Consider the following 70,454-nt stretch of genomic DNA (forward strand, 5'->3'; position numbering starts at 1 on the left):
CTGCCACAGGGTGCAGTACCCACGGGGCTGGGGTACCAGCTCCCCACCCATGCAGATCAGCTGGGAGCCCTCTGCCCTTCTCACGCCGAGCGGCTCACACAGCCAAAGGGGAGGCACCAGCCCAGAGGGGTTCGCTACTGCGGGAACGGCTGGGAGGGCAGCGTTTGTTGGGTGTAAGAAAAGTGTGTGTGGTTGTCTCAGTGCAGGGATGTGTGAGGGGTGTTGAATTTACAAAGGGCAGTGGGTGGGGGTGGAAAATGACTAAATTAACAACACTGCGTGTAACTAGTTGACCACTCTCAGGGGTGGGGGAGGGTATGGGGGAGTTCAGGGTGTATGTGGTTGATCGTTTTTATTTGTTTTTTCATCTGTCTCCATGTAGCTGCGTGTGTGTCTGACTAGTTGGGTGTCTCAGTGTAGTTGACTTTTTCTTTTCTCCATTCTGCTCCCTCCCTATAACACTCCTGAGTCCGTCCCCCCTCGCCCCATCAGTGTTTCTCTTTTTGGGTATCACTTCTCTTTCCTCTGCACTCCGCTGCCTCCTCTCCAGGCACTGCCCTTGAACCTCTCACTCCCCGCTCCACACACACCCCTCACCCAGCACAGGATGGACCCCCTGCCTCTGCTCCTCTACCTGTGCGCAGGTAAGTGCCAGCCAGAGGGACTGGGAAATGCTGGGCTCCTCCACATGGGTGCCCGGCGAGTACCCCTCTGGCAGGGGGATGGGAGCATCTGGACCGTCGGGACTCCTGGTCCTATCCCTGGCTGGCTCTGGGCGGGTGGGAGGGAGTGGGGTCTGGTGGGTTACAGCGGGGGACCTGTGCATCAGGAGTCCTAGGTTCTCTCCCCAAATATGGGCGGGAATGGGGCTCTAGTGGCTTAGAGGAGGGATGGGGGGCGCCGATAACCAGTATTCCTGGGTGCAGTTCCCTCTGTGTTCTGTTCCCCCAGACTCTCTGGGATGGGAGTGGGTCAGAGGTGCGACTCCCCTTCTCTGTGGGGCGTGTGTGCTCGGTAGGATGTGGGGCGAGGGTCCAGCGGATGCGAAGTGGATGCAGTGTTCGCAATTGCGCAATCCTGCTGTTAAACCACAGCCACTTCCCGCTGCTTCAACGTCACATCTCTCTTCTCTGTGAGTCCTGGACCCATCAGGGAATGGAGGGGGCTGACTTTGGGGTGGCTGAGAGTGAGGGGGATGGGCTGGGCAGGGGGGACAGACTGGGAGATGGGGTCTGAAAAGGGATGAAGGGAAGAATGGGGGAGGCCACCTCAGCTCCTCCCCCACCCTCAGCTCCCTTGTCCCCAGGCCCCACCCACCCAGCTCCACAATTCTGCATCCCGCTTTGCCCCATATCTACTCCTCCTACAGCTCTGGGGGGTCTTTACTACCTCCCAGGCCTGGAGGGGGCAGCTCCCAGGGGATTCTTGCAGAGGGATGGCCACGCTGTGTGTTAGGGATTCACTCTTGCCACTGATGGGCTGTTTGGTGTATCTTGTGTGACATGAGTTTGGTGGGTCTCAGCTCAGGCTCCCATGGCACAAGCTTACCAGGCCACCCTGCATTAGCTGACAGACTCGGTCGAGAGACCGAGAACTGCCTGGGCCATGGAGCTCCCACTGCGATGCTGCGGCCAATCCTTGGAGGCAGAAGAAGGGGAAACTCGAGTAAGAGCAGAAAGGTTATTTTACCTCTGTATTTGCTCGTGATGTGAGTGCTGCTGGAATCCTGTTCTGCCACTTCTCGTGCCCACAGTTGAAGAAGGATGTTGATAAATTGGGGAGGGCTCAGAGAACAGCCATGAGAATGATCAAAGCATTAGGAAACCTGCCTGATGGATTGAGCTCCTTGAGTCTATCGCTATTTAGATTAACAAAGCAAAGACCAAGGGGTGATGATCTCAGTCTATAAGTACCTGCGTGGGGAACAAATATTTGATGATGGGCTCTTCAATCTAGCAGAGGAGGGTGTAACATGATCCATGGCTGGAAGCTGAAGCTAGACAACTTCAGACTGGAAATGAGACGTAACATTTCTAACACTGAGAGGAATTAACCACTGGAACAATTTACCAGGGGTCGTGGTGGATTCCCCGTCACTGGCAATTTTACATCAAGATTGGATCTTTTTCTAAATGTTCCAGTCTAGTTCAAACAGGGATTAATTTAGAGAAGCTCTCTGGCTCCTGTTACACAGGAAGTCAGGGCAGATGAACACAGCAGTTCCTTCTGGCGTTCTATTCTGTAATTCTGTGAAGGTTGATCTGCCCCTGCAACCCTACAGAAAGTCCCTCTCCCCCCGTGAATCCAGGTCGGCAAGAGATAAATCAAGGGCTTCATTCACCAGTGCTAAACACACTCCTTAGATTTCTTCTTCACATGGAAGTTTCTGCTGCTATGCAAATGAATGCATGGGCAATTTGCATAAAATGGCCATCCAGGGCTAGACACAAAGGAAACTTGAATGAACTGGTGGGGAGCGGCTGGTTGTCAGGACTCCTGGGTTCTATCCCCAGCTCTAAGAGGGGAGTGGGGTCTGGTGCTCAGTCTCAGAAAGGTTTTGGAATGAACTTGCTAAGGGTACAGCTAATGATGAGATTTTACATAGGGTAATTAACACTATTACCCTCAGGTGGGCAGGACATTCCTGATCAACTCCACATTTTCAGTTCAAAGCAGAACTGTCTGTTAGTGATGGCATATTGTTTAGAGGGAATAGAATAGTGGTGCCGAAGATGTTACAAGCTGACATGCTCACAAGAGGACATGAAAGACGCTTGGAACTGGAGAAATATCAATGCAGAGCCAGAGAGAGAATGTACTGGCCACAAATGAGCAATGAGCTAGCGAAATTGTTAAAATGTGTGAAACAGGCCCCCAGTGCCAACCTAAACAGAGTAAAAGAGGCTATGTTGGTAAGCAATGAACAGTGAAGGGCATGATCTGAAGTTGGTGTGGATCTATTTGCATATGCAGGTGAGGGCTCTGTTTTGACACTGGATTATAATTCTCATTCTCTGGAGGTGGTTTTACTAGAAAATAATACACCAAAAAACATGTTATAATGCACATGAAATCCGTATTTTGCAGGCATGGAATCCCTGAAGTTATTTGCCCGGCGTTGAGATGCAGCCACCTATGGGGTGGGGCCTGGGGGCTGTTTGTACAAGGATTCCTTCACCCAGCACTGAGATGTGGCCACTTGTTGGGTCTCTCTGGGAGGGGATGGGGGGAGGTGTGACTCTCACTCTCCATGGGGCACGTGTGCTTGGTAAGATGTGGGCTGGGGTTGGTGGGCAGGAAATGGATGTGGTTGGCATGGTCCTGCTGTAAAGCGACCACAGCTTCTTCCTCATTCAAGGTCATGTCTCCTCTGTCTGTGAAGCTGGGACCTCTCAGGGCATGGGGGGAGGTCACACGTTGTGTTGGCTGAGAATGAGAATGAGAGATTTGAGGCTGGGACTGGGGACTTTGAGGCACATTGGGAGATGTGTCCTAAAAAGGGATGAAGGGAAGACTGGGGGAGCCTGCCCCCACCCTCTCAGCACCCCTTTTGTCCAACCAGCCCCACAATTTCACAACCTCACCCCCCAGCCCCACAATTCTGCACCCCACCTTGCCCCACATCTGCTCCTCCTGCAAATCTGGACAGTCTTTATAGCCTCCCACCCTGGAGGGGGCAGCTCCAAGGCGACTCTCCTTCCCAGGTCTGGGCTTGCAGGGATGGAGAAGGCAGAAGGGCCAGGGGAGAGGAGAGAAGAGCCAACTGGAGAGATTCTTACACTCCCTACTTGTCTCCCACAATTCCTCTCACCTCTGCTTGCCTCCTGCAGCAGCCCTGATTGGCTATCAGGAGGTGGGGGATGTGGGGAAGATCAGCCAGTTGGAAAGGGGTTTCCCCACTCACCCACTTCCCCCAGCCAATCCCACAGAGGATGGCGGGGAGTTAGCTACCCAAATGCATTAGGGATTCAGTGTTGCCATCCACTGCCTGTTTCTTGTGTGACATGAGTTTAGTGGGTCTCAGCTTCAGCTCCCACAACACAAATTTTACCAGCGTGATACTGTGGCCAAAAGGGCTGTTGCAATCCGTGTATGCATGAACTGGGGAATCTCGAGCAGGAAGAGAACCTCAGAGTTATGAACACCAGAGTTAGGAACTGACCAGCCAACCCCACACTTCATTTGAACCAGAAGTACGCACCCAGGCAGAAGCAGAGCCCGCCCCGCCCCCAAAGCAATACAGTATGGTGCTGTGTTAGATGTAAACTACTAAAAATATAAAGGGGAAGCTGCATTTTTCTTCTGCATAGTAAAGTTTCAAAGCTGTGTTAAGTCAATGTTCAGTTGTAAACTTTTGAAAAAACTGTAATGTTTTGTTCAAGTTACGAACATTTCAGAGTTACGAACAACCTCCATTCCCGGGGTGTTCATAACTCTGAGGTTCTATTGCATTTTACCTCTGTATTTGACCCTGGTGCTACCCCCTTCTGGACTAGTGAGTCCAGTTCTGGTGACCATAGTTCATGAGGGATGTTGATAAATTGGAGAGGGGTCAGAGAAGTGCTATGAGACTAATGAAAGGATTGGAAAACCTGCCTCATAGTGATAGACTCAAGGAGATTAATCTAGTTAAGGGAAGGTTAAGGGGTGGCTTGACCCAAGTCTAGGAGTACTTATGAGAAGAACAAATATTTAATATTGGTCTCTTCAACCTAGCAGATAAAGGGTAACACGATCCAGTGGCTGAACGTTGATGATAGGCAAACAATGGACATGCCTACCCTAGCGATCGTACAGCGACACAGCTGTACCCATGCAGCTGCATCGATGTATGATCACTCGTGTAGCTACTCTGTGCCGACAGGAAAGAGCTCTCCGGTCAACGTAATTAAACGACCACAGTGAGTGGTGGTAGCTCTGTCGGTGGGAGAAGCTCTCCTGCCGCCACAGGGTTCTGCACACTGCCACTTATGCCAGCGAAAATTATGTCGCTCAGAGGTGTGGTTGTCTCATACCCCTGAGAAACACAAGTTTTGCCGCCGTAAGTGGTAGTGCAGACTTGGCTCGTGACTGCAAATAAAGCCGACATTTTTAACAGGAAGCGTAATTCACCCTTGGAACAGTTTGCCATGAGTTGTGGTGGATTCTCCATCACTGGACATTTAAAATCATGATTGGACGTTTTTCTGAAAGACCTGCCGTAGTTCAATCAGGAATTAATGCAGGGAAGTTCTCTGGCCTGTGTTATCCGGGAGGTCAGACTAGACGATCACAATGGTCCCTTCCGGCCTTGGAATCTATCAGTCTATGAAGTCTCTGATCTGACCCTGGTACCCCGACAGGAAGTGCACCCGCTATGGATCAGCGTCAGGGAAGCTGATGGAGACAAATCTAGGGCTCCCTTCACCAGCATTAGCTCCACTCTTGATATTTATTTTTAAGCGGGAGTAACTGGCACTATGCAAATAAATGCAGGGAATGATTTGCATAATATGGCCCTTGAGGACTAGGGAGCAGGTGGTGAGGAGCTGGGAGTCAGGACACCTGGGCTCTATCCCTGGCTTGGGAGAGGAGTGGGATTTGTTGAGTTAGAGCGGGGTGTGTGTGTGTGGAATTCAGTCCCGTAGCCAGAAGGAGCCGACCCCTCAGCCCCAAACACTGGCCCGTTCTCCATAGGGAAAGCTCTAACTGGTGACTGTTCAACCCCTGCAGTGCTGGCCCCAAGCCGTGAATTCAGTGTGGACGTGGAGGGACCCATCACCTTCCAGGAGGCAGCAGCGGGGTTTGGGCAGAGCGTGGTGCAGTTCGGGAGTGCCAGCACTCGGGGGTAAGGGCCTAACCTGGGCTCAGGGCCCCACATGACTCCTGCCCAATACTACGGGGCTTGTCTGGCTGGGCTGCCCCTCGTGGGACCCACTCCCCTGGGAGTGATGGGGCATCTCCCTAACCCCCCTCTGCTCTCTCCCAGCAGGCTGATCGTCGGGGCCCCGCAGCAGATAGGAGGCGTGAATGAAACTGGCAAAGTCTACAAGTGCGACCTGGGTTCCAGACGCTGCCAGGAGATCCTCATCCAGAGTAGGGGCACCCTGTGCTGTGGGGTGCAGCAAGAGGATTGGAGTGGGAGTCAGGACTCCTGGGTTCTGTCCCCAGCTCTGGGAGGGAGTGGGGTGGGGTCTAGTGGTTAGAGTGGGGGGAGCTGGGAGTCAGGAATCCTCAGTTCTCTCCTCCGCTCTAGGACAGGAATGGAGTTTATTTGCTCACCCTGGTGTGCTTCTCTCCCCTGTCAGGACCCCCCGATGCCATGAACATGTCCCTCGGTTTGTCGCTGGCTTCCCGAGGCTCCCAGTTCCTGGTAGGTACCACACTCAGGGGAGATGGGTGCTGGGACTGGGGTCCGACATTTACTCCCTCATCATTCCAGGGGACAGCTCCCTCCCCAAAACCCCACTACTCATGGACGGTAGTAACTGGGCTGTGTCAGCGTGACTGGAGCAATGACGCAGAGGTGACAATTGGGTGACATCACCATGACTACATGATAACTGTGCGAGGGCTGTTGGTAACTCCTGTAACTGGAGGGGGGGCACAAGGATGCAGTGGGAAATGGCGGTGGCCAGGTATCCTTGGTTTGGCAACAGTGACCCCGTGAGATGATGTTGTGAGGGATGGAGGCAACTGGCTTATGTTGCCATGGTGACAGTGACTAGAAGGAAGCAGGAAGCTGATGTAGCAGGAAGCATTGTAACTGGGTTGTCGCCATGGCGACAGTGACTGTGCGTGAACTAGCAGAAAGCGTTGGAACCAGGTGATGCCCTCATGTGGGTCCCGTCTGCCCCGGCAGGGGCTTTCCCTGCATACCCATAGGGTTGTGGAGCAGACCCCTGGCTCCCCCACCAGACCCCTGGCTCCCCCACCCTCAGTGCTCTGTTCAGAGGGGCACCTACTGACCTCATGCCTTCTCGTGCCCCAGGTGTGCGGCCCCACGGTGCACCGGGCCTGCGGGGAGAACATGTACGTCAACGGCTACTGCTTCCTCCTGGACCAGAGCCTCCGGCAGGTCCAGCGCATCCCAGACACCCACCCAGGTGAGGGGTGACACAGGGGTGTGGGGGGGGGACCTATGCTCTGGGGTCACGGGTGGGTACAAGGGACATGGGAAGTTGGAGGGGAGATGGGTCTAGATGGGTCTGATATGGGTTGGGATACCAGGCTAGGTGGGCCCATTAGTTTGATTCAGGATGTCAGTAGGAGCTGGGAGTCAGGACTCCTGAGTTCTGTCCCAGCTCTGGGAGGGGGAAGGGTGTATTTTTTTCATGCCAGTGCATGTCATGGTCTACTCTCAGGACCCCTTCATGGCAGGGACGGGATGATATTGCAACAGGGGGGCCGAAGGGGTCTGATCGGGGTGGCCAGCAGGGGGCGGGATATCAGCTTAGATGCGCCCATTGGTCTGGTCTAGCTCTTTCTGTTGGGTTTCCCATGTTTGTGGAGTTGAGTCAGGACGTACTTCATTCCTGTCACTCTCAGAGTGCCCCAGACATGTCACAGACATAGCGCTCCTCATTGACGGCTCGGGCAGCATTGCACCTGTGGACTTTGGAAAAATGAAGGCGTTTCTCGCTGAGATCATGAAGCGTTTCCGCAGCACCAACACGCAGGTAATGGGCAGAAGCTGAACCCTGACTACGTACCCTGCCTCTCACAGTCAGTGCTGACCCCAAAGCCCCAGTGAAGCTCTAGGGGGCGCTGTTCTGCAGGGGGAGCAGTAAAGGATTTTGCATCCAAAACCAGGAAAAAATTCCAACAGAACCACTACGTCCCGACTGCCTCAGCCCTTAACTGAGTCTGATGCCTGCTTTTATTACCCTCCACCCCTGGGGTTGTTTTTCTCTCTTCTCCCCGCCTCCCCTTGCAGTTCGCCCTCATGCAGTACTCCAATAAATTTCAATTGCACTTCGACTTCATGGAATACAGGAGAAGTCATGACCCCGATCACCTTGTCTGGAGGATTGAGCAGCTTCATGGAACGACGTACACGGCCACAGCCATCCGGAAAGTGGTGTAGGTATTGCCCTCCTCCCAGTGCTGACTCCACAGGGAATGGGCTGTAAGGACATGTGAGCTACGAGAAAGGACTCAGGACCACTGGGTTCTATCCCCAGCTGTGGGAAGGGACTGGGGACTAGTGGTTAGAGCAGGGGGGCTGGGCATCAGGACTCCTGGGCTCTGTCCCCACTCCGGGAGGTGGGTGGGCATTAGTAGGTTAGAGCGGGGAGGGAGATGCTGCAAGCAAGGGCTCCAGGGATCTATTGCCAGCTCTGAGTTTCTGTTGCTGAGTGACTTTAAGCAAGTCACAGCCCCGCCGTGTGCCTCAGTTTCTCCATTGGTTAAATGGAGGCAATGACAGTGGCCTCCTTTGTACAGGACTTTGAGATCTGTAATGCCAAAGCAGTGGACGAGCGCTAGGTGTTATTACGTATCAATAACCCTCCCAGGCGTTCCCCCGCCCCTTTTCCAGGCTGGAGCTGTTCACCTCTGGGAGAGGCACTCGGGATGAGGCCACCAAGGTTCTCATTGTGATCACAGATGGGCAGAAATACAACGACCCACTTTCTTATTCAGACACCGTCCCTGAGGCTGAGAGAGCTGGTATCATCCGCTACGCCATCGGGGTGAGCTGCGGCTGTGTGGAGAACTAGTAGGGATCTGAGCCCATGTCCAGGTTCCCATTAGATAAGGGAGAAGAACTGACCCAGGGTTGTAACTGGGTCAACGTGTGACGTTATAGGAGAGCTGGAGCTCCTCTCTTGTTCAGGTTTTGCAGAGCTGTCTAGTTACAGGTTGGGTTTTCTGCCTGCCCTACGGTCCACGTGCTGACTCAGATTGCCATGAAATTTGGAATTCCTCATGGGGACACAGGTTAGGATTTGGGGTCACTTGAACTAGGGGCTCCTGACATACAGCCCCCCAGTTAAACAGCAAAATCAACCGGTTCTAATAGTTTTTTCTGCACACACCTGGGACTCAAACAACGGCTCTGATCCTCCCCAAACTGGTGTCAGTCACTTGACATTTATCTCCATGAAACTGCTGAGCCAAAGAGATTGAAATGAGCATCAGCAGCAAGATAAAGGGCAAGTCTACGCAACAAACTTAAGTCGACTTAAGTTACCTTGTCACACAGCCACCTCAGTAATTCAATCATTTTTTCATGTGCACATTATCCTCCTTCTGTTGGTGGTGCGCATCCACACCAGGAGCGCTTGTATCGACTTAACTGTCAGCGCGGGGCATGGTGGGGCCCTGACAGCCAGCGCCCCAAGGCGATATGAGCAATGTGGTGCCTATGCGGACACTGCACCGACCTGACTACATTGAGCTCAGTGCACCGGCACTTGCGGAAGTGGAGTTATGAAGTCGGTGTGGTGGATGAGTTACAGGGGTGGGAGCTACATTTTAGCAAGGCCGCTTACAGAGTTAGGTCGACGTAAGTCCTACATCAACAAACTCGGGTTTAGAATCATAGATTCCCAGGCCAGAAGTGACTTTTTGCAGTCATCTAGTCTGAGCTCCCGTGGAGCACAGGCCAGAGAATTGCCCCCAACTAATCCCTGCTGAAACCAGAGCAGATCTCTTAGAAAACCAGCCAGTCTTGAGATAAAAATTGCCAGGGATAGAGAATCCACCACGGCCCGTGGTGAGCTGCTCCAAGGGTTAATTCCCCTCACAGTTAAACCTGAGACCTTCTTTCCAATCTGAATGGGTGTAAATTCTGTTTCCAGCCATTGGATCTTGTTCGACCTTTGTCTGCTGCTTACCGGGAGGTGCCTGACTCCACCTCTGAACTGACTGCACACAACCCACCCGGACTAGCGCAGTGGTCCCGGCCCTTTACCCCTTGCCCTGAGGTGTCCCTCGGAGACATTGCCCGCACTCACCCCTCACTACGCCCTGGAGGTTGAGTCATGCTGGGCCCCAGAGCGCTGACAATCCCCATGGCAAGGAGACCCCTGTGCCCTGCTGCTGGTACAACCGACACAACTCGGTGCTGAAATGGGGCAGGCTCCATAACTCCAGGCTCCAGCGGCCCGCCACCCCCCACTTACCAGAGTAGCACATGGTGCTGGCTGAGCCATGCCTCTCTAGGGCCCAGCAGGGCTCGGGGCGGGTGGGTGTTGGCCCAGGGCTCTGGGCTGAGTGACGCCCATGCCCTGGTCTCTCCTGTACCTCCCTCTACGCCGTGAAGGTTGGTGAGGCCTTCTCCAGTGACACTGCCCAACGGGAGCTCCAGGAGATCGCCTCTGAGCCCACCAAGGAGCACGTCTTCCGGGTGGACAATTTTGATGCCCTCCAGAGCATCCAGAACCAGCTGCAGGAGAAGATATTCGGTATCGAAGGTACCAAAGCCAGGGGAGCGGCCGCACTGGACCTGGGGCTCTAGAAATCGGTTTTCAAGGCCAAGATGGGACGGGGAGCTGCTGGAAATCCAGAGCCCAAATAGGCCCCAAATATTCTCTCTTTCCCCATTCAACATGTATCCAGTAATCTTCCTCCCTAAATGCCCCTGATGCCTTTCTCATCCAGGGCCCCCGGGCAGGGGACTGGGTGGCTCAAGGGGCTGATACGGGATACGGGGCCTTTTCTCTAGGGGGCGCTCGATCCAATCCAGCCTCGAGGTGGGGAGAAGGGCTGGCTCAGGGAATGGGACACGGCGCCTTTACTGTCTATGATGATCTCTCCTGTGTCTGTCTGTCAATCTCTCCCCACAGGCACCCAGTCCCAGAGCGGCAGCTCCTTCCAGCTGGAGATGTCCCAGGAAGGATTCAGCTCCCTGCTGTCCCCTGTGAGTGACGCCTGGCCCCAGGGTGTGTCCCTGGAGCCCAGAGTCCTGTGGGAGCAGTGCAGGGGGCACCCCCCCTCTCACTAAGGGCAGACACTAGGGGGCTCTATGCTGCAGCGAGTGGTGTGGGGGCCCAGTAGGGGGTGCTCACTCCCCTGGCCATCAGCACTGACCCCAGTGTCCCAGCACGATGCTAGGGGGCGCTGTGCTGCAAGTGGTGGCTGTGTCTAGTAAATACACGCCGTGCTGTCTGTTCCCTGTAATCGGTCCCCTTTGCCATCGCTGTCGATTTAGGACGGGCCTGTGCTGGGAGCAGTGGGAGCCTATGACTGGTCCGGTGGGGTATACCTATATGGGCACAGCGGGAAGCCGAGCTTCATCAACATGTCCAGAACCTCCACTGACATGAATGATGCTTACCTCGGTAAGAACAAACCCACCGAGCTTCCCTTACCTTTTTAAACAGCCCCGCGCCCCACCCCAGAGGTGGCTGCATCTCAGTTCTGGGAAAGTTCTGTGCAGCACTGTTGTAGGGCTGTTTCCCATCTCACCTCCCCACGTCCCTCTCTTCCTTTGAGGTTATTCGTCTCAGGTCATCACAGCCAATGGGCAGAGCAGCTACTTGGTCGGGGCCCCTCGCTATCAACACGCCGGCAAAGTCGTCCTGTTCTTCCGAGATACCAAGGGTGGGAAATGGACACCCACATCAGAGGTGCGGGGAGAGCAGGTATGGGGAGCGTTACTGGTAATATGGAGTGTGGGTGTGAGAGAGAGAGGGCTGGAGGAAGCCTGTAAGATTTTGACATGGTGTAATATTTGTGTTTGATTCACCTTCAGGAATGATTCAGTCAGAGAGCCTCAGGCAGGGGATAAACTTGACTGGTTTAGGGAATTGCGCCGCAGCTGACATTCAGCATCTCTCCAATATCCCACTGCTGTTACCTTCACTTACAGTCTAGATAGAGCTCATGAGACCGATACAGACAGAGGTCCAGACATACCAAGGGACTTAGGCGTTGTGATGCTTCAGGGAGGCACTCTTCCACCTAACTCAAATGTCGGGCCTCATCGAGTAGGCAGGCTCAGAGCCACCACGATCTTCACAAACCAGCCGGAGGAGAAGAGGGAGGGCCTCCCTTATAGATGGTGGTTAGATTTCTCACCTAGGACATGAACAACCCCTGGTTTGAGTCCCTGCTTTGCCTGATGAGGAAGAAGGGGCATAGCGTATACTGTATAAGTATACTGTATACATAGCGCATACTGTATAAGTAGGGGCATAGCGAGCAGATCGAGGGACGTGATCGTTCCCCTCTATTCGACATTGGTGAGGCCTCATCTGGAGTACTGTGTCCAGTTTTGGGCCCCACACTTCAAGAAGGATGTGGATAAATTGGAGAGAGTCCAGCGAAGGGCAACAAAAATGATTAGGGGACTGGAACACATGAGTGATGAGGAGAGGCTGAGGGAGCTGGGATTGTTTAGCCTGCAGAAGAGAAGAATGAGGGGGGATTTGATAGCTGCTTTCAACTACCTGAAAGGGGGTTCCAAAGAGGATGGCTCTAGACTGTTCTCAATGGTAGCAGATGACAGAACGAGGAGTAATGGTCTCAAGTTGCAGTGGGGGAAGTTTAGATTGGATATTAGGAAAAACTTTTTCACTAAGAGGGTGGTGAAACACTGGAATGCGTTACCTAGGGAGGTGGTAGAATCTCCTTCCTTAGAGGTTTTTAAGGTCAGGCTTGACAAAGCCCTGGCTGGGATGATTTAACTGGGAATTGGTCCTGCTTTGAGCAGGGGGTTGGACTAGATGACCTTCTGGGGTCCCTTCCAACCCTGATATTCTATGATTCTATGATTCTATGAAGGCTTTAACCAGGGCTCTGCTGTCTCTCAGGGAGTGCCCTCACCACTGGGCCTTAGGGTGGTTGTGATTTGTACACATTGTGCAGCCCAACTGATATTTAATTAGTCAATTAAAATGGAATAACTTTAACAGGCAAGACCGAGGGAGCGCTCAGCTCAGGGGTTAGGGCATTGACTTAAGAAATAGCAGACCCCTGTTCAAGTCCTTCTCCTCTGACCACACGTACCAGATGGTGCCCTACAGGTGGAAGAGCGTTTGTTTTCCCCCAGTTTGTGGATCCTGCTGGGGTGTGGTGGGAAATGGGCAACTGGCTGCCTAGAGTAAGACAGGAGTGCACATGCCCTGCCCTTGAGGCAGCAACATAAGGAGCTTCTACTGCAAAAACATAGGCACCAAGTCAGGTTAGGCACCTAAAGGGTCAGCAGCAGCCATGCAGAGGTTTTATGAATCACAGTGCACCTAAGTCTGGGGGTTAAGCACATAAGTACCTTTGTGGATCTGCTCTAGAGAGACTCAGGCAAGGAAAATTACATTACTAGTGATAGCAGCAGTGTTCGAAAAGGATCACACTACACTAACGAAGTGAATTTCTCCAAGATCTAACTGCCTATACGTTCCAGCAGAACAGAACTTACAAGAGTGACTCAGTCAGTGAATAAACTTTACTCGAGCTAGAACAGCCGCTAGAAAGAACTGCACCACAACTAGCATTCAGCGTCTCTCCGAGATCTAGCTGCCTCGTTGTGCAAGAACACTTTCAGCAACAGCACCACCCGCTGTGCAGCGAGAGGGTGCGACTGGGGATGGAATGAGGATTGGGACTGAATCCTCAGCCCCAGAGGGTGAGAAGGGTCCCAGCGGGAGAAGAAGGAGGAGGTGACTAAATGAAAGGGGTGACTTATCTGCCTCTCCAGATTGGCTCATATTTTGGGGGTACACTGTGCGCTGTGGACCTCGACAGAGATGGGAACACGGACCTGGTTCTAATCGGAGCCCCCATGTACCATACACCTCTGAATGGAGGACGGGTCTATAACTGCCTGATTAACTGGCCGGTAAGAAAGAGGATGGAGCCAGGGGGAAGATGGATGGCCTGGGGTTCTTTGCCTGCACTGCCATGCAGTTGTGATGCTGGGACAATTAGCATGGCAGTAACAGGCGCGGTGCTCCAGGAAGTAGGATGGGGGGGAATCATTCAGGGAAGCTTTTCCCTGCCAGTCAGAGTTGGCCCCGATGCCCCAGAGCGGTGCCAAGGAGCGCTTTGCTGCAGAGAGAGGGAAAGACGGTCAGTAGGGACAGGGGTACTCTCTGCTGGAAGTCAGTGCTGATCCTTTCCCCATGTGTTTCCTTCGATGGGGCCTGCAGGGGATGACATTGATCTGCACCAAGACACTGCAGGGGCAGATGGGGCAGGCGTTCGGACGCTTTGGGGCCAGCATGTCCGAAATCGGGGACATCAGCGGGGATGGACAGACGGATGTGGCCATCGGGGCCCCCATGGAGAGCGACAATAGCGGGGCCTTGTACATCTTCCATGGGGAAAAGGGAGGCCTCAATCCCCAGTATAGACAGGTGAGCCCAGCCCGTGTGAGAAGGGGTCACCAGAAAGCCCCGAAGAGACATGATGGGGCCCCATAGCCCCCTAGTGCCTATTAGCCTGTAGCTGCCACTTTCCCATCCCTCACCCTCCGCTGCCCCCGAGTGCCCATTATACAGTACAGCCACCCCTTTCCCACCCCTCACCCTCCACTGCCCCCTAGTGCCCATTGTACAGTACAGCCACCCCTCACTCTCCACAGCCCCCTAGTGCCCATTGTACAGAACAGCCGCCCCTTTCCCACCCCTTGCTGCTCTCTCTGCCCCACAGCGCATCGAGGGGTCACAGTTTCCCAGCAGGCTGCACTACTTTGGCCAGGCCGTCAGTGGTGGGACAGACCTGACGAGGGACGGACTGCCAGACATCGCGGTGGGGGCAGAAGGGCAGGTCCTGCTGCTGAGGTGAGTTACTCTGTGTCGTTGCGCTGCTCCACATGGTAGTCTCAGGCCTTGTCGACGCTACAGAGTTTTTTTGATAGAAGTTCTGTCCGCGATTAAGAAGCGCGATAATTTCACCGCTATTGCATGTTCACACTACGCTCCTTGTGTTGGCAGAGCGCATCCACACTTGGTGGTCTGGCACTGACAGTGAGAGCAGGGCTCTGGGTGGGTACCTATCCCAGGGTGCGACTCGCCACATTCTGCCGCTTGGAATTGTGGGAAGGCGGAGTGGATCGCAGCACCTCATGGGTGCTCGCTCAACGTCCCATGATGCATTGTTTTCTGTCCCAGCATTCCATGGGCTTCTGACCAATTTTAGCGGCATTTTAACACCCCCTGTTTACTGTACGCCCGCCATCTCTGTGTGAAAGGATGGACCCCGCAATGCTCTCTACTGTTGTGGTCACTGCTTTGAACACACCGGAGCTGGTCAGGCAGTACATCGTGAGCACCCAATCTGTACAGCAATAGGAAGGGGTACTTCTCTGAGGTATAGCAGGCACTTGTTGATCACTGCAGGCATTTCACTGACATCAGCACAGGGTGGTCCAGGAAGGTGCATGACGCACGCATCTTAAAAAACTCTGGTCTGTACAGAAAGGAGTAAGCAAGTAAAGGAGTAATCTTTCCACACCAGAAGATTCCAGTGGGGGATTTTGAAATGCCCACAGTGTTCCTGGGAGACCCAGCCTACCCCTTACACCCATGGCTCATGAAGCCTTACTCGGGAAAACCTGGACCGCAGCAAGGAGCGCTTCAACAATAGGCTGAGTAGGTGCAGAATTCTCCTGGAATGTGCTTTGGCAGGTTAAGAGCGCGCTAGCGATGCCTTTATGGCAGGTTAGATCTAAGTGAGAAAAAGAATTCAATGGTCATAGCTGACTGCTGACTGAGGCAAGATTTTGAGATTGCGAACCAGTAATGTGTATTTCTATACAGCAATCTGCCATGCTTCATTAAACTCAATTATCTTATTTGACCTAGCACTTGCATTGATTCCTGACTGGGATTTCTAGTAAGCAAATGACTAGAATGCATGTAAATATTACTAGCAGCAACAATCACTATGTGTAGGCATGGGTGGTCGGTGAACTGGGGGCTTGGGGGTGCTATCCCCTGGCCTAGCCCACCCGTTCTACTCAGGGCTCTACCCCACACACCCCACCCTTCCCTGCCAGAGCCCAGAGCCCCCCTCCCCACCCCACCCCCACGCACACACACAAGCCCTGAGCGCTGAGCGGGTGATGCAAGCACCAGCTCCAGCTGCCTGGCATCCCTGGCTGCAGGCCAGCCCCCACTAGCACCAGCCCCAGGGCTCCTCTGTTACTTTTATCATCCTCCCATGGGCCTTTAGAGTGCACTCCTCACACTCCTTTCTGTCCCATCTTTCCATTTCTCTCAGCACCATGCGTTCTTTTTTTTCTGACTCAGAGGATTGGAGCACCTCTCTGAACACGTCCTCCTTGCTCCACCTTGGTTGCTTCCTTATCTGGAGTAGGTGCTCCGCCGGTGTGTAGTGGGGTCCCCTGAATGGCACATCTGCAGATGCACAAGAAACAATGCACAGAAGCATGACAGTTAGTTCATGCACAGCATTGAATCATTACAGTAAAATACACCTCTTGTAACATACCAATCACTTTCTCAATGTACCTTGGCAAGCACACATCTCAACGAACACCGTAAACATGGTGAGTATGGCCTAGGTGCGGGGTGGACATTCAAAATGGGGCAAAGGGTGTTGATGATGCTTTCAGAGGATCAGTGAAGGGGACTGGGGACAATATTGTAAATTCTGCCACCATTTTCCACAGGCGGATGTCAGTGAAGCTGATAGCTCATTCCTGAGGGTAAGCAAGGGCACATCTACTGCCTGCATCCAGGCTCAGACCAGGTCCCTAGGCTGCTCACCTGGGTGCCTCTTTGGTCCCTGCACAAGTGATTGCCAAGTGGTGCGGGAAAATTTCCTACAATGGGGAAGAAACAAAGCAGCTCTGCCAAGGAACCTTTGGCAGAGGATTGGCAAGAACCTCCAGGGTAGTTTCCTAGAGATCTCTCTGGAGGATTCCCATGAAATCTAGGTGTGCATCAGCACCCTCTTCTGCTGCACTGCTAAGCTGCACAGGGAAAGCTGGTCTTGCACATTTCTATCTCTTCCTTCACCCACCACTACAGTATTCAGAGCAAAGGACAGCTGTCCGCCATGTAATCGAGCAGTATCTGCTCAAAAAGATCACTCACCAGGGGTCTCCTCTCCTGCATCGTGCTTGCCGGAGACAGACTGCTGGGACTGGCTCCACCCCTCTGGAGTGGAAAAGAGTTCCTGACTCACCATGGTACCGGACGACCCTGCCATGGGGTCCAAAACGTCCTCCAACTTGACCTCCTCATCCACCACTTCGTCCTCAGGGTTAGGTCCACTTTCCATTCCCTCCCGCCCCATCAAAGTGTCCACGGGGCTCTTGGTGGTGGAGATGGGGTTGCCACCTAGAATGGTGTCCAACTGCTTGTAGAAGCGGCCGCTCTTTGTTGCAACACCGGAGCGAGGGTTTGCCTCCCTTGCCTTCTGGTCCGCCTGCCTCAGCTCCTTTATCTTCGCTCTGCACTGCACCGTGTCCCGATTTGTAGCTCTTCTCACATATGCCATGAGAAATCTGCCTGTAGGTCTTGAAGTTGTGGCTGCAGAGCAGCAGGGTTCGAACCGCTGATTAGAGCGGTCAGGTCGTAGATTTGCCAAATTTCTAGTCACACAGAACCGAATGCCTGCCTCTTCCCTGAGGCCCTATCCCTGCCCTCCCCCTTCCCCAAAGCCCCGCCCCCGCTCACTACATTCCCCCTCCATCGGTGGCTCGCTCTCCCCCACCCTCACTCACTCTCACTGGGCTGGGGCAGGAGTTGGGGTGTGAGAGGGGGTGAGGGCTCTAACTGGGGGTGTGGACTCCACGGTGGGGCCAATAATGAGGGGTTCAGGATGCGGGAGGGGGCTCGGCCTGGGGCAGGGAGTTGGGGTGTGTGAGGGCTCCGGCTGTGGTGCAGGATCTGGGGTTCGGCTGGGGATGAGGGGTTTGGGGTGTAGGGGGGGCTCCAGGCTGGGATGTGGGGTTGAGGGATTTGGAGTGAGGGAGGCATCTCTGGGTTGAGGCAGAGGGTTGGGGTGCAGGAGGGGGTGAGGGCTGTGGGCTGGGGGTGCTGTCTATGGGGTGGGGACGGGGTGAGGAGTTCAAGGTGTGGGAGGGAGCTCTGGGCTGGGGCAAGGGGTTGGGGTGCAGAGGGGGTGAGGGCTCTGGGCTGGGGTTGCTGGCTCTGGGGTGGGGCTACGGATGAGGGGTTTGGAGTACAAGAGGGGACTCTGGGTGGGGGGGGCTCAGGGCTGGGGCACGGGGTTGGGAATCAGGATTGGGGCATGGACTGACCTCTGGTGGCTCCTGCTCAGCAGTGCAGTGGGGGCGGGGGGGGTAAGGCAGGCTCTCCTACTGCCATGCGTACCCCAGAAACAGCCAGCAGGTCTGGGTCCTAGGTGGGGGGACAGGAGGCTTTGCCCCATTTTGAAGACACACCACTCTTGCCACCGGCACACCCCTCCCCCCGGCCCCAGCTCCCATTGGCCGGGGAGTGCAGAGCCAGCACTCAGAGAACGTGCCCCCCTGCCCCAGAGGCCGGACCTTCTGGCCAATTCTGGGGCACAGCCCAGTGCCAGCCAGGACAGGAAGGGACTAGCCGGCCTTAGAGCCGCAGCACCCCCGACCGGACTTTTAACGGCCACCTGGTCAGCAGTGCTGACCGGAGCCACCAGGGTCCCTTTTCGACCGGTTGTTCCATTTGAAAATCGGACACCTGGTCACCCTCTCAGGAAGGGCATTGTGGGACACCTCCTGGGGGCCAATCACAGCAACATGACCAAGCGCAGTCTTCACACTGGCACTTTGTCGACAAAGCTTTGCCGCAAAACGCTCGAAGCCTCTCGTCGAGGTGGTTTTACGTTGTCGGCAAAACAGGAGAGTTTTGTCACCATAAGTCACATTGTCGTGTGTAAACCTCCAGTGTTTTGTGGACAAATGCTGCTTTTTGTAGAAAAAATCTCTACAGTGTAGACAAGGCCTTAGTATTCTGAGTGTGAGTGTCTGTGACTGCTGCCCTCAGCTGGAGAATGGCACAAGGACAGCTCTGCTGCTCCCTTCTCTGCCCCCCAGCATCTCCTCTAGCAGAGCTGCGTGTCCATAACCCATCTCCCTGGGGTGCTGTGAGCACATCCAGGCTGGGTGGGAGGCTCAGGGGAGGGAGGGGGCCTGGCTCCATTGCAGAGAGCAGCTGCGTGATGGTTCTGTTCCTCCCATGGCAGGTCCCGGCCGGTGCTCAGAGTTGGGGTCTCCATCAGCTTCCAGCCCCACACGATCCCAACCTCAGCCTTCAACTGCCAGGGGCAGGAGCAGCTCAACACGGAGGCCAGCAGGGCAGAGGTCTGCTTCACTGTCACTAAGAGCACCAGGGACAGCCTAGGTCAGACCAAACCCCCACCCGCCATTCCCCTCCCCTCTGAGTGAGCCAGTCCCCTGTCCTGGGGATGGATCGGAACCAGCACCCCCTAGAAGGACAAAGCCCCATGTCCCATTTCCCCTTGAAGTTCCTGCTCTCAACTTCTCTGTCCCCCGTTTCCCCTTCCCCATAGGTGACAGGATCTCCAGCACCATCCAGTACAGCCTGGCTCTGGACCCCGGGCGGACAAAGATCCGAGCCACCTTCAACTCCACCGGCCCTGTCCTGCGCAGGGAACTGCGGCTTGGCATCAAGACGAGATGTGAGATGTACCGGATAACGTTTTCTGTGAGTGTGGGGGGTCCTAACCCCTTCCCCTCCCACTGTGTCTGCCCCTCCAACTCTGCCCCTTGCTCCCAAATCACCCAGAGAACAAACCTCTCTCCTGGTCCCACCCAGCCCCCAGCCCCCCTTTCCCTTCAGAAGCCTGACATGTCTTTCTGTCTCCCCAGCTCTGCCCAGAGGACACCCTGACCCCCATAACCTTGCGTCTCAACTACATCCTGATGGGGGAGCCCATCCCTACCGCAAGCAACCTCAAACCCATCCTGAGCGAGGACTCCGCGACGGTGTCTGCAGGCTTGGTAAGCTGCCAGAGCCAGGCCCCGCGGTGGGTCTGCTGCAGGGATTGAACCAGTGACCGCGGGGTTTGAATGCAAGAGTCTGGTAAATTCAGAGGCAGCAGCAGCCTCCTAATCCTCTTTACACAGCGCAGCCACTCGAGGGTGACAGATGGATGCTGAGTTTGCCTCGGCATCTCCCCTCCATGGGAACATTCCAACTTCTCCTCAAAGCTCCCAAAATTTCTGTCCAAAGAAACAAATATTTTGGCTAAAAAATGTGATTTTTACTAGACAATTGTCAATATTTATTTTGGCCAGGGCCCCCTAAAGGGGAAAGATCCCATGTCCTGTTCCCCATCCCCCTGAGCCGGCCAGTCCTCCAGTCGCGGCACTCCTAGAAGTGTGAAACTGCCGCTGGGCAGAGGGTGAGGAGGAAGGGTGGGGTGGGGGGGCTGATGATGGGTTTATCTGTCCTCCAGTGCAGGGGGCTGGGAGGTGCTGGGGTAACAGGACGGTCCCTGGGTCCCCTCAGTGTCACTCCGGCAGGTGGTGCTGCAGACCCCTCCCCACCCACTCTGATCCTGCTCTCCTGGGTCTCCAACCAGCTCCCGTTTCAGAAGGACTGTGGCACAGATGACCGCTGCGATGACCAGTTAGAAATCTCCTTCAATTTCTCTGGGTAAATCACTGAATCCTCCCTCCAAAAACACCTACCATGGTGGGACACATTTGGTTTGATCACACTTCGGATCTTCAACATCCAGCTGGAGATCTTGTTAGATTTCCAGTGCTGATGGATGGGGGTTTGAGAAGGGTTGCCCCCTCCCACTCCGGGGTGCCCCCTGATGTACTGGGGATAGCAGTGAGCCTGCTGGTTCCACCAGCCTGGTCTCCCTTACACTGTTCTGCTGAGCCAGGCCCTCAAGCTTCCTCTAGCACACACCCAGGTAGGGACACACCCAGCTGCAGAAAGACACAGACACTGAAATCAGCTCTGCATGGGAAGAATCAGCTCGGGAATTGTCCGGCACGCAAGTACACACAAGAGTGTAAACCCAAAATTGTATTGTCTTGCGCCACACAGAAAACTGTACAGCGTAAGCTCATGAAAAGCACCCCCTCCCTCAATGTGGAGGAAGATATGCACAGCTTTTTGCCCCCCAGTTATGACTTGCACAAACTGGTTGAGAGAAAAAAAACATACGTTTAATAACTACAAAGGATAGATTTTAAGTGATTATAAGGGATAGAAAACAGATCAAAGCAGATTACTGAGCAAATAAAACAAACATGCAAACTAAGGTTAATACACTAAAGAAACTGGCTATGAGTAGTAATTTCTCACCCTAAATGTTGTTTTAAGCAGGTTGCAGTGTTTCTTGTAGACAAACCACTCTTGCTTGCAGCTTCGAACCCCAGATATTCCTTTCACCGGCCAGACACCTTCTAGCCTGGGTCCAGTCCTTTCTTCCCCAGATCAATCTTAGGTATTTTCAGCAGTCATCTTCGGCAGGGATTTAGTGAAGAACCAGCCCCATAAACTCACTTCCCTGCCTTATATAGGATTTACATGTGGTGGGAATCCTTTGTTTCCCTGTTTGAGCCCCATCCCCAAACAAATAGGACAATCACATTCAGTAAATCATCACCTTTCCAGTGATACCGCATGTGACCCATCTTGCATAAAATACAAATTAGTTATGCCATATTCATATCACAACAGTAGCTCTATGAAGAATATGGGGCGTAGTGTCACAGGGTGCACTGCTGTGGGGAAGATGCACCGCTGGAAACTCACAGCGCTGGGGTCCCCGGGTGGACACTGATAGAAGAAGTTCACAGAGCATCCAGGGCACTGCCCTGAGGAAGCTCACCCCTTTCTCCCGCCTTAGCTTGAGCACCCTGGTGGTGGGCGTCACCCCCGAACTCAACACCACCGTCTCCATCCAGAATCATGGGGAGAATTCCTACAGCACCACGGTGCGGTTCTTCTACCCAGCCGCGCTGTCCTACCGCCGGGTCCTGCTGCTCCAGGTACCCCAACGAACACCAGGCATGAGGGGCAGGCTCTGCAGTGGGGAGCCATGCTGCAGGGAGTGGACAGGGAACTCAGCAGGGGTTGCTGAGCTGCAGGGAGCAGGTGGGGGTCTCGATAGAGGAGCTGAGTTGTGGGGAGCGGGGGGCTCGGCGGGGGGCGCCAAGCTGCAGGGAGCGGGCCAGGGGGGGCTCGGCAGCAGTGCTGAGTTGCAGGGAGTGTGCAGGGGGCTTGTCAGGGGTGCTGTGGTCTACGTCTCTCACTGGCTGGTCTCTCATGGTCAGTCTAACAGGAGGGCCATGGCCGTTAAGTGCAGCTCGGCCGTGGGCTCCAAGGAACAGACTCAGAGGAACAGCACCTGCCACATCAACTACCCCATCTTCTGGAGTGGAACTGAGGTAGGGACGGGCCCTGGCCTCAGCCCTGGCATGTGAACTCCCCAGGTGTGAGCGAGGGTTGCCAGGCATCCAGTTTTTGACTGGAATGACCGGTCGAAAAGGGACCCTGGCAGCGCCGATAAGCACCGCTGACCGGGCTGTTAAAAGTACGGTTGGAGGTGCAGCGAGGCGAAGCCAGGCTCCCTGCCTGCCCTGGCTGCACGGGGCTCCTGGAGGTGGCCAGCATGTCTCTGAAGCTCCCTGAGGCAGGGGAGATCAGGGAAGCTCTGTGCGCTGACCCCCCACCCCCCGGCCCGCGCCTCTGCCTAGTGACCCGGGAACCACAGCGAATGGGAGCTGTGGGGGCGGTGCCTACCGGGCGTTGGTAGCATGCACTGCACAGAGCTGCCTGCCCGCGCCGCTGCCTAGTGGCCTGGAGCTTTCGGGAGCAGCATGGAGCCAGGGCAGGCAGGGAGCCCACAGTAATTCCACTGCACTGGTAACTGGGGGCTGCTTGAGGTTAGCGCCACCCGGCCAGAGCCCGCACCCCAACCCCCCTCCTGCAGCCCAGCTCCCTACTCCAGGTCAGAACCCCCTCCCACACCCTAACTCCCTCCCAGACCCCACACTCCATGCTCCTGCCGCAGCCCTGAGACCCCTTCAGCACCCAAGCTCCCTCCAAGAGCCCATACCTTGAACCTCCTCCCGCACCCGAACACCCTGCCCCAGCCCCGAGCCCTCTCCCACACCCTGAACTCCTCATTTCTGACCCCACCCCAGACCCCGCATCCCCAGCTGGAGCCCTCACCCCCTTCCACACCCCAATTCCCTGCCCCATCCCAGTGAAAGTGAGTGAGGGTGGGGAACGGTGAGCAACTGAGGGGGGGAGGGCTGGAGTGAGTAGGGGCGGGGCCTCAGAAAAGGAGTGGGGCAGTAGAGGGGGAAGGGTGTTCAGTTTTGTGCAATTAGAAAGTTGGCAACCCTCGTGTGAGCCCAGCTGGGAGCAGAGAGGGGCAGTTCCCTGGGGTCAGCCCAGCCCGTGACAAGCGATGTGCTGGGGAAAGTGCCCCGGGGAGCCCGGCGAGTCAGTGCAAACAGAGCCCTGAGGTCACTCCGGGGCTGGAGTCAGGCCCTGCCGGGGCTGCAAACCAAGAGCCAGACTTTGGGGGGCTGGAAATCAGGCCTTACTGGGGGAGAGAAGGGGAGGGGCTGTTCCCTCCCCCCTTTGGGGTCCTAAAAAGGATGGTTAATGGGGTGTTGCCATGGCACAGAGTGGGTTGAGGTCTCTGGATCCCAAACCAGATTAGCGCTCTCTGTGGACAGGAACAGGGTCATGTTAACACCTTTGCCTCCTTCTAAGTTCATACAACAGTCCCCCTGGTCCCCTGTGCCTCCCCCGCCCCGCAGTCTCTGGCAGTTCCCCAGGCCCTGAGCCCAGCAGCTCTCACCCCCGTGTGTTTTCCAGGCCGTCTTCGTCGCCACCTTCGACGTCTCCTCTGAGGCTGACCTGGGGGACAGGCTGCAGATCACGGCCAAGGCCAGCAGGTGAGGGGGCCGTGCAGGGCCAGGGGTCAGGGTGGGGGCAGTGGGAGGGGGCCGTGCAGGGAACAGGACAGGGCAGTGGCTTGTGATGCAGCCTCCCTGCCAGTTATCTGCCTGTGTCTCCTCACGTCTCTCCCCTTTGCCCTCCCCTCCCCCAGTGACAATGGCGGCCCCATCACCCAGCGCATGATTCACCGGGCGGAGCTGCCGGTCAAGTACGGCATCTTCGTCATCCTCACCAGGTAGGTCAGTGCGGAGACAGAGGGGAGAGCGCCCCCTGCTGGGGCCCCATCCCCGCCCCCTGCAGCACAGCGTCCCCACCCACCGCCACTCTCCAGCCCCATCCAGCACACTCCCGTCTCTCTCCTTCCTTCCGTCCTTTTCCTCCCCCAGCCTCGAGGAGTCGACCAAGTACGTCAACTTCTCTGCCGAGGACGCAGGGACAAGTATGCCAGTGACACATGGATACGAGGTGAGGCCGACGGCACAGAGTGCGAGGGGGGAGACGGGGCAAGAGGGAGGGAGTGGAACTGCCTGAGTCAGATTTAGTGGCTTAGAGCACAGAGAGATGAAGGTGGGGGTGGGCAGGGAGCCAGGACTCCTGGGTTCTATCCCCAGCTCTGGCAGGGGAGTGGGATCTGAGGGTCAGAGCGGGGGCTGGGGATCAGAGCTCCTGGGTTCTCTTCCTGCAGTGCCCTGTAGCGAGTCTGTTTCTTTCAGGTCAAGAACCTGCGGCAGCGAAGCGTCCCCATCTCGGTCACGTTCCAGTTCCCCGTGGAGCTGAGCGGGGTCCGGGTGTGGGACGCCTCTGAGGTCGTCCCCTCCAAGGTACCTGCCTCTCCCTGCCCTTGTGTATGTGAGATGGGCCCAGTGATGCCTGCTCGGCCCTACAGCGCCCCCTGCTGGGACAGAATGCCTAGGGGGGAAAGGCCACATGTTCCCCCTCCCCACTGGAGCCAGCCAGTCCCCTGCCCTGGGGCCAGATTGTAGCCGGCACCCCATAGAGGGGAAAGACCCCGTGTCCCCTTCCCGCCCCCATTAACACCGTGTCTCTCTCCCTCCCCAGCCCCAGCTGGTTCAGTGCACCAGTGAGGTGGGAACGACCAGTTCAAAGGACCTTGTGAAGCAGATGAGCGAGCGCCCCCTGCTGGTGAGTGCAGGCCAGTGCAGGTCCCAGCAGCCCCTTCCCTTGGCACTAATACAGACAGTGAGTTGGGGGCTAGGCTGGGGGAGGGACCCCTGCTATAGACAGACTGAGACCCTTATGCCCAGGCAGAACCCTGCACGCCCACTGCCTCACCCGGCGATATCCTTCCGCCCCAGGACTGCTCCGTGGCCACCTGTAAGAAGATCCGGTGCCGAATCCCCTCCCTGGAATTGCAGCAGCCGCTGGAGTTCATGATCAAAGGGAACGTCAGCTTCCAGTGGGTCTCCCAGGTAGGAGAGCTGCCACTGCCTCCTGGCCCCAGGCAAGAGATCCCCCCGTGTGAACAGCCCCTGAGCCCCTCCCCAGAGCTGGCTGCATCTCAGTGCCGGGCAAGGGATCCCTGTGTGAACGGCCTGTAAATTTCTCTGGGTCTCTCTGGGATGATGCTCCGGCCTGGTTTGTGTCATTTCCAGTCAGGGACGGTAAATTTCTCTGTTCCAGACTCAGCAGCAGAAAGTGAGTCTGGTGAGCGAGGCCCAGATTGAATACGAGGAGAAGAAATACACCCAGAAGGAGGGATTCATCCAGCGCCAGGTACCAGAGTGACTGTGCCTGGGATAGAGAGAGCATCGGGTACTGGTTAGAGCTGGGAGCCAGGACTCCTAGGTCCTGTCCCTGCTCTGGGGGGAAGTGGGGTCTGGTGTGATAGTGTCAGGACTCCTGGGTCCCCATCTCACAGCTCCTCTCCCCCAGGTGCAGACGGTGGTGGAGCGCTTCGCGGTCTATAACTACCTGCCCATCATCGTGGGCAGCAGCGTGGGGGGCCTGGTCCTGCTGGCTCTCATCACAGCAGCCCTCTACAAGGTGAGTGGGGCAGGGCTCTAACCCTCCCCTACAGCCCATCACCCTCGGGGAGGGGCCTGTGGCTCTCCCAGCTCGTGGAGGAGGTACAAGGATTTTTCCTTCATAGGTTCTCACAGCCCATCCCTCCTGCTCCTCCACCATGAGCCTGTCTCTGTCTGCCTCTCACCATCTCCCCTCTGTCTCCTTCCAGCTCGGCTTCTTCAAGCGCCAGTACAAGCAGATGATGGAGGACGCTGTGGAGGGCGAGGGGCCTGGCCCGACCCAGAGCTCCTCCGCTGGCAAACCCCCTGCTTCCGATGTCCCCAAACAATAGCCCCCCATGCGCCAACGCCCCCAGCTTGGCCTCCCTCTGGGCTGCTCCAGATTCACCCCTGCCCGCTTATGTTGGTCACTGGACACCCTCCCACCAACAAAATGCATCCTAGTGCCAACTAGAGCCAATCATTACTGAAATTAGGCTGGGGCAAATTCTCTTTGTCTTTTTATAATTTTGATGGAAAATGTTGAAATTTCTTTTCGGCCTTTTTTTAAACTTCCATCGATTTTAAATTTTGATGTGGAAAATTATGGGTATTACACATCTTTTTTTTTCTATTTTTATCTATTCAGATTATCCCAGTTGTGGGAATTTATGTGTATGGGGGGGGCCGGGCCGTATGTGGAGGTCAGACAATTATTTAATGGCAGTAGAGGTTGAGATTCAAAAAGTTAAAGCTTTATAACTGTGCTTGGAAGGACTGGATTTTTATCGGGAAATGTTGTATTCACCACACGCACATAAACTGCTGGCAAAATATTTCTATTGCTAATAATCAAAATTTGCAGATAAGCAAAGTAAGAATAATGCTGCCTGAGAACTTTTTAGAGTTGGATTTGAGGCTATTGACTTAGACTAGGTCTACGCTGGGGGGGATCAATCTAAGATACGCAATTTCCGCTACGAAAATAGCGTAGCTGAAGTCGGCGTACCTAGATCGACTTACCGCGGTGTCTTCACGGCGCTGAGTCGACTGCTGCCACTCCCCATCGACTCTGCTTGCACCTCTCTTGGCGGTGGAGTACCGGAGTCGACGGGAAAGCGCTCAGGGATCGATTTATCGCATCTAGACTAGACACGATTGTAATGATGCTGGTTCAGGCGGGACCCAGCTGAGAGTATCAGTTCAGGACAAATTGCTTCAAGCAGGGCAGTTACAGCCCAAGGCTGGCGTTTCTATGCACACCAAGGCAAACCAAACCAGCCAGACAGAGAAGACTTTCGTTTTACCCCACTGGCTAACCACAAGTCACACAAGCAATTCCCTTAGACACCCCAGTTTCCCAGTATCACCACCATTGCCCCTCAATATGGGGACAAATGGTTATGAAAACCAATACCCTAGTAAAAGAAAAAAGGTTCTCTCGCTCCCAAAGGACGAAGCCCCAGACCCAGGTCAAGATACAAATCAGATCTTACCCACAAATCACGCTGTTGCCAATCCTTTAGAATCTAAAATCTAAAGGTTTATTAATAAAGGGGAAAAGATACAGATGAGAAATAGAATTGGTTAAATGGAATCAATTGCATACAGCAATGTCAAAGTTCTTGGTTCAGGCTTGTAGCAGAGATGGAATAAACTGCAGGTTCAAATCAAGTCTCTGGAGAACATCCACAGCTGGGATGGGTCTTTCAGTCCTTCGTTCAAAGCTTCAGTGTAGCCAAGTCCCTCCAGAGGTAAGAAGCAGGATTGAAGATCAGATGGAGAAGCTGCAGCAGCTTTTTATATTCTCTTGCCATGTGGTCTTTCTTCCTTTGTCCCAAAGACAAGCTGTCCACCACATGGCCTGGAAAAACCTCAGAGTTCTGTCCATAGGCATGTCCCTGCACACCTTGCTGAGTCATAAGGCGTGTCTGCCTTCTCTCAATGGGTCAGTTGTATCGCTGATGGTCCTTAATGGTCCATCAAGCAGGATAGGCAGAGCTGACACCAACTTGTCTGGAGTGTTCCTGTCATAAATATAAAGGGAAGGGTAAACCCCTTTAAAATCCCTCCTGGCCAGAGGAAAAATCCTCTCACCCGTGAAGGGTTAAGAAGCTAAAGGTAACCTCGCTGGCACCTGACCAAAATGACCAATGAGGAGACAAGATACTTTCAAAAGCTGGGAGGAGGGAGAAAAACAAAGGGTCTGTGTCTGTCTGTGTGATGCTTTTGCCAGAGATAGATCAGGAATGGAGTCTTAGAATTTAGTAAGTAATCTAGCTAGGTATGTGTTAGATTATGATTTCTTGAAATGGCTGAGAAAATAGCTGTGCTGAATAGAATGAATATTCTTGTCTGTGTGTCTTTTTTGTAACTTAAGGTTTTGCCTAGAGGGATTCTCTATGTTTTGAATCTAATTACCCTGTAAGGTATTTACCATCCTGATTTTACAGAGATGATTCTTTTTTACTTCTATTAAAAGTCTTCTTGTAAGGAAACTGAATGCTTTTTCATTGTTCTAAGATCCAAGGGTTTGGGTCTGTGGTCACCTATGCAAATTGGTGAGGATTTTTACCAAACCTTCCCCAGGAAGTGGGGTGCAAGGGTTGGAAGGATTTTTGGGGGAAAGACGTGTCTAAACTACGTTTTCTGAGGAACCCAGATAAAGTTTGGTGGTGGCAGTGGAAGTCCAAGGGTAAAATAGTTTGTACCTTGGGGAAGTTTTAACCTAAGTTGGTAAAAGTAAGCTTAGGGAGTTTTCATGCAGGTCCTCACATCTGTACCCTAGAGTTCAGAGTGGGGAAGGAACCTTGACAGTTCCCCAGAAGCATAGCATAAGTTTGAAACACAGACAGTATAGAGCCAATATTCATCACTTCAACTACCAAAATGATACACACATATAGACAGCATAATCGTAACCGGCAAACCATAACCTTGTCTTAGACACCTTATTTGACCCCCTTTATACAAGATTTGGTGCCACTACAGGACCTTGGTTGCAACAATGATCTATACGGTCCCAGTTCAAGTCAATAACATCACAGCGATAAATCAATCCCCGATAGATCGATTGCTACCCGCTGATCCGGCGGGTAGTGTAGACCTGCCCTAAGTATATTTTGACATGTGATGTTAATAATTTGTGTTTGAATAGTTATAAAGCTTGACCTTTTTAAAATCAACGCCTGTTGTCATTACAGAATTAGGTTTTGATCCCCACAGTAATTTTCCACAACTGAAAATTTAAATCAATAAAAAATAAAACAAAACAAAAAAAACGGTTAGAAATAAACATCAGTACTGTCTGTGGAAGTTATTTAAAAAAAATAGCATTCTGCCAAACCTATTTATAACCTTTGAAACCGCAAATTGTCAACTTCACATGTCAAAATGTACAAAGTAATTATCCTGCAAGCTGCCCCTGGGACACTGGCATGGCCACAAGTTTTCTACACAGTAAGGTGGGACTCTAGTAAGCTCACCAGGAGCACCGTTCGTTCTTTGTCTAGGGGCACATTTGGATTGTTATCACCAGAAACGTTGTGCCGTTGGCTGGATGCCTGTGCGGTGAGACTGATGGTTGCTCACAATTACGGCTAAAAATCTCATCGTCCAAAGCCTACTTAAAACGTGGTCTGAGCGGGCAACAAAAATGACTCCCAAAACCACCAGCCCCTCTCTGTGTATTTCTGTGTTCTGTTAGGGAATGACAGATTCTCCGAGCTGCCTGTTCTCCTACCCCGCTGAGCAACAAACAAATACGTTTGGGGACTAGAAGAGATGTTCAGTGGTGAACAGGGGTGAGGCCACTAGCAAACACTGTGCCCTTCCTCTAGTTATCTTACACCTCTGGCCGCTTTCCCCACACCTGTGGCCACAGCTCTTCTGTCTTGCCAGGTAACACAGGAGCCCTTGCCTCCCCCACCATGAGCTCCCACACCCAGCACCTCCCAGGAGCCTCAACACAGGAAGGAGCCTTCCCCCAGCGTCCGCTCCCAGCAGCCTCTGCCTCTCCCATATTGCTCCTTACCCCTCCCTACTGGAGAGCCATGGGCCCAGCTCACTACCTGGTGCTGAGGGGAGCTGCCGCGGTTCAGCAGGCTGAGCAGGGCCCAGCGTGCTGCTGTCAGTGTGCTCCCAGCGATGGGTCGTCCGTGGTAGTTACAAGTTCACTGCATGTGTGGCTGCCCATGCTCATGTCTGGCAGAGGGACATAAAACCCCAATACATTCAATCTTTTCACTGGCAACAGGCAAGGCAGGACAATAACCGGGCAGGCCAATTAAAAATCATCGAGGTGGCAACACTATGTGGGACCCTCCGCATCCACATCCTGATGCCCCTTGCTAAGCTTGAAACATCACACTCCGAGCGTCCCTGGCAGGGCTGGGAGCCAGGACTCCTGGCTTCTAACCCAGCTGTGGATGAGAGTGGGGTCTAGTGGTTAGAGCAGGAGGCACTGGACTGCTGGTTCTACTCCTGTATCTGGGGGAGAGAAAGGTCTGGTGGATTACAGCAGAGGGGGCTGAATCTCACTGAGGCACTGTTTGCGTTTTGGGAGAATAATCTTCTCTTTATACTGTGAACTCTTTTGAGGAGGGAGAGACTGTGAATCTGTGCAGCACCAGGCGCAACGGGAGCCCTGATCTCAGTTGGGGCCTTGAGGTGCTTCTGGGTTACTTCCAATAAAACCAAGCTCTCAGAGTCATTCGCCTGCCTTGTCTGAAGTCTCAGGTCACTTCAAACTGTCTCTAAATATTGTGTGTGTGTGTTTGTGGGAGTGAAAGGGGCTGTGCTGTCACTATGTGCTTCCACACCACACAAGGAAATGAAATCACGTTTAAAACTGATTGAAAAGGGCAAAATCAATGTCTCTGTCCTGCAGGTTTAGCCTGTGGAACTCCCTGCCACATGTGGCAATAAGGCTGTGACAGAATACGCTCTTGTATTCACACCCTACATCATAGGTGCCTACTTCCCCTCTGCCCAGTGGGTGCTCGACCCCGCCTCGCCCCTGGACCCGCCCCTGCACCACCCTTGACCCACCTCCATTCCACCCCCTTCCCTCAAATCCCCGTCCCTGCCCTGCCTTTTCTCCGCTTCCTCCCCTGAGCACGCCACGTCCCCGCTGCGCCCCCTCCCTCCTGGAAAGCCCTAAGCGCCATCAAACAGCTGTTAGGTGGCTGCAGGGGGAGGAGCGGTGACATGGTGCACTAGCGGGGGAGAGAAGGAGGCAAGGAGTGGGGAGGTTGGCTGCTGGTGGGTGCACAGCACCCGCTAAATTTTCCCCATGGGTGCTCAAGCCCCGGAGCACCCACGGAGTCGGCGCCTATGCCTTATGTACTATTTTAATAATCTTTGTACATAGTATGCCTTGTGAGGCATAATTTGAAAACTCATAAGTTGTTGGTCAGTATCGTCCTGACAAAATGTCTGTCAACATTGTCTGGAAAGTTCTATAAGAGTTCCCTGTTTGATGTTATTAACTCATGTTCCCAACCCCACAGCCCTACTGAGGCAGAAGTTGGCAAACAGGTGTGTCCTCGGGAAAGGAATGTGTGCTTGCCTGAATTTGCATTTAAGCGGTAAACAGTCATCAAGCAGGGACGGAAACAAAGGAAGCTCAAACAGATGAGGAAAAGCCAGCAGGGAACATCCTTCCACATAGACTCTGTGTGCCCTAGTGCCCAGCTGCAAATGTTTTTCAACCATGGGACTGAAACTATAGAAAGGAGGGACAAACACCCCAAACCCCTCCCTGCCCATGGCATTCACTACACCTGAAGAGAGGAAGGGAGTATTCACTGGACACAGAGGAAGGGGGCCTGACCTACACAGTTTGGTCGGGAAGGCTGCTGAAAGCATGTGGTGAGACACTTTGCTTGAATCTGATACAGTTTGTTAAGTTAGGCGCTCGGAAACGTTTCATCTTTTATTTTCTTTGTAACTATTCCTGACTTTTATGCCTCATTTCTTGGACTCCCTTAAAATCTCTCTCTGTGTAGCTAATAAACTTGTTTTATCTAATCCAGTGTGTTTGAATTGAAGTGCCTGTTTGATACGCTCTGTTTGGGGTGACGAGACGTGTGCATAGCATAATCTTTAAGAAATAATGGATTTAATATAATTTGTAGGGTCCAGGAGAGGGCCTAGCAGTACAGGACATACATTTCTGGGGGAAAGCTAAGACTGGGGGTGTGTTGGAGTCACTCTGCTATATAACCCAGGCTGGTGAGAGCCTGATGTAACCCAGGTGTGGCTGGCAGGCTGCTGTTACACACAGACACTCAGGGTGTGACTTGAATGCTCTTAGGTTCTTTGTGGGCGGCCCAGGTGGGAGATCTTTCAGCAAGACTTTGTGAGGCACTCAAGGCTACAGGGCAGGGGTGACAGACCTGCTCATTAGCCTGGATTGTACCCTGGTTTGTCACAGATGCATAAACAGGAATCTCAAGCAGAAGTAAAGGGGTTCTATTCCCTCTGTGTTTGGCACTGGTGCAACTGCTGTTGGAATGCTGTGTCCAGTTCTGGTGCCAAAAGTTCAAGAAAGTTGTTGCTAACTTGGAGAGGGTTCAGGGAAGAGCCATGAGAATGATTAGAAAACATGCCTCATACTGATCGACTCAAACTGATCAATATAGTTACCTTAACAAAGAGAAAATTAAGTAGCCACTTCGTTACAATCTATAAGTATCTACTTAGGGAACAAATATTTAATAATGGGCTCTTCAGCCTAGCAGAGAAAAGTCTAAAACGATCCAATAGCTGTAAGTTGAAGCTAGACAAATTCAGACCATAAATAAGGAGTAAATTTTAACAGTGTGAGAACATAAGAATTGCCATATTAGGTCAGACCAAAGGTCCATCTACCCCAGTATCCTGTCCTCCGACAGTGGCCAATGCCAGGTGCTCCAGAGGGAATGAACAGAACAGGTAATCATCAAGTAATCCATCCCCTGCGCCCATTCCCAGAATCTGATAAACAGAGGCTAGGGACACCATCTCTGCCCATACTGGCTAATAGCCATTGATGGACCTGTCCTCCATGAATTTATCTAGGTCTTTTTTGAACCCTGTTATAGTCTTGGCCTTCACAACATCCTCTGGCAGAGTTCCACCGGTTGACTGTGCGTTGTGTGAAATAATACTTCCTTTTGTTTGTTTTAAACCTCCTGCCTATTAATTTCATTTGGTGATTCCCTAGTTCTTGTGTTATGAGAAGGAGTAAATAACACTTCCTTATCTACTTTCTCTACAGCAGTCATGTTTTTTATAGACCTCTATCATATTACCCCTTAGTCGTCTCTTTTCCAAGCTGAAAAGTCCTGGTGTTATTAATCTCTCCTCATATCTCTCCTCGCCTACTGGAGGAACGAACCAGGGGCCGTTCTCCTCTTGACCTGCTGCTTATAAACAGGGAAGAATTGGTAGGGGAAGTAGAAGTGGGTGGCAACCTGGGGAGCAGTGACCATGAGATGGTTGAGTTCAGGATCCTCACAAAAAGAAGAAAGGAGAGTAGCAAAATATGGACCCTGGACTTCAGAAAAGCAGAATTTGACTCCCTCAGGTAACTGATGGGCAGGATCCCCTGGGAGGCTAATATGCAGGGGAAAGGAGTCCAGGCAAGCTAGCTGTATTTTAAAGAAGCCTTATTGAGGGCACAGAAACAAACCATCCCAATGTGCAGAAAGAATAGCAAATACGGCAGGTGACCAGCTTGGCTTAACAGTGAAATCTTTGGTGAGCTTAAACACAAAAAGGAAGCTTACAAGAAGTGGAAACTTGGACAGATGACTAGGGAGGAGTATAAAAATATTGCTAGAGCATGCAGGGTGCAGGGGGTAATCAGGAAAGTCAAAACACAACTGGAGTTGCAGCTTGCAAGGGATGTGAAGGGTAACAAGAAGGGTTTCTAAAGGCATGTTAGCAACAAGAAGAAGGTTAGGGAAAGAGTGGGACCCTTAATGAATGGGGGAGGCAACCTAGTGACAGATGATTTGGAAAAAGCTGAAGGGTAAGAACCTTTATGTATGCAGTAACATAAAATCCCTCCTGGCCAGAGGTACAGAATCACTTTACCTGTAAAGGGTTAAGAAGCTCAAATAAACTGGTTGGCACCTGACCAAAAGGACCAATAAGGAAAGAAGATACTTTCAAATCTTGGGGGGAGAGGTTTGGTTTGTGCTCTCTTTGTTTGTTCCCTCTCTGGACAGAGAGAGAGAGAGAGACCAAGCAGGTAGACCATCTCCTGAAAAGATACCTGAAATGATACATATAACACTACATAAATTGTAAGTAAAGGCAAGGAAATGCATTAGATTATCTTTTGTTTTAGCTTGTGAACTTTCTCTATGCTAAGAGGGAGTTTTATTCCTGTTTTTTGTAACTTTGAAGCTGAGCCTAGAGAGGAATCCTCTGTGTTTTAAAACTTTTTATTTACCCTGTAAAGTTACCTTCCATCCTGATTTTACAGGTGTGATTCTTTTACTTTTTTTAAAAATAAAATTCTTCTTTTAAGAACCTGATTGATTTTCAGTGTCCTAAAAAAACAGGGGTTTGGTCTGTGCTCACTTTGTAACCAACTGGTTAGTATATTATTCTCAAGCCTCCCCAGGAAAGGGGGTGAAGAGGCCTCGGGGAATATTTTGGGGAAACAGGGACTCCAAGTGGCCCTTTCCCTGAATTTTTGCCTAAATCACTTGCTGGTGGCAGCAATACTGTCCAAGGACAAGGAAAGGATTTGTGCCTTGGGGAAGTTTTAACCTAAGCTGGTAGAAATAAGCTTGGGGGGTCTTTCATGCAGGTCCCCACATCTGTACTCCAGAGTTTAGAGTGGGGAGGGAACCCTGACATGGTGCCAGCTCCAATCTGGCCCTGGTCAGTGGGACTGGCTGACTCAGGGGGGCAGGGAATGGGATACGAGGCTTAGTGAGTGAATCGCATTTGCTGTGTTCATTAGGTCTAGAGTGAAATGAGTTGGGTCTCAACCCAGATAGGAATAGACAGGTGTGCGCTTGACCACAGTCCCCACAAAATTGGGGATCAGGGAGAGCAGGGGCCCTGAGACATTTCTGCCTCCTCAGCTTCCCCCAGGGTTAGTGACTGAGGTATATACCCTACATGCCTGTGAGCCCCTGTGCACCTCAGGCCCCAGCCTCCTGCCCAAGTGCCACAGAACCACCAAAACACAACATGCCCAACTGCCACAGAACCTCCAGATGCCAACATTCCACCCAACTGCCACAGAACCCTCAGACCCCAACGTTTCACCCAACTGAGATGAAATCTTCAGACCTCAATGTTCTGCCCAACTGCCCGGGAACCCTCAGACCCCAACAGTCCATCTTAAATGGGCCATGTATCATGGTAGCTGGACCTTTAAATCCTGTTCCAGTCCAGATGCACCCTTGTTTGGTGTAAGGAGGAGGGTGGGCTGCCCCTGGGAGCTACAAATGAGAGAAAGACCAAAAGCAAGTGACAGTCTGTTGCATGTCCACACTGTGCTCCTTGTGTCGGCAGAGCGCATCCACACTAGCAGCCCTTCATTGATAAAGTCGAGGACCATCAACACCAGCACCACTTGCCTGGAGAAGATCGAAGAGTGATCCTGAGCGACAACATCTGCTCTGGTTCCGTATTCCTCCTGCTCAAGCTACATTGGGACAGAAGAAGTGGACCCCATGGATTGCCTGGTGACTGGTTCCAGTGGTCAGCAGCTGCTGTCCGTCTTCTGCTTGCCTCTGCCATCAGGACCTGCAATTATAAAACCCATAGTGTCGCCAAGGATAGTTGGGAGCCAGGCTTCATGCCCGTATGGTTAAACCACGGAGGTGTTTGTTGTCTGTTTATCTTTTCCCCGGGGTTTCCCTACTTTCTGTACACTTCCCTTCATAAATCATGGTTTGTTTTGCACCTTAATCTGGATTAACTCTTTACTTATCCAAGGCAGCGGGGGAGTGTCTAACTTTCCAGGTGATTAGATACTGGAAGCTGGGCCCAAAGTGACAATCTTCTAGGCACCTGTTGCTATAATATTCTCAGTGCAATAGCCTGAGACTCTGGTGTCTTTCCATCCTCTGCTGTCCCAGCTGCCATCAGTCTTTAGAAACCGGTGCCCTAAGCCCCTACAAATAAAAGTAAGACAATCAGTTTTCAATGTGACTGTTGTCCCTGCCAAGCCTTTCTCACTCGGGGACAAATCCTACACTCCGTATTCAGGCAAAAATCCTACTGGTTTCTGAGGAGCTTTGCCATGATCTTGCTAAAGTGGCCTAGAGAATAAAAGGTCATTGAAAAAAAAACTAATTGCAACAGGGCTACAGGCAACTGTGATTGATTAGAGCCGGATGTTTTTTTCTTGATGCAGCTCTGGTTGGTGAACCGTGGAGAGGGAGATCTAATCTACGAATAAAAAAAGAGAAAAATGAAAGCAAATGTTAAGTTTCATTTTACTTCCCGGTTGGGGCAGGGTTTCCCGGAATTAAGAGCTGTTCATCAGAACAGTGACACCATAAACAAACACAGATTTTTGGACTTGCTTGTAAAGAGACAGGCCAAAGCCTGGAGTGCCCCTAGATGTATTAGACACAGCTCCAAGGGCAGAGGCCCACAAATGCAATTATCCAGCCCAAGGTTATGCTTCCTGGGACGCTCAGGGTGTTTTCTGTGGGCTCTGAGTCATCAGGGCTATGCAGGGTTCATTTGTAGACAGTAACCACACAGTAACAAACCTTTCCTTCAGAATACCCAGGGGCTTGTATTGAGATTTAAAATCCAAATGTCCCCTACAGTACACATACCTCACACTTGCCTTTGTACCTTTTCAATATCAAACACCCCTCCACTGATCACACCAAATAAACTGCATTTCTCTCAGTCAAAACTGAGATATTTGCCCAAGTGTGGTTTCCCTGCTGTAATCAACCACCTCCCATTAGTCCTCCTGTATCCATGCCCCTTCACTCCTTCATACACTTATCCCAGCACAATCCCGCGCAGGCCTGGGTGCATGGCTAGATGGCCTTGTTGAGATGTGATCAGCAAACACTGCCCCAAGCAGAGAGCAATGAATTGGTGTCCAAGAGGGACAGGTGTGATTAGGAAGAAATGGCTGTATATTTATAACTGCCTACTGTATTCTTCACTCCATTCATCTGATGAAGTGGGTTTTAGCCCACGAAAGTTAATGCACAAATACATTTGTTAGTCTCTTAGGTGCCAGAAGGACTCCTCGTTGTTTTTGCAAAAAGTTTCTGTGCATCCTCGACTGAATGAGCCAACAATGCACAGTCATCAGCAAAGAGGAGGTCACGGATGGTTGCAGTGAACACTTTGGTGCGAGCCTGAAGTCTTCGGAGGTTGAAGACGCTGCCATCAGTTTGAAACAGAATGGGTTTGCCCAACTTGCAATCCTTGAAAGCAAAAGCCTCTTCGAAAAGTCGATGCCGAACAGGAGAGGAGCAAGGACACATCCTTGCTTTGTACTATTTGAAATTTCAAAAGGTACCAATGTCTCTCCATTATCAAACCAGTCCTTGTGTTTGCATGTTCGGAAACCCTGTACTTCGACAACAGTTTTATAGGTTGTGTTCTTGATGTTGATCCAGTCCTCTTCAAAAGTGACTGGCTGCTCTGGACCTTCATTGTTGATGGCTAAGGAGGCATCAAGACTGAGTTGAAACAATGCTCATGTCTCAGGCATTTCAAGTTTACCTACATCCAACTCCTTCTGGCACACAGCAGAATGATGATGTTTTGGTGGAAAGAGGCTCAAGGAGATGACACTGCATACCATACAATGGTCAGATCAGGAGCCAGTGACTCACATTGCACAAGTCAGCTTAACATCAGAGATGTCTCTTTGTTTTGTAATGAAATGAAATCATATGCCAATGCTTAGACCGAGGGTGCATTCAAGTTGCATTGTATCTGAAGGAGGGTGCCATTTGAGTTCTCCCTTCCAATACCATGATGTCCAAGCACCTTGTGCCATGTGGTGGAGTCTTGACTAACTGTAGCATTAAAATAGCCGAGTGTATAGAGCTTGGAATTAAAAGGTAATGAAGAGATCACCGAATTCAGGCTCTCGTAGAAAGTCTCCTTGTCATTGTCTGCAGCAGGCAATGTAGGTGCGTACACGCTAACAAGTACAAGGCCCTGTCCATGCTTCAGTCAGTCTAAGCTGTGCAGTCATGAAGTGAGGACTGATGGCGTGTGGCTGGGGTTCAAGCTGGGGAACTAGTAACGTCTTGATGGTGAAGCCAACTCCCGCTTGTCTTGGACACCCCTCAGGATGGCCCACACAATCATATGAATAACCTCCTCCAACCCCTGTAAACTGGACGATACCAGAGATGTGTGTTTCGCTTAATGCGGCAACATCCATGTTATAATGTGCAAGTTCTCTACCAATAATTGCTGACCTGCATTCATGGTGACCATCGCTGTCAAGAAGTGTCCATACGTACCAGCACACAAAGCGTAGTTTCTGTTTAGATGTTGGTTTTCTCTTATGACCGCAAAACTGGATATCAAGTTGGTCGCGACCAACTGACAGGAGTCAACAGGAACAAGCTGTGTTTAGGGATTGTTTTCTCTCCCGCTCTTCTTTCAAAGAAAGCAGTGCTGTCCCTAAATAGGGCTGCCTGTTGCTTTCCTGGGCTATGCTAGCTTTTACTTAATGCAATAAAAAACGGTTCCAAAACAAAAAAATTCATGTATTGCAAAGAAACACAACTGCTGGAGAAACTTACATGACATGACACATCTGTGCTGTGTGGGAGGAGGGAAGGGTGGAGGTGGGAACGGGACAATCACAGATTTGCATATGTCCAGGTATCATATTCAGCCTTCCTGTCTGGAGTGCCCTGCAATGGGTGCTGCACTTCAGGCTGGCTAAACTGCATGGGGATGGGGGTTGAGTGCAGTGGTTAGGGGTTGGAGTTTGCAGGGGTAGACAGTGAAGGTAAAGGTGATGGAGGCAGCTGGTGGCAATAAGAAACCAGATGTTGGGTAAAGCAGGTTGGAGGTAACATGGGGGCACAAGGGAAAGAGTTTTGGAACAAGGGCTGCAGCGGGGAGCGGGTGCAGATCTGCTCTGTCTGCAGCGCTATGAGCGCCTGCATCGAGTCTGCTTGGTGCTCCATAATGCTTAGGAGCCACTCCGTGGTTTCTTGCCGGCGATTTGCATTCTCCTGGCGGAGCCTCCTTTCGCTCTCCCACCACTCCTGGAATTTTTGATTTTCAGCAAGGGACTGCGGCATGACTTCATGCAGAAGGTCCTCCTTGCTTCTTCGTAGCCATTTCCTGAGGCTGCGTAGCCGTTCGGCCATTGATAACATGGACGGCTGGGATGTCAAGGTTGCATCTGCGACATTTTACAGAGGCAGCATTGTTCACACCAGACAGAGCAATGATTTGGCCAATCTTAAAGAGAAGCACAGTTCACACAATAGCACAAACTGCCTGTCCCAAGGCAAGCGCACACAACCCACAAGAGCCCCGAAATGGTGAGTAACCACGTCAGAGGTGAAAGTAAACTGGTTCGCCCTGGTATGGCATACCACCAAGAGCCGATGCACCATACGGGGGCAGCCCAGCTTCTCCAGGGGACAATTTAAAGGGCATGGGGCTCCCAGCAGTGGCTGGAGCCCCAGGCCCTTTAAAATGCCTCCAGAGCCCCGCTGCTGGAGCCCTGGGGTAGCGGCTGCCGGGCTCCGGTGGCTATTTAAAGGGCCCAGGGCTCCCCTGCTTCTACTGCCCCAGCCCTTTAAATAGCAAGAATGCAGCTTCTGCCCTGGCCCTTATGCGGTTTGCCTGTGTGCAGCAATAGTCTCCCCGCCCCGCACGGCACAGTGGCGCGGATACATTAGCCTGACTGGGACAAGGAGCACAGTAGCTCTGCCAAGGAACCTGTGTAAGCAGATTGCCCAGCTTCTCCATGAGACCTTCGATGAGATCACTGAGGCCAATTACCGCGATGTGAGACAGCACATCCACGCCCTATTCCGCATCTAGGCATGCACACAGCCCTAACCCTTCTTTCTGCAACCCTCCTCACCCCAACAGCCCACACCCAACAAATCTCTTCACAAAATCAAAGCCGCTTACCGGGCGCCTCCTCTGCTATTTCCTCTTCCCCAAGCACTGGATGCTGCCACTGGCTACCTTCCTCCTGGCTTGAAAACAGCTCCTGGCTGCATGCATCTAGGGATGGCGAGTCGTCCTCTGGCTCTGGGCACCCCTCCTCCTCAGCACCCTCGCTCCCACTTTCCTCCTCATCCTGGCTCATTGCACTCTGGACTGGAACGGCCTCTGAAGTGTCCATGGTGCTTTTCGGAATGGAAGTGGGGTCGCCCCCAAGTATCGCGACCAGCTCTTTGTAGAACTGGCAGGTCGTGGGGGAGCACCGGAGCGGCGGTTTGCCTCCTGCACCTTGTGGTAGGCGTTCCACAGCTCCTTCACTTTAACCCTGCACTGCACTGCGTCCCGGTCATGGCCCCTTTCGGTCATGGCCCTTGATATCTGCCCATAGGTAACGTAATTCCTGTGGCTGGAGCACAGCTGGGACTGGACAGCCTCCTCTCCCCAAACGCTGATGAGGTCCAGCACCTCGGCATCGCTCCATGCCAGGAATTGCCTGGCGGGTGGAGACATGGTCACCTGGAAAGATTTGCTGAGAGCACTCCACGGAAGGGGACTTTCAAATTTCCCAGAGCTGGTTGGTCACCTGAGGCCAGGGCAGTAGAGTTCAAAGTGATGACCAGAGTGGCTAGAACAGGCATTGTGGGACGTCTCCCGGAGGTCAGTCAGAGCGCAGTAATAGACCAGGGCGTCCACACTGGCATCGCAGTGCTCCAGCCCGGGTGCAAGCTCTATGCCTCTTGGGCAGGTGGATTCCCAGGGAGCTCCAGCCGCGGGGTGCGAGCGCGCTACGTGCCTTGCCAGTGTGGACACCTCAGGCGTTATGGCGCCCGGGGACGATTTAATGAGCTCCAACTTGCTAGTGTAGACAAGACCTAGATCCTCTCCAGAGGAAAACTCACCAGGCTGCAGCATCCATAAAACAGGCATAGGAGGAGGCGGATGGGTGGATATTAAGACCCGGGGTGCTCCAAATTTTCAGGTGCCCCGCCCTATACAGCTGAATAGTCTGTGTGTGCCCAAGGACGGCCCTGAGTTTGTGAGTGTGTCTGTTTAGCTGTGTGAATGTCTCACTGCAGTTGGTTTTCTAATTGTGTATCTGTTTTCTGTCTCAGTGTAGCTGTGTGTGTCTGACCAGTTGTCTGTCTGTCTGGTTGCGTGTGTGTTTGTTTCAGGATAGGTGTGTGTGTGCAGTGTTTTCCCCAAGTTTTGAAACTAGGGGGGTTTGAATTTACAAAGGGCGGAGGGGGAGGGGAGGGTGGAAAATGACTAGCTGACCACTAGCATGGAGGGGAAGCAGGAGGGGAGAGTTCAGGGGGGCGGAGTTTGGCCGTTTTATTTGTTTTTCATCTGTCTCCATACAGCTGTCTGTGTGTCTGACGAGCTGAGTGTACCAGTGTCGCTGACTTTTTTCCCTGTCTTCTCCATTCTGCTCCCTCCCTATAACACCCTGAGTCCCCCCTCCACCCTGACAGTTTTTCTCTCTTTTCAGCGAGCACTTCTCTTTCCTCTGCATTCTGCTGCCTCCTCTCCAGACACCGCCCTTGAACCTCACACCTCCTACAGGAGCATCCCCGTTCCATAGACAGCCCTCACCCAGCACAGGATGGACCCCTTGGCTCTGCTCCTCTACCTGTGCACAGGTAAGTGCCAGCCAGAGGGCCTGGGAAACGCTGGGCTCCTCCACATGGGTGCCCAGCGAGTACCCCTCTGGCAGGGGGATGGGAGCAGCTGGACGGTCGGGACTCCTGGGTCCTATCCCTGGCTGGCTCTGGGAGAGGAGTGGGGTCGGTGGGTTACAGCAGGAGGCCTGTGCATCAGGACTCCTGGGTTCTCTCCTCAGCTCTGGGAAGGGAATGGGGCTCTCGTGACTTGTGTGGGGGAGGGCTGGTAATCAGGACTCCTGGGTTCACTTCCCTCTCTGTTCTGTTCCCCACAGACTCTCTGGGATGGGAGTGGGTCACAGGTGCGACTCCCTTTCTCTGTGGGACGTGTGTGCTCGGTAGGATGTGGGGGGTGTGGGGGAGGCAGGTTTGGGGAGAGTCCAGCAGGTCTGTAGTGGATGCAGTGTTTGCAATGGCTCAGTCCTTGTGTAAAACCACAGTCGCTTCCCCCCGCTTCAAGGTCACATCTCTGCTGTCTGTGAGGCCTGGACCCATCAGGGAATGGAGGGGGGCAGACTTTGGGGTGGCTGAGGATGAGGGGGATGGGTTGGGAAGTGGGGAAAGACTGGGAGATGGGGCTTGAAAAGGGAGGAAGGGAAGAATGGGAGAGGCCACCTCAGCTCCTCCCCCACCCTCAGCTCCTTTGCCCCCAGACCCCACCCACCCAGCCCCAATTTGCCCCGTATCTGCTCCTCCTATAGCGCTGGAGGGCCTTTACCACCTCCCAGGCCTGGAGGGGGCAACTCCAAGGGGATTCTCCTTCCCAGGCCTGGCCTTGCAGGGAGGGTGAGGGCAGAAGGGAGGAGAGCTCTGCATTAGGGATTCACTTTTGCCACTGATTGGCTGTTTGGTGTTTCTTGTGTGACAAGAGTTTGGTGGGTCTCAGCTGTGGCTCCCATGGCACAAGCTTGCCAGGCCACCCTGCACTAATTGACAGACTCGGCAGAGACCAAGATCTGCCTGGGCCAAGTTGCTACCGGTGCAATGCTGTGGCCAATCCTTGGATACATAAGCAGGGGAATCTCGGGAAGGACTAGAGAGGTTATTTTCCCTCTGTATTTGGTCCTGGTGCGACCACTGCTGGACTCCTGTGGCCAGTTCTGGAGCCCACACTTCAAGAAGGATGTTGATAAATTCGAGAGGGTTCAGAGAACAGCCATGAGAATGACTGAAACATTAGAAAACCTGCCCGATAGACTCAAGGAGCTCAATCTATCACTATTTAGATTAACGAAGTGAAGACTAAGGAGTGCTTATCTCCGTCTATAAATACCTACCTGGGGAAAAATGTTTGATGATGGACTCTTCAGTGTAGCCCAGCGGTTCTCAACTAGGGGTCCACGGCCCACAGGGTGTCCGCGAGCCCTTTCAAGGAGGCTGCTGGGCCCTGCGGCAGAAGCCCCAATCCCCGGTGCCCCACTGTGGGGCTGAAGCTGGGGGAGGCGCAATCCCTCCCCAGTCCCCGCCGCCTGGCCAGGTCAGAGGCGGGAAGCCAGAGCCCGGCAATGTGGGATAACTGCTGCTCTGGCTGGTGCATGGAGCAGGCAGCAGCAGCTGTCCTGCCTCTCCTGCTGGTGCCCTAGATTGAAGCTCCCAGCCTCCTCTGCTCCCGCAGTGGCAGCCGGTAAGAGCCCCCCAGCTCCGTGGCTGGCGGACCCCTCCGGGAACAGGGACCACAGGGGAGTCCTCCCAGCACAGTCCCTAATACCCCTCTCCTTACACCCTGAGCTATGTCCTCCCTGAATCCTGAGCTACCCCCCCTGCCCACACACAGCCCCAGCTACCCCCTCCCTTCACCCTGAGCTACCCACCCCCCTGCCCACATACAGACCCTACTTACCCTCTCCCTGCACCCTAAGCTGTTTTCAAACTTTTTGAGCTAAGCCCCCCAGCTTTGAGTTGTAATTTTTGGTTGCCCCCCGAACCCAGACAGACTGGGTGGCCTGCTGAGGTGAGTCAGAAGGTGGAGGTAGCACTCCCTTCCTGGAAACTGCTATGTGGGGCTTGAACCCCACTGTCCCCTGTCCCCCCCAAATAGAAGTCAAACTACACCTATGCCCAAACTACACCTCTGTCCCCCTGGGCCCTGCAATTTTTATAGCATGTCGAGGGGGGCCTCAGAGAGAAAAAGGCTGAGAACCCCTGGTCTAGCAGACAAAGGACTAACACAATCCAATGCCTTGGAAGTTGAAGCTCGACAAATTCAGACTGGAAATAAGGCGTAACATTTTTAACAGCGAGAGTAATTAACCACTGCAACAATTTACCAAGGTTTGTGGTGGATTCCCTTGTTGGGATATAATATGTAAGATGATATATGCTATGGGGCCGAGTGTGGCTGTTGTGTGTTTGAAACCGGAGTGCATGTCCTGCATTTTGGCAACCAAAGCAAGAACTTAAAGGACAAGCTGTCAAAACCTATTTGTAACAAACAACTTTGTTATGTCCTTGGAAAAAATGAAGAATCAGCAGATAAGGAAATAACACCAGTGGAACTGCTATAAAAATGTATAAATGCCTTGGATTGTGTCAGCCTGCCCAAAATTGTCGCTTTAAAACAAAGGGTAAAGGCCCAAAACAACAAAAACAAAAATCTAATAATGTCACAAAGTAAATTATAAATAAAAGCTTCACACATTTGCAATTTATAGTCTTTCAATAATCCAAAGCCCAGTTTATGTATGGTGTGGTACTTGTAAACTCCCCGCACCTTGTAACTAAACTAAACCCCAACTAAACATCAAAATGTCTAACTACTGGGCTATGGTGTAGTATGTTTGGGGTATAAATGTAAAGTAAATAAGATCCATTTTGTAAAGCATAAAAAGTATTTATATATAGCAACACTGTGTCCAGTATCTGCCTGCTCCCCCATCCCGTAAAAAGGCCCCTGCTGAGGGTCTAACACCCTGAACTGGACATTTTAAATCAAGACTGGATCTTTCCCTAAATGTTCCAGTCTGGTTCAAACAGGCATTCATTCAGAGACGTTCTCTGGCTTGTGTTACATAGGAGGTCAGACTAGATGCTCAAAGCAGTTCCTTCTGGAGTTATGGTCTGTAATTCTATGAAGGCTGCTCTGCCCCTGCTACCCTACAGAAAGTGTTCCCCGCCTCCTCTTATGAATCTGGGTCAGCAAGAGATAAATCAAGGGCTTCATTCACCTGTGCTAAATCCGTTCATGATGGTTAGTCTTCACTTGGGAGTTTCTGCTGCTATGCAAATGAATGCAGGGTACGATGCACGTAAAATGGCCCTTAAGGACTAGAGAAAAGGGAAGCTTGAAGGATCTGGGAGTCAGGACTCCTGGGCTCTATCCCCAGCTCTGAGAGGGATGTGGAGTCTAGTGCTCAGTCTCAGAAAGGTTTTGGAGTGAATTTGCTGAGGCTACAGCTAATGACAAGAGTTTACAGAGGGTATTCGAGGCTATTAACGTCAGATGGCCAAGACATTACATATCAAGACGTTCCAAGATGACATGCTCACAAGAGGACATGAAGGACCCTTGGACATGGGGAAATGTAAGTGCAGAGCCGGAGAGATATGGTACTGGCCACAAATGAACAATGATAGAGAAAAATTGTTAAAATGTGTGAAACAGGCCCCCAGTGCCAACCTAAACAGAGTAAAAGAGGCTATGTTGATAAGCGATGACCAGTTCAGGGCGTGGTCTAAAGTTGGTGTGGATCTATTTGCATACACAGGTGAAGACTATGTTTTGACACTGGATTATAATTCTCATTCACTGAAGGTTGTTTATTAGAAAATACCACATCAAAACACGTTACAATGCACATGAAATCCATATTTTGCTGGCATGGAATCCCTGAAATTATTTGGCTCTGGGATGCAGCCACTTCTGGGGTGGGGCATAGGAGCTGTTTGTACAGTGATTCGCTCACCCGGCACTGAGATGTGGCCATTTGTTGGGTCTCTTTGGGAGGGCATTGGGGTATGTATGACTCTCCCTCTCTGTGCAGCATGTGTGCTTGGTAGGATGTGGGCCAGGGATGGGGTTGGTGGACAGGAAGTGGACGTGGTTGGCACGGACCTGCTATAAGGTTACCAGAGGTTCCTCCTCCTTCCAAGTCATGTCAGCTCTGTCTGTGAGGCTGGGACCTCGCAGGGCATGGGGGAGGGCAGACTTTGTGGTGGTTGAGAATAAGGATGACAGACTTGGGGTTTTGAGGCACACTGGGAGACGAGGCCTAAGAAGGGGAAATTGGGGGAGCCTGCCCCCGCTCTCCCAGCACCCCCTTTTGTCCAGCCAGCCCCACAATTTTCCAACCCCACCCACCAGCCCCACAATTCTGCACCCAACCTTGCCCCACATTTGCTCCTCCTGCAAATCTGGAGGGTCTTTACCGCCTCCAAGCCTAAAGGGGGCAGCTCCAAGCAGCGGACTCTGTTTCCCAGGTCTGGGTTTGCAGGGATGGAGTAGGCAGGGGCAAGGGGGAGGAGAGCAGAGCCACCCTGACAGATTATTACACTCCCTACTTCTCTCCCACAATTACTCTTGGCCTTGCTTGCCCAGTGCAGAAGCCCTGATTGGCTGCCTTTCTCCAGGAGGTGGGGGATGTGGGGAAAGACAGCCATTCAAGGAGGGGTTTCCCCACTCATCCACTTCTCCCAGCCAGTCCCATCGGGGGAGCTTTGCATCAGGGGAGTTAGCTACCCTGTGTGTTTGGGGTTCAGTGTAGCCAGCCACTAGCTGTTTGGTGTTTTGTGTGTGACATGAGTTTGGAGGGTCTCAGCTCTGGCTCCTGCGACACAAACTTACCAATGCAACGCTGTGACCAAAAGGGCTAATGCGTTCTCTGTGTGCATGAACAGGGGACCCTCGAGCAGGAGCAGAGCGGTTTTTTACTTCTGTACATGGCCTTGGGGTGACTGCTGCTGGAATAGTGTATCCAGTTCAGGTGCCTTTCAGGTAGAAGTCACAAAGGATGTTGATAAATTGGAGAGGGGTCAGAGAAGTGCCATGAGACTAACGAAAGGATTGGAAAACCTGCCTCATAGTGATAGACTCAAGGAGATCAGTCTAGTTAAGGAAGGTTAAGGGCTGATTTAATCCCAGTCTGAGTAGCTATGAGGAGGACAAATATTTAATACTGGTCTCTTTACTCTAGCAGATAAAGGTCTAACATGATCAAATGGCTGAAAGTTGACACTAGACAAACTAAGGCCATGTCTACAATAGCGATCTTACAGAAGCACAGCTGTATCGATGCAGCTGTGCCAATGTAAGATCACTTGTGTAGCCACTCTATGCTGACGGGCAAGAGCTCTCCGGTCAAAATAATTAAACAATCTCAACAAGCGGGAGTAGCTATATCAGTGGGAGATGCTCTTCTGCCACCATCGCATTCTGCACATTACCACTGATGCAGGCGAAACTTATGTCGCTCAGGGGTGTGGTTTTTTCATAAGTTTTGAAGACATAAGTGGTAGTGTAGACATGGCCTATGAAAATAAAGCTGACATTTTTAACAGCAAGTGTTATTCACCATTGGAACAATTTGCAAAGAGTTGTGGTGGATTTTTCATCACTGGACATTTTAAATCAAGACTGGACATTTTTCTGGAAGATCTGCTCTGGTTCAATCAGGAATAAATGCAGGGGAAGTTCTCTGGCTTGTGTTATGCAGGAGGTCAGACTAGATGATCACAATGGTCCCTTCTGGATGTAGCCTTTTATTTTATTTAAAGTACATTTTATATTGTGGTGTGACACCATCTTGGGTTCGGCTCTGGTGGCTACAGTTTCAAGCTTAACAGAGTGAAAGTCACCTCTGTTACTTGCTTCAAACTGAGAGCCTCTAGGAACACATAGAGACCAAAGGTAATGACCATCTATAATTCACCAGTACAAGGTCTAGTCTATTTTTAAGTTTTATTAAAGTTAGTTATGATTACCCACGCATATAGAAATTCTATACAGACCTATGCACAATTTAAAAATATAGTTATACTCACATCCTTGACAATAGTGTTAGGGTCTGATGGGTCTCTCATGGCTTGATCATCAGTAGAGGGATGGTTCCTGCTGGAGTCTCCCAGAGGGAGCTCAGTTTTCTCATTCTGGGCATCCCCTTTTTATACTGTGATTCTGTCTACACCTACATTCTGCGTGTGTCCATAAAAGTGTCCACCCTCTTTTCCCTTATTGGTCTGTCTCCCCTGGAAACTTAATGAACCCCAATTTTCTATAGGCTAGGTAAGTTCCCTTTATTCTCATTAGCATTAGCGCACAAGCTGTATCCCATGGTTAAGACACATGTCTGAGACAGATGCGCCTTTATGGTATTTTTATGATCTAATATTAATCTTCTGGGTAATTTTGCACAATACTGTCACTTGGTGCCTCTTTTCCCATAATCTTATGGCACTGGATTATTTTTCAGTCACTTATGTCATCATTTCTTGTCTCCAAGGCCTAAACTAGATAAACTAAAGTCTTTCAGGCTTTAACCTACAGGTTCTTACATTTCAGCTTGTCTTAGTCATCACTAGTACTTGGTTCGGTATTTAGAGGAATTATACTTTTATAATCCTACAAATTAACTCTAGTTAATGAATATATCTATGATATAACATAATCACAATGTCGTACAATAAATGAATAATAACTAAAACCACTGGCTACATGGCCATTAGTCTATCAATCTATGAAGACTGATCTGTCCCTTCTGTCCCTACAGGAAGTACATCCGCTATGGATCAGCATCAGGAAAGCGGATGGAGATAAATCTAGGACTTCCTTCGCCAGCGCTGAATCCACTCATGATTAGGCCCTGCCAAATTCACCGTCATGAAAAACATATCACAGACTGTGAAATCTGGTCTTTTATGTGCTTTTACCTAATCCTATACAGATTTCACAGGGGAGACCAGTATTTCTCAAACTGGGGGTCCTGACCCAAAAGGGTGTTGCAGGGGAGTCACAGGGTTATTTTAGGGGGGTCACAGTAGTGCCACCCTTACTTCTGTGCTGCCTTCAGAGCTGGGCGGCCAGAGAGGAACGGCTGTTGGCCAAGCACCCAGCTCTGAAGGCAGTGCCCCGCCGGCAGCAGAGCAGGAGTAAGGGTACAGTGCCATAGCCCTCCCCCAATAACCTTTTGATCCCCCACTCCCACGGCTCCTTTTGCGTGAGGACCGCTCCAATTACAACACTGTGAAATTTCAGATTTAAAGAACTGAAATCATGAGATTTATGATTTTTAAAATCCTGTGACCATGAAATTGACCAAAATGGACTCTGAATTTGGTAGCGCTCTACTAATGAAATTTATATTTAAATGGGAGTGTCTGGCACTATGCAATGAATGTGGGGAATGATTTGCATAAAATAGCCTTTGAGGGCTAGACAGCCGGGAGCAGGTGGTGAGGAGCTGGGAGTCAGGAGGCCTGCGTTCTATCCCTGGCTTTGGGAGAGGAGTGGGATTTGGTGGGTTAGAGTAGCGGGCTAGAATTCAGTCCCATAGCCAGAAAGCCCCAGGCACTGGCCTGGTCTCCATCCGGGAAGCTCTAACTGGAGACTGTTTAACCCCTGCAGTGCTGGCCCCGAGCCATGGATTCAGCGTGGACGTGGAGGGACCCATCACCTTCCAGGAGGCAGCTGAGGGGTTTGGGCAGAGCGTGGTGCAGTTCGGGAATGCCAGTGCCGGGGGGTAAGGGCTGGACATGGGACCCCACGTGACTTGTGCCCAACACTGAGGGGCATGTCCGGCTGGGCTGCCTCCCCTGGGCCTCAGTCCCCTGGGTGTGTGGGGCATCCCCTGACCCCCCATACCTTTTCCCTGCAGGCTGATTGTTGGGGGCCTGCTGCAGACAGGAAACGTGAACGAAACCGGCAAAGTCTACAAGTGCAACCCTGGATCCAGACGCTGCCAGGAGATCCCCATCCAGAGTAGGGGCATCCTGTGTTGTGGGGTGCAGAAATAGGATTGGGGTGGGAGCCAGGACTCTTGGGTTCTGTCACCAGCTCTGAGAGGGAAGGGGGGTCTAGTGGGTTAAAGCGGGAGGAAAGGGGGGCTGGGAGCTAGGACTCCTGGTTTCTATACCAAATGTGGGGGGGGTCTAGTGGTTAGAGCTGAGAGTCAGGAATTCTCAGTTCTTTCCTCCGTTCTGGGACAGGAATGGAGTTTATTTGCTCAGCCTGGTGTGCATCTCTCTCCTGTCAGGGTCCCCGGATGCCATGAATATGTCCCTCAGTTTGTCTCTGGCTGTCCAAGGCTCCCAGTTCCTGGTAGGTACCACACCTAGGGGAAATGGGTGGTAGGAGTGGGGTCCGACATTTTCTCCCTCATCATTCCAGGGGACAGGTTCCCCCCCCCCCGAAACCCCACTACTCATGGATGGTAGTAACTGGGCGGTGTCAGCATGACTGCAGCAACGGTGCAGAGGTGACAACTGGGTGACGTCCCCATGACTACATGATAACTGTGTGAGGGCTGTTGGTAATTGCTGTAACTGGAGGGGTGGTACAACGATGCAGTGGGGAATGGTGGTAGCCAGGTATCCTCACTTTGGCTACAGTGATCGTGAGGTGATGTTATGAGGGATGGAGGCAACTGGCTGATGTTGCCATGGTGACAGTGACTGTGTGCTGAGGTATCAGGAAACGTTGTAACCGGGTTTCTGTCATGGCGACAGTGACTGTACGTGGACATAGCAGGGAGCATGGCAAGTGGTTGACATTGCCATGGCAACAGTGACTGGACACTGCTATAGCAGGGAGTGTGGTAAGCAGATGATGCCCCCGTGCGTCTCCCCTGTCTCCTCTCGGAGTTAGGTCCCGACGTCCTGTCTGCCCCAAGGGGGTCCCTGCCCTGACAGGGCCTTTCCCTGCATATCCCGGGGGCGGAGGGGAAGGGATCAGGCCCCAGGCTCTCTTCCCCACCCTCACTGCTCTGTTGAGAGGGGAACCTACTGACCCGCTGCCTTTTCGTGCCCCGTGGTGCACCGGGCCTGTGGGGAGAACATGTACGTCAGTCACTGCTGCTTCCCTCTGCAGCAGAGCTTCTGGCAACTCCAGCGCATCCTGGACACCCAGCCAGGTAAGCGGTGACCCGGGGGTGTGTATGGGGAGGACTTACACCCTGGGTTCCCGGGTGGGTACAAGGGCCATGGGGAGGTGGAGGGGAGATGGGTCTAGAGGGGCCCAGGGTCTGATGTGGGTTGGGATACCAGGCTAGGTGGGCCCATTGGTTTGATTCAGGTAGTCAGTAGGAGCTGGGAGTCAGGACTCCTGGGTTCTGTCCCAGCTCTGGGAGGGGGAGGGGTGTATTTTTTGCATCCCAGTGCATGTCATGCTCTACGCTCAGGACCCCTCCATGGCAGGGACGGGATGATATTGCGACAGAGGGGCCGAAGGGGTCTGATCGGGGTGGCCAGCAGGGGGCGGGATATCAGCTTAGATGCGCCCATTGGTCTGGTCTAGCTCTTTCTGTTGGGTTTCCCATGTTTGTGGAGTTGAGTCAGGACGTACTTCATTCCTATCCCCCTCAGAGTGCCCCAGACGTGTCACAGACATAGCGCTCCTCGTCGACGGCTCGGGCAGCATCGTACCTGAGGACTTTGGAAAAATGAAGACGTTTCTCGCTGAGATCATGAAGCGTTTCCGCAGCACCGACACGCAGGTAATGAGCAGAAGCTGAACCCTGACTACATACCCTGCCTCTCACAGTCAGTGCTGACCCCAGAACCCCAGTGCGGCGCTAGGGGGCGCTGTGCTGCAGGGGGAGCAGTAAAGGATTTTGCATCCAAAACCAGGAAAAAATTCCAACAGAACCACTACGTCCCGACTGCCTCAGCCCTTAACTGAGTCTGATGCCTGCTTTTCTTACCCTCCACCCCTGGGGTTGTTTTTCTCTCTTCTCCCCGCCTCCCCTTGCAGTTCGCCCTCATGCAGTACTCCAATAAATATGAATTGCACTTCGACTTCATGGAGTACAGGAGAAGTCATGACCCCGATCACCTAGTCTGGAGGATTGAGCAGCTTCATGGAACGACGTACACGGCCACAGCTATCCGGAAAGTCGTGTAGGTATTGCCTTCCTCCCCATGCTGACTCCACATGGAATGGGCTACAAGGACATGCAAGCTAAGGGATAGGGACTGTGGGAGGGGACTGGGGTCTAGTAGATTAAAGTGGGGTGGGGATGCTGGGAGCCAGGACTTTGGGGTTCGATTGCCAACTCTGAGCCTCTGTTGTGTTGTGACTTTAAGCAAGTCATGCCCCTGCCCTATGCCTCAGTTTCCCCATCAGTAAAATGGGGACATGACGGTGACCTCCTTGTAAAGGACTTTGAGATCTGCAATGCCAAAGCAGTGGATGAGCATTACGTGTTATTACATACCAATAACCCTCCCATGCATTCCCCACCCCCCTTTTCCAGGCGGCAGTTGTTCACCTCTGGGAGAGGCGCTCGGGATGAGGCCACCAAGGTTCTCATTGTGATCACAGATGGGCAGAAATACAACGACCCGCTTTCTTATTCAGACGCCATCCCCGAGGCTGAGAGAGCTGGGATCATCCGCTATGCCATCGGGGTGAGCCGTGGCTGTGCGGAGAACTAGTAGAGATCTGAGCCCCTGTCCAGGTTCCCACCAGGTAAGGGAGAAGAACTGACCCTGGGTTGTAACTGGGTCAACATGTGACGTTATAGGAGAGCTGGAGCTCCTCTGTTGTTCAGATTGAGCCGAGCTTTCTAGTTAAAGGTTGGGTTTTCTGACTGCCCTACGATACACGTGCTGACTCAGATTGTCATAACATTTGGTTTGCCTCATGGGGATGCAGGTTAAGATTAGTGGTCTAAATTTGGGATCATTTGAACAAAGGGTTTCTGAGAAATAGCCCCCCTCCCTTAAACAGCAAAGTCACCCGGTTCTTATAAAGTCTTTTTTGCACCCGCCTTGGGCTCAAACAACAGCTCTGATCCTCCCCAAACTGATCTCAGTCACTTGACGTTTCTCTCTGTTAAACTGCTGAGCCAAAGAGATTGAAATGGGCAGCAGCAGCAAAGCGAAGGGCAAGTTTACACGATACACTTAAGTCGAATTAAGTTACGTCGTCACACAGCCACCGCAGTAATTAAATTGGTTTTTCATGTCCACGTTACTCTCCTGTCAGCGGTGTGCATCTTCACCGGGGACTTTTCACTTATTTAACTGTCAGTGCGGGGCGTTGTGAGGCTGAAGCCCCACCGCCTGGGGCCAACAGCTGGAGCCTCAGGCTATGTAAGCCACACAGTGCCTATACGGACACTGCATCAACCTAACTACATTGACGTAAAAACAATGCCTCTTGTGGAAGTGGAGCTATGAAGTTGGTGCAGCGGGTGAGTTTCATGGGTGGGAGCTACATTTTACTGTAGCCACTTACAGAGTTAGGTCGACGTAAGTCCTACATCAACAAACTCAGGTCATAGATTCCCAGGCCAGAAGGGACTTTTGCAATGATCTAGTTTGAGTTGGTGTGTAGCACAGGCCAGAGAACTGACCCCAATAATCCCTGTTGGAACCAGAGCAAATCTTTCAGAAAACCTGCCAGCCTTGAGATAATAATTGCTAGGGATGGAGAATCCACCACGGCCTGTGGTGAGCTGCTCCAAGGGTTAATTCCCCTCATGGTTAAACCTGACACCTTATTTCCAAAAGGAATGGGTGTAAATTCCACTTCCAGCCATTGGATCTTGTTCGACCTATGTCTGCTGTTTACGTCAGGCCCAGCGACGAGGAGGTGTCTGACTCCACCGCTGAACCGACTTCACACAACCCACCCGGACTAGTGCGGTGGTCCCATCCCTTCACCCCTTGCCCTGAGGTGTCCCCCGGAGACATTGCAGCACTCACCCCTCACTACGCCCTGGAGATTGAGCCATGCAGGTCCCCAGAATGCTGACAATCCCCATGGCAAGGAGACCCCTGTGCCCTGCTGCTTGGACAACCAACACAACTCAGTGCTGAAATGAGGCAGGCTCCATAACTCCAGGCTCCAGCGGCCCCCCACTCACCGGAGAAGCACATGGCACTGGCTGAGCCGTGCCTCTAGAAGGCCCAGCAGAGATCGGGGCGGGTGGGTGTTGGTCCAGGGCTCCCGGCTGTGACTGATGCCAATGCCCTGGTCTCCCCTGTACCTCCCTCTACTCCGTGAAGGTTGGCGAGGCCTTCTCCAGTGATACTGCCCAACAGGAGCTCCAGGAGATCGCCTCTGAGCCCACCAACGAGCATGTCTTCCGGGTGGACAATTTCGACACCCTCCAGAGCATCCAGAGCCAGCTGCAGGAGAAGATCTTCACCTGCAAAGGTAACAGAGGTGGGGCAGGGGCCACAGGGGCCCTGGGGCTTGAGAATGGGTTTTCAAGGTCAAGATGGCCGGCATATTGGGCTGCATTAGTAGGAGCATTGGCAGCAGATCGAGGGAACTAATTATTCCCCTCTATTTGGCACTGGTGAGGCCACATCTGGAGTATTGCATCCAATTTTGGGCCCCCCACTACAGAAAGGACGTGGGCAAATTGGAAAGAGTCCAGCGGAGGTCAACAAAAATGATTAGGGGCACATGACTTATGAGGAGAGGCTGAGGGGACTGGGGTTATTTAATCTGCAGAAGAGAAGAGTGAGGGGGGATTTGATAGCGGCCTTCAACTACCTGAAGCGGATTCCAAAGAGGATGGAGCTCGGCTGTTCTCAGTGGTGGCAGATGACAGAACAAGGACCAATGGTCTCAAGTTGCAGTGCGGGAGGTCTAGGTTGGATATTAGGAAGCACTCTTTCACTAGGAGGGAGGTGAAGCACTGGAATGGGTTACCTAGGGAGGTGGTGTAATCTCCATGCTTAGAGGTTTGTAAGGCCCGGCTTGACAAATCCCTGGCTGGGATGATTTAGTTAGGTATTGGTCCTGCTTTGAGCAGGGGGTTGGACTAGATGACCTCCTGAGGTCTCTTCCAACCCTAATCTTCTATGATTCTGTGGCACGGGGAGCTGCTGGGAATCCAGAGCTGGGAGTGGTGAGAGCCTATGAGTAGTGTGATGGGATATACTTATACGGGAGCAGTGGGAAGCTGAGTTTCATCAACATACCCAGAACCTCTGGGGACATGAATGATGCTTCCCACGGTAAGAACAAACCCAAAGATTTCCCCTTCCCTATTTAAACAGCCCCTGCTCCTCACCCCAGAGGTGGCTGCCTCTTCTTTCTGGGAAAGGGATCTCTGTGTAGCACTGTTTATGACACCCTGACACCCCAATATTCACCACTGTCATGTAATTAGGATATTTTTTGTACAAAGTATGTCTTGTGAGGGATTATTCTAAAAGTCTTGGTGTGCTAAACATTAATCTCATTGGATTATATGTGTTATCGTTCTATGTGAAGTTATGAAGTTTGGCTACATATGTGCTACTGAAACGTGTGGCGAGGTTCACAACACCCACAAGCAGCCTTTCAGGTACAACAGTAAGAAGGCCAAAGAGTGTTAATGGCTTACTGAGGAAATGCACATAAGCACATGGATTACCCCAGCAACTGGGTACAATACAAACCTCTCAGAGATAGCAATTCATACCAGGGGGGTGGGGGGGGGTGAAAGAAGCTGTGCACATCTCTCTCCACATTGAGGGAGAGGGTGAATTTTTAGGAGCTTGCACTGTGCAGATCTCTCTGTACAGTGTAAGACAGTATTGTTTCGAGTTTATTGCCCAAAAGGATGTGTACGTGAGTTCCAGGTGAGTCCTCTCACATAAAGCTGACTTCTTTCTGAGTCTGCAGCTGGGTGTGGCCCTTTCTGTGTGTGTGTGCTGCACGAGACTGCAGAGCCTAATTCAGCATAACAGGGAGAGGGAATCCAGGCTGGTGGAGCAGGAGAGGCTCAGTGAAAACCCAATACATCAAGTGGCATCCCAGACAGGGTGGTCCAACCCATCACACTGTTGAATGGCTGTTTCCCATGTCACCTCCTCATGTCTCTCTTTTCCTTTGAGGTTATTCATCTCAGGTCATCACAGCCAATGGGCAGAGCACCTACATGGTCGGGATCCCTCACTGCCAACGCACCGGCAAAGTCATCCTGTTCAGCCAAGATACCAAGGGTGGGGAATGGACACCCAGATCAGAGCTGTCGGGAGAGCAGGTATGGGGAGTGTTACAGGTAATGTGGATTGTGGGTGTGAAAGAAAGAGAGCACTGGGGAAGCCTGTAAGCTTTTGGCATCGTGCAATATTTGTGTTTGGCTTCACCTTCAGGAACGATTCGGTCAGAGAGCCTCAGGAAAGGATAAACTTGACTGGTTTAGAGAACTGCACCACAGCTGACATTCAGCATCTCTCCAATAATCCACTTCTGTTACCTTCACTTACAGTTTAGACGGAACTCATAAGGTGGCCCAGACCCACCAAGGGACTTAGGCATTGTGATGCTGCATGGAGGCACCTGCCTCTGCCCGTGATCGATGAATGGGGGGAGGGGAGAGAGAGACACGGGCCCTCTTCACCTACCCCACATGTGGGGTCTCATCCAATAGGCATGCTCAGAGCTGCCAAGATATTCACAAACCAGCTGGAGGAGACACAGAGAGGTTTCCCTTATAGCCTGGGGGTTAGAGTCCTCACCTAGGACACGGGTGACCCATGGTTCAAATCCCTGCTTTGCCTGATTAAGAAGAAGGATTTAACCATGTAGCTGTCCTCTCTCAGGCTGTAGGGTGGTTGTGATTTGCATATGTTCTGTGGCCCAACTGTTACTTAATTACTCAATTAACAGGGGAGACTGAGGGAGTCCACATCAGACTATCCCACAGCTTAGGGGTTAGAGCACTAAACTGAGAACTGAACTGAGAAATAGCAGGGTCCTATTCAATTCCTTCTCCTCTGATGACACCTACCAGAGGAGGAGTTAGATGGAGGAGAGCCTGTCTTCCCCGAGTTTGTGGACCATGCTGGAATGGCGGGGGGAGGGGGAAATGGGCACCGTGCAACTGCATGTTTAGAGTAAGACAGTAAGGCACAAGCCCTGCCATTGAGACAGCAACAAAGGAGCTTCTGCTGCAAAAACATAGGCACCAAGTCAGTTTAGGAACCTACAGGGGTCAGCAGTAGCCAGGCAGAGGTTTTGCGGCTCACAGAGGCAGTTAAGTCCGGGGGGTTAAGCACATACGTACCTTTGTGGATCTAGACTAGAGAGACTCAGGCAAGGAAATAACATTACTAGTGATATTAACAGTGTCTGAAAAAGATCACACTACACTAACAAAGTGAATTTCTCTAAAATCCAATTGCCTATTTGTGCCACCTAAACAAAACTTACAACAGTGGCTCAGTCACTGATGAACTTGACTTGTGATAGCCCAGCCTCTAAAAAGAATTGCACCACAGTTAGCATTCAGCATCCCCATCCCTTCAAGATCTAGCTGCCTGTCTGTTCAAGAACACTTACAGAGATAGCCCCACCGGCTGCACTTTGGGAGGGTGAGGCTAAAGATGGAATGGATATTGGGACTGAATCCTTATCCCCAGAGGGTGGGAAGGGTTTCAGTGGGAGAAGAAGCAGGAGTTGACTAAATTGAGGGGGTGGCTTATCTGCCTCTCCAGATTGGCTCATATTTCGGGTGTACACTGTGCACTGTGGACCTCAACAGAGATGGGAACACGGACCTGGTTCTAATTGGAGCCCCCATGTACCATACACCCCTGAATGGAGGACGGGTCTATATCTGCCCGATCGACTTGCTGGTAAGAAAGAGGAGCGCAGCACTGGGGAAGATGGGTGGCCTGGGGTTCTTGTTTGCCTGGACTGCCGTGATGCTGTGACAATTAGTATTGCAGTGGTGGGCATGGCGCTCCACGAAGCGGGGTAGAGGCTCAGTAGGGGGTGCTCTTCCCTCCCAGTCAGTTCTGGCCCCAGTGCCCCAGAGTTGGGGGTAGGGCACACTGTGCTGCAGAGAGAGGAAAAGGAGCTTGCTAGGGATCACTCTCTGATGACAGCAAGGGCTGATCCTTTCTCCATGTGTCTTTTTGGATTGGGCCTGCAGGGGACGACGATGTTCTGCAACAATACACTACATGGGCAGACGGGGGAAGTGTCTGGGCGCTTCGGGGCCAGCATGTCTGAAATCGGGGACATCAGCGGGGACGGACACACAGATGTGGCCATTGGGGCTCCCATGGAGAATGACAATCGTGGGGCCTTGTACATCTTCCATGGGGAAAAGGGAGGTCTCAGTCCCCAGTACAGACAGGTGAGCCCAGCTCCTGCGGGGACGGGTCAGTACACAGCCCTGAAGGGACACCATGGGGCCCACAGCCCCTTAGTGCCCATTATACAGTGTACTCACCCCTTCTGCATCCCTTATTGCTCTCTCTGCCCTACAGCGCATCGAGGGGTCACGGTTTCCCAGCAGGCTGCACTACTTTGGCCAGGCCGTCAGTGGTGGGACAGATCTGACGGGGGATGGACTGCCGGACATCGCGGTGGGGGCACAAGGGCAGGTCCTGCTGCTGAGGTAAATAATGTTGCACTGCTCCAAACAACCATCTCAGGCCTTGTCTACACTAAAGCATATTTTTGATATAAATTATTCCAACGATCTGAAAGTGTAACAATTTCATCCCTATTCCATGTCCACACTGCGGTCCTCGTGTCAGCAGAGCGCATCCACACTTGGTACAGTCGCACTGAGAGTGAGAGCAGTGCACTGCGGGTACCTATCTCAGTGTGCGACTCGCCACATTCCACAGCTGGGTGTTGTGTGATGGTGGAGTGGATCGCAGTGCATCATGGGTATGGAATCAATGTCCCATGATGCAGTTCTTTCTGTCACAGCAGTCTATGGGCTTTTGACTGCATTCTGTGGCATTTTTCAATGGTTCTTGTTTACTGTGAGCCTGCCATCTCCGTCTGAAAAGATGGATCCTGCACTGATCTGTACTGTTGTGATAACTATTGTGAACAAATCGTGGATGGTCATGCAGTATATCATGAGCTCCCAATCTGAACAGGAACTAGAGATGCCTGACATGCTGTGTGCCATGGAAAGAAACAACACAGATTACTTTTGGCATTCATGGAGCAGCTGAACACAGTGGACTGTCGCTTTTGAGCTTGGGAAACAAGCACTGATTGGTGGGATCACACTGTTATGCAGCTCTGAGATGACGAGCAGTGGTGCAGAACTTTCGGAGGCAGAAAACCACCTTCCTGGGACTGTGTACGGAGCTCACCCCAGCCCTGCAGTGCAAGGACACCAAAGTGAGAGCTGCCCTCTTGGTGGAGAAGTGCATGGCAATTGCAGTGTGGAAGCTGGTGACCCTGGACTGCTACCAGTTGGTTGTGAATCAGTTTGAAGTTGTGAAGTCGATTGCAGGGGCTGTGTTAATGCAAGTATGCACGGCCATTAATTGAATCTTGCTATGAAGGACCACGACTCTTGGCAATGTACGTGAAATAGTGAATGGCTTTGTAGAAATGGGATTCCATAACTGCGGCAGGGTAATAGATGGAACGCATATTCCAATTTTGGCCATGGACCATCTTGTGAAGGAGTATATCAACAGAAAGGGGCACTTCTCCATGTTATTTCAGGCACCTGTAGATCACTGTGGGTGTTTTGCTGACATCAGTGTGGGGTGGTCTGGGAAGGTGCATGACGTACGCATCTTCAGGAGCACCGGACTGCACAGAAAGCTGCAAGCAGGGACTTTCTTTCCAGACCAAAAGATTCCAGTGGGGGATGTTAAAATGCCCATCATGATCCTGCTAGACCCAGCATATCCCTTACTCCCATGGCTCATGGAGCCTTAAATGGGAAGCCTGGACCGCAGCAAGGAGCTCTTCAACAGCAGGCTGAGTAGATGCAGAGTGACTGTGGAATGTGCCTTTGACACATTAAAAGCAGGCTGGCGATGCCTATAGGGAAGGTTAGATCTTAGTGAGGAAAACATTCCAATGGTCAGAGCTGCCTGTGGGGCTAAGGATGAAAAGCTTGCCTGGGGTGGAGTGCTGAGCCAGATCACCTGGCGGCTGATTTTGAGCAGCCAGATACCATGGCTATTGGAGGGGCACAATGAGGGCTATATCGAAGCAGGGAGGCTTTGAAGCAACATTTTGAGAATGAGAACCAGTAATCTGCCACGCTTCATTAAGCTCAATTATCTGTAGTTTAGACAAGGATGCACACAGTAGCAATACATTTTTGTGTGTGTGTGTGTGTGTGTGTGTGTGTGTGTGTGTGTGTGTCTGTCTCTGTACTGGAGAAAGGCACAATGATCGCTTTGCTGCAGGGCCAGCGAGTTGCATGAGCCCGTGGTGCTCGAGCTCCAGGAATATTCCGGGCCTGGGGGCCCGGCTCCACTAAAGTTTGGGTCCGAGTTCCACCGCTGGCCCCACACACCTCCCCGGTTCCTCCCCCGCCCTTGCTCCTCTTGGCTGAGGTGGCTGAGGTGGGGCTGAGGGCAGAGGAGTGCTGGTGCAGGGGTGGTGGTGTTCAGGGCACTGTGGATTTGTGCATGAGGGTGCAGGACATCACGTGTCCGGGGAGTGTGGTGGTGGGGGGCTGTGTGGCACCCCAAACCCCCTCCTACTCCCAAACTCCCTCCCAGAACTGGCACCCCCTCCTGAACTCATACGCTCTGCCCCAGCCCAGAGCCCACACCCAGCACCCAAACTCCCTTCCAGAGCCTTAGGCCGGTATGTGTGTGTGGCGGGGTGGGGGTGGGGGAGGACAGGACTTGGACCTGTTCTGGGCACCACCAAAAATTATACAAACCTGCTGCCCCTGCTTGGCTGCTCCCTTCTCTGCCCCCCAGCATCTCCTCTAGTAGAGCTCTATATCCATAACTTGTCTCCATGGGGTGCTGTGAGCACCTCCAGGCTGGGTGGGAGGCTCAGGGGAGGGAGGGGTCCTGGCCACATTGCAGAGAGCAGCTGGGTGATGGTTCTGTTCCCCCCATGGCAGGTCCCGGCCGGTGCTCAGAGTCAGGGTCTCCATCAGCTTCCAGCCCCCACGATCCCAACCTCGGCCTTCGACTGCCAGGGGCAGGAGCAGCTCAACACAGAGGCCAGCAGGGCAGAGGTCTGCTTTACCATCACTAAGAGCACCATGGACAGCCTAGGTCAGGCCATACCCCTCCCACCCCCCGTTCCCTTGCACTCTGAGCCAGCCAGTTCCCTGCCCTGGAACTGGACTGGAGCTAGTGCCCCGTAGAGGGGAAAGGCCCCATGTCCCATTTCCCCTTTAGGTTCCCACTCTGTCTCTCTCTGTCCCTCATTTCCCCTCCCCTGTAGGTGACAGGATCTCCAGCACCATCCAGTACAGCCTGGCCCTGGACCCCGGGCGGACTAATATCCGAGTCACCTTCGACTTCACCAGCCCTGTCCTGAGCAGGGAGCTGCGGCTCGGCATTGAGACGAGATGTGAGACATACCGGATAACGTTTCCTGTGAGTGTGGGGGAGTCCTAATTTCTTGCCCTCCCACTGTGTCTGCCCCTCCAACTCTGCCCCTCGCATCCAAGTCACCCAGAGAACAAACCTCTCTCCGGGTCCCACCCAGCGCCCAGCCCTCCATTACCCTTCAGGGGCCCGACATGTCTCTCTGTCTCCCCAGCTCTGCCCAGAGGACACCCTGACCCCCATCACCCTGCATCTCAACTACACCCTGACGGGGGATCCCATCACTGCTGCCAGCCACCTCAAACCCATCCTGAGCGAGGACTCTGCACTGGTGTCTGCAGGCTTGGTAAGGTGCCAGAGCCGGGCCTCGCGGTGGGTCTGCTGCAGGGATCGAACCAGTGACGTTGGCATTCCAAAGCGAGAGACTGCAAAGTTCAGAGCCAGCAGCAGCTTCCTAAACCCCTTCCAGAGAGCAGGCACTGGAGGGCGACAGAGACGGAGGCCGAGTTTGCCTTGGCTACGGACCTGTCTCCGCTGGGTGGGAACATTCCAACTTCTCCTCAAAGTTCCCAAAATTTCTATCCAAAAACCAAAATATTTTTGGCTAAAAACATGATTTTTGCTGAAAATTTTTCAAAACTTATTTTGGCCAGAGCCCCTTAGAGGGGAAAGGCCCCACGCTCTGTTCCCCATCCCTCCGCGAGCCAGGCAGGCCCCCTGCCCTGGCATCCCTAGAACTGTGATACTTTTTCTGGCCAGAGCCGGGAGGGGAAGGGGGAGGAGGGGTTTGGGTGAGTGGGTGGGTAGCAAGGGCAGGGCAGATGATGGGTTCAGCTGTCCCCTGTGTAGGGGACTGGGAGGTGCTGGGGTAACTGGAGGGCCCCTGGGTCCCTGCAGTGTCGCTGTGGCAGATGGTGCTGCAGCCCTCTCCCCATTGACCCCTGCCCTCCCCCCAGCTCCCATTTCAGAAGGACTGTGACATGGATGGCCACTGCGATGACCAGTTAGGAGTCTCCTTCAATTTCTCTGGGTAAGTCACCAAATCCTCTCCACAAAAACACCCGCCATGGGGGGACTCGTCCAGCTTGATCACAGTTTGGATTTCCAGTGCTGATGGATCCTGGGTAGGGGGCACTGCTGTGGCGAAGATTGCAGCACTGGGGTCCCTGGCTGGGCACTGTTTCAGGAAGCTCGCAGCACTGGGGTCCCTGGCTGGGCACTGCTAGAGGAAGTTCACAGAGCAGCCAGGGCACTGCCCTGAGGAAGCTCACCCCTTTGTCTCCCCCTTAGCTTGAGCACCCTGGTGGTGGGCATCAGCCCTGAACTCAACATCACCGTCTCCATCGAGAACCGCGCGGAGAATTCCTACAGCACCATGGTGCGGTTCTTCTACCCGGCCGCGCTGTCCTACCGCCGGGTCCTGCTGCTCCAGGTACCCCAACACACCAGGCATGAGGGGCAAGCTCTGCAGTGGGGAGCCGTGCTGCAGAGAGTGGGCAGGGGACTTGGCAGGGGATGCTGCTCTGCAGGGAGCAGGTGGGGGGCTCCGCAGGGGGCACCGTGCAGGAGAGAGTGGGCTGGGAACTCAGTCTGGAGTGTCGTGCTGCAGGGAGTGGGTGAGGGCTTGGCAGGTGGTGTCGTGATGCAAGGAGAGGGCAGGGGGCTCAGCAGCGGGCACTGTGCTGCAGGGAGTGGTCAGGGCATCAGCAGGGGGCGCTGTGCCGCAGGGAGCGGGTAGGGGGCTCAGCACGGGGTTCTGTGCTCCAGGGAGGAGATGGGGGACTCAGCAGGGGTCTGTGGCCCCCTGTCTCACTGGCTGGTCCCCTGTGCTCAGTCTAACAGGAGGCCCCTGGCCATTAAGTGCAGCTTGGCGGAGGGCTCAGAGGAACAATCTCAAAGGAACAGCACCTGCCACATCAACCTCCCCATCTTCTGGAGCGGGGCCGAGGTAGGGATGGGCCCTGGCCTGTGTACTCCCCAGGGGTGAGCCCAGCTGGGAGCAGAGAGGGGCAGTTCCCAGGAGTCAGCCCAGCCCGTGACAAACGATGTGCTGGGGAAGTGCCCGGGGGAGCCCAGAGAATCAGTGCAAATAGAGCCCTGAAATCACTCCAGGGCTGGGGTCCGGCCCTGCCGGGGCTGGAAGCCAAGGGCCAGACTTGGGGGGCTGGAAATCACGCTTCACTGGTGGAGAAAAAAACAAAGAGCGGGGCTGTTGCCTTCCTCATTTGGGGTCCTTAAAATGACGGTGAATGGGGTGTTGCCATGGCATGGAGCCGGCTGAGATCTCTGGACCCCAAACCAGGTTAACGCTGTTTAATGTTGGACAGGGACAGGGTCATGTTAACACCATTTGCCGCTCTGGGACCATTTGTTCTAAGTTCATACAAAAGCCCCCCACCGTCCTCCGTGCCTGCCCCGCCCCCGCAGTCTCTGGCAGTTCCCCAGGCCCTGAGTCCACTGGCTCTCTCACCCCCCCCCACCCCGGTGTGTTTTCCAGGCCATCTTTGTCACCACTTTCGCTGTCTCCTCTGAGGCCGACCTGGGGGACAGGCTGCAGATCACGGCCACTGCCAGCAGGTGAGGGGGCCGTGCAGGCCAGGGGTGCGGTGGGGGGGCAGTGGGAATGGGCCGTGCATGGAGCAGGACGATGCAGAGGCCTGTGGTGCAGCCTCCCTGCACAGTTAACTGGCTCCATCTCCTCACATCTCTCCCCTTTGCCCTCCCCTCCCCACAGTGACAATGGCGGCCCCATCACCGAGCGCATGATTCACCGGGCGGAGCTGCCGGTCAAGTACGGCATCTTCGTCATCCTCACCAGGTAGGTCCATGCAGAGACAGAGGGGAGAGTGCCCCCTACTGAGCCCCCATCCCCGCCCCCTGCAGCACAGCGTCCCCACCCACCGCCACTCTCCAGCCCCATCCAGCACACTCCCGTCTCTCTCCTTCCTTCCGTCCTTTTCCTCCCCCAGCCTCGAGGAGTCGACCAAGTACGTCAACTTCTCTGTCGAGGACGCAGGGACAAGTGTACCAGTGACACATGGGTACGAGGTGAGGCCGACGGCACAGAGTGCGAGGGGGGAGACCGGGCAAGAGGGAGGGAGTGGAACCGCCTGAGTCAGATTTAGTGGCTTAGAGCACAGAGAGATGAAGGTGGGGGTGGGCAGGGAGCCAGGACTCCTGGGTTCTACCCCCAGCTCTGGCAGGGGAGTGGGATCTGAGGGTCAGAGCGGGGGCTGGGGATCAGAGCTCCTGGGTTCTCTTCCTGCAGTGCCCTGTAGCGAGTCTGTTTCTTTCAGGTCAAGAACCTGCGGCAGCGAAGCGTCCCCATCTCGGTCACGTTCCAGTTCCCCATGGAGCTGAGCGGGGTCCGGGTGTGGGACGCCTCTGAGGTCGTCCCCTCCAAGGTACCTGCCTCTCCCTGCCCTTGTGTGTGTGAGATGGGCCCAGTGACACCTGCTCAGCCCTACAGCGCCCCCTGCTGGGACAGGCTGCCTGAGGGAGAACGACCTTCCCCAGGTCCTTCCCCAGCCCCTGAGCCAGCCAGTCCTGTGCCCTGGTGCCAGATTGGTGCTGGTGCCCCCTAGAGGAGAAAGGCCCCATGTCCCATTCCCACCCCCATTAACACCGTGTCTGTCTCCCTCCCCAGCCCGAGCTGGCTCAGTGCACCAGTGAGGCTGAAATGCTGGGTTCGAAGGACTTTGTGAAGCAGATGAGCGAGCGCCCCCTGCTGGTGAGTATGGACCGGTGCGGATCCCAGCCACTCTTCTCCCTCTGCACTAGCTCAGACAGCAAGTGCTATAGATAGACCCAGACCCGCATGGCTATGCTGAGCCCCTGCACACCCCCTGCCCTACCCGGTGATATCCTTCCGCCCCCAGGACTGCTCCGTGGCCACCTGTAAGAAGATCCGGTGCAGAATCGCCTCCCTGGAAATGCGGTAACCGCTGGAGTTTGTGATCAAAGGGAACGTCAGCTTCCAGTGGGTCTCCCAGGTACGAGAGGTGCCTCTGCCTCTCAGCAACAGGCGAGGAATCCCCCACATGTGAACAGCCCCTGAGCCCCTCCCCAGAGCTGGCTGCATCTCAGTGCCGGGCAAGTGATTGCTCTGATGTGAACAGCCTGTAAATTGCTCTGGGTCCCCCTGGGACAATGCTCTGGGCTGGTTTGTGTCATTTCTGGTCAGGGACGGTGAATTTCTCTGTTCCAGACTCAGCAGCAGAAAGTGAGTCTGGTGAGCGAGGCCCGGATTGAATACGAGGAGAAGAAATACACCCAGAAGGAGGGATTCGTCCAGCGCCAGGTACCAGAGTGACTGTGCCCGGGTTAGAGAGAGCATTGGCTAGTGGTTAGAGCTGGGAGCCAGGACTCCTGGGTCCTGTCCCTGCTCTGGGAGGAAGTGAGGTCTGGGGATTTAGAGCAGGGGTGGATGATGGTGCCAGGACTCCTGGGTCCCCATCTCACACCTACTCTCCTCCAGGTGCAGACGTTGGTGGAGCGCTCCGAGGTCTATAACAACCTGCCCATCATCGTGGGCAGCAGCGTGGGGGCCTGATCCTGCTGGCTCTCATCACTGCAGCCCTCTAGAAGGTGAGGGTGCAGGGCTTGGACCCCTTCCCCCACAGCCCATCACCCTGGGGGTGGGGCCTGTGGTTCTCCCAGCTGGTGGAGAAGGGGCAAGGGTCTTTCCTTCAGAGGTTCCCACAGCCTGTCCCTCCTCCTCCTCGACCATGGGCCTGTGTGTGTCTGGCTCTCACCATTTCCCCCGGCTGTCTCCTTCCAGTTCGGCTTCTTCAAGCGCCAGTACAAGCAGATGATGGAGGACGCTGTGGAGGGCGAGGGGCCTGGCCCGACCCAGATTGCAACCGCTGGCAACCCCCCTGCTTCCGATGCCCCAAAACAATAGCCCCTCCCCCATGCGCTCCCCTAGATGGGTCACAGAACCCCCAAATTTTAATTGCTGAAGCTGGGCACCCTCACTCTGCCCCCCTCCTTGTCCCCCTCCCCCACAGGCACGAGTTGCCAATGTTGGCACCCCCCCCCCCAGCTTTGCCTCCCTCTGGGTTACTCCAGATCCACCCCCACCCCCTTATGTTTGCCACCTCCAAGACGCAGAAAGACCGGCCACTGCCCATCCCCAACCAACAAAAGAGGTCCGAGTGCCAACTCGAGCTAATTGTTATTCAAATTAGGCTGGGCAGAATTCTATAAACCTTTTTATCATTTTAGTGGCGCACACTGAGGATACGTTCACAGGCATTTTTTTAGAACTCTATTGATTTACATTTTGATGTGGAAATTTGTGGGGTTTAAGCTTCCCACCCCCATTTTTATCCATTTAAATTATCACGGTTGTGGGAATTCGTGTGTGTTTGGGGTCAGGCCATATGTGACGGTCAGACTGTTATTTAGTAGCAGTCGAGGTTGACATTCAGAAAGGTAAAGCTTTATAACAATGCTTGGAAGGACTGGATTTTTACTGGTAAATGTTGAATTCATCACACACAGGCAAACTGGGGGCAAAATATTTCCATTGCTAATAATCGAAATTTTCCTCTTGAGAACATATCGGAGTTAAGGCTATTTACTTTGTGTATTTTGACACAAGATGTTGATAATTTGTGTTTGAAAAGTTATAAAATGTGACTTTTTAAAATCAACATTTGTTGTCTTTACAGAATTTGGGTTTGATTCCCCCCACCCCGCCCCCAGTAATTTTCCATAACTAAAAATTTAAATGAATAAAAATCAAAAAATTTTGATCAGAAATAAACAGTACTGTCCATGGAAACTATTTTAAAAAAGAATTCTGCCAAGCCTATTTATAACCTTTAAAAACACAAATTGTCAACATCACATGTCAAATTGTACAATGTAATTATCCTGAAAGCAGCCCCAGTGACACCCACATGGCCACAAGTTTTCTCGACAATAAGGTGGGACATTAGAAAATTCTCCAGGAACAGTTTTCTTTCTTTGTCTAGCTGCGTGTTTTGATTGTGATTGACAGAAATGTTTTCCCTTGGTTTTGGGGAGTGCGCGGTGAAACTGATGATTGCTGACAATTACCACTAAAAATCTCATTGTCCCAAGCTAAAACACGGAGTGAGCGGGCAACAAAAACGACCCCAAAACCCCCAAACCTCTGCATAGGTTTTCCTATGTTCTCTTAGGGAATGACAGATCCTCAGAGCGGCATTCTCCTGCCCTGGAGAGAAACTAACAAATGCATAAAGGATGAATGGCACTTCACTTTGGGGAATAGAAGAGATGTTCAATGGTGAACAGGGGTGAGGCTCTGGCCCTTTTCCCCACAGCTGTGACCACAGCTGTTCTTTCTGACACGTAACTCAGGGAGCCCTTGCCTTGCCCATCATGAGCCCCCACACCTGGCGCCTCACAGGAGCTACAGCCCGGGAGGGAGCCTTCCCCCCAGCATCCCCTCCCAGGAGACCCTGCCTCTCCCACCCTGCACCTACCCCTCCCCGTTGGTGAGCTGTGAGTGAAGCTCACTACCTGGCGCTGAGAGGAGCTGCCGTGGTTCGGCAGGCTAAGTAGGGCCAGCTGCGCTCCCAGCCATATGTCTTGCATGGTAGATACAAATTCACTGCACGGGTGGCTGTCCATACTCACGTCCGGCGGAGGGACATCAAACCCCAATACATTAAATCTTTTCACTGGCAACAGGCAAGGCAGGACAAAAACTGGGCAGGCCAATTAAAAATCATCCAGGGGGCAGCATTATGTGGGACACTCCGGATCCATATCCTGATGCCCCTTGCTGAACTTGAAATCTCCCACCCAGAGCATCCCTGGCAGGGCTGGGAGCCCGGACTCCTGGATTCTATCCCAGGAGCTGTGGAAGGGAGTGGGATCTAGTGGGTTAGGGCAGGAGGCCCACTCTCGGCTGGCGTCTGAGCCACGCTTGGCACAACGGGGGCCCTGATCTCAGCGGGGCCTTGAGGTGCTACTGGGTTACTTCCAATAAATCCAAGCTCTCAGAGTCATTCACCTGTCTTGTCTGAAGTCTCAGGTCACTTCAAACTGTCTCTAAATAGTGTGTGTGTGTGTTTGTGGGAGTGAAAGGGGCTGTGCTGTCCAAGCTTCCACACCACACAAGGAAATGAAATCACTTTTAAAACTGATTGAAAAGGAAAAAATAAATGTCTCTGTCCTGCAGGTTTAGCCTGAGGAACTCCCTGCCACATGCAGTAATGAGGCTGGGACCAAATACATTCCTGTATTCACACCCTACGTACTATTGTAATAATCTTTGTACAAAGTATGCCTTGTGAGAGTTATAATTTGAAAACTCACAAGTTGTTGATCAGTATTGTCCTGATAAGATATGTGTCTCAACATTGTATGTAAAGTTTAATAAGATTTCCCTGTATTATGTTACTGACCCGTGTTCCCAACCCCACAGCCTTGCTCATGCAGAAGTTGGCAACCAGGTGTGGTCTCGAGAAAGGAATGTGCCTGCCTGAATTTGCATTTAATCAGTAAACCGTCATCAAGAAGGAAGGGAAACAAAGGAAGCTCAAAGGTGTGAGGAAAAGCCAGCTGTGAACATCCTTCCACATAAACTCTGTGTGTCCTAGTCCGCAGCTGGAAATGTTTTTCAACAGTGGGACTGAAACTATAAAAAGGAGGGACAACCCCTCCTTCCCTGTCCATGGCATTCACTACACCTGAAGAGAGAAAGGAAGTATTCACTAGATGCTGAGGAAGAGGGTCTGATGTACACAGTTTGATCTGGAAGGCAGCTGAAAGCATGTGGTGAGAAACTTTGCTTGAAGAGGATATAGTTTAAGTTAGGCACTAGTAAATGTTTCATCTTCATTTTCTTTGTAACCATTTCTGACTTTTATTCCTCATTAGTTGGATTCACTTAAAATCTCTCATTGTAGTTAATAAACTTGTTTTATTGTTTTATCTAGTTTAGTGTGTTTGAATTGAAGTATCTGGGTAACTCTGTTTTGAGGTGGTAAATTGTGTGCACAGGAATAATCTTACAGGAATAATGGACTTAATATAATTTGTAGTGTCCAGGAGAGGGCTGGGCAGTACAGGACATAGATTTCTGGGAGAAAATCTAAGACTGGGTGTGTGTTGGGGTCACCCTGCTGTATAACCCAGGCTGGTGAGAGCCAGAGTGTAACCCAGGTGTGGTTGACAGGCTGCAGTTACACACTGACACTCAGGGCTGGCTTGCATGCTCTTAGGCTATTTGTGAGTGGCCCAGGTGGGAATTATTTTGGCGAGACTTTGTAAGACACCCAAGGCTGCAGGGCCGGGGGGTGACAGAGCTGCTCATTAGCCTGGATTGTACCCTGGCATGCCAGAGATGTGTAAACAGGACTCTCACATGGGAGTAAAGGGGTTCTATTCTCTCAGTGTTTGGCACTGGCGTGACCGCTGTCGGAATGCTGTGTCCACTAAGCAGTGTGACATAATGTCTGTGCCATTCAGGAAAGACAAGAAGTTCAGGCACTTCAGTGCTATAAGGCCTATGTCATCACTGCCGTGACGTAATTAATCTAAGCAGCCCATGGTGTATGCTCACCCACAGTCATTCCTCAAGCCTACTATGGGCTTTCAGGTCCTAGAGAAGTGTGTTTCCCAGTTAGTCTCATTAAAGTTCCTAAATTCCCATCCATCCTCTTGGTAGAGGGCTGGTGGGTTCATTTTGTGCCTCCTTAATGATAAAATATCACGACATTTTTTTCAAAGCAGCTCTTGTTTTTTTAAATAGCAAGTCTTCCAGCCGCACTCAACACCTCTGCTTCCCCCTCTGTAAAGCTGAGCTGGTCACTTGGCCTCTGGTCTCCTTGCACCATAACAAAGACCTTGGAGGGCCGTGACAAGCATTCATAAAGTGCTCCATATAGTAAATCGTCATTAGTTTTAGTCCACAGGGATTGTTCTCTCCTTCTCTTTCTAGAACTATGTAAAATGAAAAAGGATGCCCAAGAATAATGTTGGAAACTGCCCTTCTCCCCCATTTCCCATCCTGCTGATGTGTCTTCCCTGGTGCACCTAGTACAGAGCCTTGTGAGTTTTCTAAATCAAAGTTCTGTCTTGGGCTGGAGGCTTTTGGGATACATTTTAGGGAATACTTAGTGTACAAAAGTACAGTGAGACGGGTTTTAGAGCACCCAAACTGCTCTTGTGCATTCAGCCTAGCCGGATGATTGTGTGTTGGGGCAGGGCAGGAGGATGAACTTGATTCCCCTTGGGAAAATGACAGTGACTGAAATATCCTTGGATAAATTCTCAGTTCCTGGTCTTTAGTCACTTCCTAGTCTGCCCAGGGTTTCCTTTTACAGTCTGAATGAAATGTATTCAAGTTGTAATCACAACCACCATGTGACATTGCACCCCATAATGCTTTACGGAAATATGCTTACGAATGTATATATGACTGTAACCAGGCACAGACTCACCGGCGGCGGCCCCTGCTGGTCATCTCCAGGAATTAGCTCACCAGCCTC

The 70,454-nt window shown here is 52.5% G+C and overlaps 1 protein-coding gene and 1 pseudogene across 7 annotated transcripts; both read left to right on the plus strand.

Moving 5' to 3' along the window:
* The first annotated feature begins 544 nt into the window (after window positions 1-544).
* On the plus strand, window positions 545-28,186 carry LOC140912369 (integrin alpha-X-like). Of its 7 annotated transcripts, none has more exons than XM_073346636.1 (30): window positions 545-644; window positions 5,713-5,827; window positions 5,969-6,075; window positions 6,288-6,352; window positions 6,971-7,085; window positions 7,528-7,658; window positions 7,916-8,061; window positions 8,519-8,672; window positions 10,247-10,397; window positions 10,770-10,843; window positions 11,135-11,264; window positions 11,419-11,567; window positions 13,622-13,762; window positions 14,073-14,279; window positions 14,575-14,705; window positions 19,084-19,241; window positions 19,411-19,565; window positions 19,730-19,861; window positions 20,446-20,519; window positions 21,733-21,874; window positions 22,160-22,273; window positions 23,718-23,797; window positions 23,953-24,036; window positions 24,188-24,266; window positions 24,515-24,622; window positions 24,861-24,944; window positions 25,118-25,231; window positions 25,443-25,535; window positions 25,695-25,805; window positions 25,996-28,186. In XM_073346636.1, the coding sequence occupies exons 1-30, from the start codon at window positions 608-610 to the stop codon at window positions 26,116-26,118; spliced, it is 3,504 nt and encodes a 1,167-aa protein (XP_073202737.1). In that variant the 5' UTR covers window positions 545-607; the 3' UTR covers window positions 26,119-28,186. The 7 variants fall into 7 exon arrangements, with proteins under 7 accessions (XP_073202737.1, XP_073202738.1, XP_073202741.1 ...); XM_073346637.1 differs by having other exon boundaries at window positions 5,972-6,075; XM_073346640.1 differs by lacking the exon at window positions 25,118-25,231.
* A 13,108-nt stretch (window positions 28,187-41,294) lies between these two features.
* LOC140912371 (integrin alpha-D-like) lies at window positions 41,295-68,918 on the plus strand (annotated as a pseudogene).
* Window positions 68,919-70,454: the final 1,536 nt, after the last annotated feature.

This window comes from Lepidochelys kempii, chromosome 6 (assembly GCF_965140265.1).
Source record: "Lepidochelys kempii isolate rLepKem1 chromosome 6, rLepKem1.hap2, whole genome shotgun sequence".
NCBI lineage: Eukaryota > Metazoa > Chordata > Testudines > Cheloniidae > Lepidochelys > Lepidochelys kempii.

Bases quoted from the DNA above. Each gene is read 5' to 3' on its own strand.
- LOC140912369 (XM_073346636.1), top strand. From the start codon at position 608: ATGGACCCCCTGCCTCTGCTCCTCTACCTGTGCGCAG. The intron at 19,566-19,729 runs GTGAGTGTGGGG...CTGTCTCCCCAG, and splicing joins TGTACCGGATAACGTTTTCT to CTCTGCCCAGAGGACACCCT. The intron at 24,037-24,187 runs GTAGGTCAGTGC...TTCCTCCCCCAG, and splicing joins ATCTTCGTCATCCTCACCAG to CCTCGAGGAGTCGACCAAGT.